The following is a 71501-nucleotide window of genomic DNA, read 5'->3' on the forward strand; positions in this document are numbered from 1 at the left end:
AATTTATGAAATAAATTTAATTTATTTTAAATTGTTATTTTCTTTATTTTACAAAGTACTTGATCATAGATCCCTGTCATCACCCTGTGGGATAGAGGAGCGAAGATGATAAAAAAACAGGCTTAATTTAAAGGAAAAGAAAAGTAAGTAGAAAAAATAATAAATATAACGAGTAAATATAAAAGGAAAGAAAAAATAGAGACAAATATAAGGTGAGTGTAAAAATTAAGATGCGAAAAGTTAGGATTGAAATAAAAAAAGGCAAAAATGCATAATGGACAGTTCAGTTCTTATGCTCTTTGCTTAAAAATAATGACACTTACCAACAGAAAAATTGGTAGTTTTAATTAGTAATTCAAAACCAGAAAATATTAAGTTTTAATTAGAATTGTTAAACAATATAGTTAGTGATCCATCCTTGCTTATTTCCCATAGCTCTATTAATTGTTATGCCTGGTGATCCGGTTAGGTTAAAGGATGGAACAAATAGCTTCTAACTTTGGTTTTACAGCTGGTAACTGAATCAAGGTTGGTTACGTTGGGCCTTGACCTTAAACCATATAGTTGATTGGCAAATTGGGAGCACGTCGAGATCTAGTAATTAATCCTAAATGATATAAACTTTGGATCATATATTCTTAATTAATTCGTGTTTAACTACCTTTTTATATAAAAAAATAATTATATTTTATTTCATAAGTTTTCAAAAAAATAAATAGTTATTTCTTAAGTAAAAAAAAAAAAAGGTTTCTGGCGGCCCAAACAATGAACTTAGTATTGTCCACGTCTCTTCAAGAAGCTAAATAGGTCAGAAGTACTCACGCGTTTGGATGCAAACTGCAATATGTATATGATATGAAGGTGACTTGTATGTATATCTTGGATGAATACGATTATGATTTTCATTTGTCAACTGAACTATATATATATGTCAACAGTTGAACTCTTTGTCTTGTCTCGTGGCTCTTTTTTGAACTCGTGGTTTTCAATTATGGCGAGGTTAAGACGAAACATTTCCCCGGCAACCATATATGCAAGCATAGAAAAAAAGAATATGCAGTTGCCGACAACATATAGTTTCACACTGCACACGTGCCTGTAGATCGAGTTTCTTTCTGAACACTATTCACTATGACCCTTGTCATCATTGGCCAAGATCTTGGTCAACCCAATGCAAGTCTATTTTTTCCTTCCACCACTAATATATATATATGTATATATATATATATATCACTTTAACAAATTTTTTTAACACTTACTAACATTTTTGTTAAAAACATTTAAAAAATATCATTAAATATAAATAAATATTACTAATATTTTTGTTACATTTTATCAAATATATGTTATATATAACTCTTGTTACTAAAACTTTTAACATCTATACAAAATATTTGATAAAAAATATTTGATAAAATTTCATGAAAATATAAAAATATTGCTAAAGATCAACATGTTAGTAATGTAAAATTTGTTAAAAAAATTAATAAACTAATTTTTTCTCCAGTTTCAAAATGAGTACTTAGTATGTTAAGGCATGGAGGGCGGTGACAAATTCGGTGGGAGGAGGCAAGAAAAAAAAAGTCATTTTTAAATGTTTTCATACATAAAATATACCAAAAAAAAAATGTTTCATGTATTATCATCTTTAATCGTGTCAAATATGACATTATTAAAATTTGGAATAAGATGAAAGCAAATGATAAACTAGTCCCACAAACACTTCTACCAAGTGCTCTCCTTTTACAACATGCATTTATGTAATAAAGAAAATCATTTAATAACATGCATAAGTTTTATGTTTTAAATGTGTACATAAATGAATATAGACATGAATGTTTTATTAAGAATTGATAAGAAGTTTATATAATACTTTCTAATACACTCTTTAAACATATTTTTTCTAATTTAATTGGTTAATATTTATTAAAAATTATAAAATTAAGACAAAAAAAAGCATTACATACATATGACATGAGATCCACACAATTGTCATGCATTTTTAATATATTTTCACATATGTTTTTTTAAATTATTTTTATTTAAAATAAATAATTTTCTGTCTTTTTTTAAAAGTAAATTTTCGGTTAGTTTTTTTTTTAATTTGAATTTTTTTAAAATAAGTGTTTTTTTTAAATAATAACTAGATAGAATCTGTTTCTTAAATAAGCATAAAACTGAAATAATTTAAACAAATCTACTAATTTTTTTATTAAGATAAACGTTTATTTTAATAAATAAGTTTAAACAAATAAAAAATTACTTTTTATAAAAACTATTTTTGAAATTAATTTTTTAAGTTTAAAAAAACACACTCAACAAAATTTAAAAATTTTATTTTAACCACTTATTTTTCTTCTGATGTTAAAATTGAAAACCCTAATTCTTTACAATTATCGTCTAACATCTTCATTTTCATAACTGTGTCACAGTATCATTGCAAGATCGTTCTTGAATTTTCCTAATCATATTAAAGGCATCATTAATTAATAATTAGTCGCCTAACATATTCATCATTAACAATATAGTGTAAGTAGTGAGTCCAAATATAGATACTTAGATATTTTCACGTAGAGGATAATGAACATTCAAGTAATTGGTGTGGATAAGTTCGGGAGATAGGTATTTTTGGCTTTTACACACATATATGGGAACAGACATTAATTCTAATTCCCTATCCAAATCTGAGTTCTAATATATAATGACTTTCATGTGTGCTTATTACACTAGCATAATAATGAACTTTAGTAGAAAGGATATTGTAGGATGTACTAACATGTTTTTGCTGCAGGTGATTTAGGTGGATTTGGTTCCATAATGCTTCACTTTCTTTGTTAATTTTTTTGATTTGCAGGCAGGGCCCCATTTTTTTGTATCAGGAGGTTTGAATTCCACCAATTTCAGCACACCTTAGTTGGTCATTAATAAAAAATTTATTTATAAAAAAAAAGCAAAATGTACTTTATTCTAAAAGGTAAAAAATAAATAACCAGTCCTGTAACTATTTTAGTGGTGTTCACAATGAATGTGCAAGTCTTGATTGTGATATATACTTTGAATTCTAGTTGAGGCATTCTATGCTAGTTATGCTCTAGGGAAAGAGGTTTGTTGTTGCAGGGAATAATGCATTACGAATGTCATAGCATGGCACACTTTCATGGAGGTAATCCAAGTCGCAATTCACACTTTTATAAATTTTCTTTTTGCTAATCAAAAGGAAAAATATGTCGACAGTTATATATGTCAGTTCCAAGATGCGATGCAAAAATCTCTTGTGACATATATTTTAAACCACACATTCATATTCGAATTTGAAGAGTCGATTACAATAAGATATTATAAATATCAATGTTTTGAGCCAGTCAATTTTGAGAAGAAAAAATATATGAATATACAATTGCTACCCGGCCCCAAATATATATAAGATTAATTGAATTTTTTGGAGAACAGCACACAATACAGATGTTCTCACGAATATTTGTTCAGAACTAGACAATAGATCTAGCTAATAAAAAATATAGTGATGTTCTCAACCATGTAACTGATGCGGCTGTAATCTTTATTTTCTTCTTCTTTTGAATAAGGTTTATGTAGCTACTTACCACGTTGAATACTGAAATACTTTTAGGACTAAAGGACAGTCAGACAAAGTAGGAGTACAAATGATCAACGGCGAGAAGCTTCAAATTTCTAAGTAAAAGCATTTTAATTAATGTCATACTGTTGTACAGCCAAATATATTAGGCAAACCCCCCACGTTTTTATTTGACTAAATAATAATCGTGTGAAAGAGACGCACACCTACACACAGGTCGACGAGGAGAGCGACATTTTAGAAAGAAGAAAACAATGATGGACCCAATAACATTATTTATTATTATTCATATAATTTGGACTTTGGAGTTTTGTACTGTTATGTACAACTCAGTTCCCCATTCGTGCTAATATAAAAGAACAACTATCCCTCGTGTGAGATTTGAATCAACTTTGGTGTATATATATAAACAAGAGAGAGCTAGCAGTGCAAGCTTTCAACATCCAAAACAACAGAGAGTTTTTGGCTTTAGAAGCTGAAGGAATATAGTTATCACAATGGGGAGAGCTCCATGCTGTGAGAAAATGGGGTTGAAGAGAGGGCCATGGACTCCAGAAGAAGATCAAATTCTCATCAATTACATCAACACTTATGGCCATGCTAATTGGCGTGCACTGCCCAAACTAGCTGGTACGTGTGAAGGAATATAATTAATTAACCCAATATTCTTATTGATCAAATGCCTGAAACAAGTTATTTGAAGAAAATAACATAGGAATTCAATTGTGGTACGTTTCATGAATATAGTTAACCAAAGTTTCTATATATCTCTTTTTGATCAACAGGGCTATTAAGGTGTGGAAAGAGTTGTAGACTCCGGTGGATAAATTATCTGAGACCGGACATCAAACGGGGCAACTTTACCAGAGAAGAAGAGGACACTATAATCAGTTTGCATGAAATGTTGGGAAACAGGTAATTAAACTAATTATATATTTTCCCTAGCTGGCATAGCATTTCACATTAGTATAGATAATTTAATCCAAGTTAACTTCAACTTAATGAAAGAAATTAATCCTTTCACCGAAAACCAAGAGGTTGAAATTTGAAAAACCAATAGTACTCAGGCTCAAACAGTGAAACAAAGATTCCCGGAATATCTTCATTAATTTCTATATGTTGGGTCCTTTTCTATTCTGTTCCATGAAGCTGATGGAGGAGCAGATGCATATGGCTTCATAAACTTCTACTCTTGGTAGTATACAAATTCATATCAAAATCTTAATTTATCGGCAGCCTCGTGTTTTCTTTTATTATTACTACTATTTTAAAGAAAGGGAATAGTTTAGTTACTGCTCTTTTTTTCAGATAATTGTTTCATTGTTTGGGCCCATGAGCACTTTGGTTTTTTCTTAGTTTTTAAGGGAAGCAAAATCATAATCAGTGGGATATATGTCGCTCTGCAAAGATTCTCTCTTTTGCTGCAACATTTCACGTGCTTTTTTAACATAATATATTTAAGCACATCATCATTCAATATCCCATGGCATTATTACTACTGTATTATTATGGTGACTTGGAGCAGCAAGCTATACCCTATTTTATTAATGAAAAATGTTAACCCAGGGGTACTGAAGGTATTGATTAAAAAAATTTAAATAGAAATATTTTTATCAAGAGAAAGAACATTCTACACAATAAATATTTTTCTTTCTTAATTTCTTACATAATATTCTAAAGATACTGATTAATGTATCCTTTATTAATTTATTTAATTTAATGAATATTTCCTCCATCATTATCGATCTTGTCCACTAATCTTGTGATAACCTTGTGCAGATGGTCGGCTATTGCGGCAAGGTTGTCAGGGAGAACAGACAACGAGATAAAAAACGTGTGGCACACCCACTTGAAGAAGAGGCTGCCACAAAATTACCAACAAAGCCATCACACTAAAAAACGAAGCAAAAAACAACCACCAAAGTTGGATGCGGACGCCTCCAAATCCAACCAAGACGCCAAACTAGAACAACAAGACCCCGTTAATATTCATGGATCGAACTCTGAGGACATGATGATGCCACTATCTCCTCCTCATTGTTCTAGCGACATGTCCTCCTCCCTCACCACCAGTGACAACAATAGTAACGTTAATATTATTAATAATAATCATGATATGTCCTTAAATGTTAATGATTATGATATTGACACCCCAGAGAATAATCTTGCATTGGACGAGGATTTCTGGTCGGAAGTTTTGTCATCTGATAATTCCGGCGTGACAAGCGGATTTCCGACCCTTGACTATGATCAGTTTCAACCAATGTCTCCTCTAGTGACAGAAGAAGGGGTCCTTATAGATTGTTCGTCGAGTACGTGCGACGATGGCATGGATTTTTGGTGCAATGTTTACTCGAGAGCTGAGGAATTTACCCAGTTACTGGAATTGTGATGTTAGCTATTGTTGTTGTTCTTAAATAGAGACCAAGTCCTTCATTCAACATGTCGTTGTTCTTCTGTTGTTTGGACTTGAATTAATTCCCTTGTTAGAAATTAATAAATCGTGTACATTGATGATTGTTACTGGACGTCATTATGTTTTTACCAAAAGCGTCATTTGTAGCAAAACATTGTTCCATAATCCTCATGAGTGTTGAAATAATAATACTATGTTCCTTTATATAGAATAGTTGATTTTTAATTAAAGACACCTATATTTTTTTGTTCAAGACAATCCTACTTAAACGGACAAAAGTTATTATGAGTGGTAAGATTCTTTTTCTATATATTTAACGTAATTATATATTATAATTTATGAGGGTGTTTAATAAGATTTTTTGAAAAGTTTACAAGTTATTTTTAACTAACTTATATAAGTTATTGTGATTAATAAACTTGAATCTGACATCATTGATTAATTTGGGAATTCAGTTTCACTCAAATATTTGTTTAGATCAATTATTTTATTTTTATGTTATTGTATTTGAGCACACGAAAAAATATATCATAATTTTCAGTAAAAATAAATAAATGATGCTAAAAAGTATTATAGTTAAAAAAAACATTTTTTGACCCCTTTTAAAAAGATTTCTATTTGTTTTTATTGTATCTAATAATTTGAAGTATTTTTTTATGCAAAAAAATAAAAAAATGTTCAAAATAAATCAAACTGAAGAAAACCTTTTACTCTATGTTTTCAATTAGTTATTAGGGGGAAGATAGACACTTTGCGCCTCACTATTTTTTCTTAAAAAAATAATAACAGAGTAACCGAAGAGAAGAAGAGAAGAGAAAAATGTTTAGAGATTAAATAAAAAATAATAGTGGTTGTGAACAAAGAAACTGATGATAATATAAAAGTAGTAGCGTAATTAACATGGTTTAAAAGAGAATAATGCAAGTTTAATAAGTGATTAAAGAATAAAATTGTCTAATGAATTGTGTAATCAAATGTGAGTATTTTCTTTATTATTGATATAACATAGATACATATAAACATTTCATTTTTTTTTTTACATATATCTATACTAATGTATTTTAATTTTCATTAAACATATTTACTTTTGTTTCCTTACTAATGTGTTGAGAGAGTTTTGTTTTTGTAAGATAAAAGTTTTATAATTATCTAATTAAAATGGTATACTGGGGAAACATTGACGGTATCCTTTTCCATTATATTTAATGTATTATTATATTTGCTAAAACAGTTTGTTAAGTAATTAAGTAATTAATATAATTATTAATTATACTTCATTAATATAATTACTTATAAATAATTATCATAGTTATGAAATAATTGAAGACACAATAATATAAAGAAGTTATATGTTATAAATTAAAACCCGTGAAAGCTTTGTAATTTTTTTAATTAATGTTGATGCCAAATAATACAATTTTCCTAAAGTATACAATATAAAAAACTTTATAACATTGAGGTGCGAGTGAGACGATGTGATATCGACATATCCATATATATATATATATATATATATATATAAGGGATATATAGATATTTCTTCATTATAAATATCCCATTAATACCTCTTTATTAATATCTATATTATATTTATTTATTCTTTTCCTCCTCTCTTTTATCTCTTTATTTTTTTATTTGTGTCACATAACATATATAAGTATCTATTAATCATTTATCATCAGTATAGTTTTTTTTTGTTTGCAAAAATAAAAAATAATATTAAAAATATATAATAATTTACACGTCATTATTGGGTTAAGTTAAATCGCTTGACTAGCATAAGTATATCCAAACTTGCACTATCTCACCTTTTCTCTTTTTCCTACGCAGAAGTTGTAGATTGTAGTTTCCATGTAATAAAAAAAAATAAAACTCTTCATTTTTCATCCGTTTTTATTAACTCTAATTATAATCACGCCGCCCACCATTTTTTTAACATAGTTCATAATCGTATCTTAGGAAGATTTGGAGTTATCTATCTATCCGACTAAAAAACTCAGATATAGGCTTATCTTATGTATGTAAAGGAAAAAGTAATGTTGTTAGACATGTAAATAAATGAATTAAAAATGACAACAATTAGATCAATTGCTCATGTGTGCAGTGTCTCACTTTTATACCGATCGAATGCTCTTATGTGGCCAAACTATTATTTTAATCCGGAAACTATATAGCGCTATTATGTTCGTTATTGAAATAAAGGAAATTTTAAATAAGTTTCTAAAATTATAATCAGTCAATAACATTCGTCCAAACTCAAATTAAAAAAAAAAACACTATTATTGCTTAAAAAAAAAGTGCAATGTTATAAATTATTCTAAAAACTTATTTATCGAATAATCCAACAAATTCTTAACTAAAATATCTTTTCAAATATAATTTTTTATTTTCTATTATTAAGAGGATGTTTCAATATTAATCTTGAACTACACACCTGTTGAGCCTCCAAGTACTTGCAATGAGCCAATGAGTAAGCATGACAATTAATTCAAACTCTTGGGCACCCGAATATTTGATCTCAACTTCATTTTGACTAAGATCGAGTTTTTAAACTTGTTTTTCTGAATAGATCAAATTTTTAACTAAAATTTATCATAAATAAATACTTTTGAATACATAAACATTATTATGCCGGATTATTATATCAGATAAGGTATTCGATCAGACTAAGGTGACATTTGACACATACAAATTGAAGGTTCCCTTGGACCACATATTCATATATGTTGTACAATAAATTTCGATCTTCAACATATGCGAATGACAAGTATTATTTGGTCGTGGTTATCACTACCGAACCCACTTAAAATAATCACTTGGTTAGAAGTACCTAACTATAATTAGAAGTATTACACAACTAGTAATTAAGATGTGATAGACCCAGACCTAACAAGATTAATATAAAAAGGAATGAACCTCGGATAAGAGGATTGATTCACTCTTAAATATTCAGAACATATCATTAATAACTCTGAGTCAAACTTAAGGGTTGAAGTGATGCAAATATTCGTTCCATTTGCGACAAGAACAATTATATTATAATTAAATTCATAAAAAAGTATAAAAAAGTTAAGTGTAAAAAATATATTTTAAATTTATGTTAAATACTTCATATGATGGTGCAATATTATTTTAATTAATTATGGATTTTTTAAAAATATTAAATTTCAATTAGAGATAAAAATTAAAAGAGACAAAAGGTTAAACTTCTTTTTCTCTCGAAAAAATGCTACAAGAAGAACACCTAATAGCATTATCATCTAAGATGAATATTTTATTGTAATCTATATCATTATATGAACGAGATATCTTTTTGATAAATCTCCACTTTTAGGTAGACATTTTTATCCCTTAATAATATTGTAATTCCTTCCTCCAATATATCTATTAATTAAAGGATAAAATAAGAAAAGCAAAACTGATAAAAGTTGGTTAGAGATTGGACAGAGAAAGAGACTATCACGATAAAAGTTAGTTAGAAATAACATTAATGTCGCAGAATATATCTCAAATGACAATAACTTCTTTAATATATTTGAAATAACTTTCTTTAAAATGAAATATTAAATCTATACCATTATTTTCTTTGAGTAACCTGATTAGTTTCTACAATTATTTTATTTAAATTAATTTAAAAACAAAGATAATAATGGGACAGTTTAAGAAAAAAGAGTAAAAAATAATATAGCCAGAGAATTTTACTTTAAAAACTTAATAACAAAAAAATAATGAGTTGAAATTTTAAAATTAAAAAAATTGGAAATTTTTAAATAATAGTATTTTTGAATTTTAAAAATGAAATAAAACAACAAATTTTCAAATAATAGTGATTTATTAAAAAAAGAATAGAATAATAAACTAATTCAGAATTTTAAAATTAAGAAAATGACCGTTTTTAAACAATAGTTGATTATGTTGTTCATCCTTAAAAATTTGAAAAGCAAAACTACTTCACTAATATATTCTATCAAGCAATTAAAAATATCAAATAATTTAATAAAATAGATATTAAAAAATATTGTTGTGAATAAATTTTCAAGAAAAAAATAAAAAAATTTATTTCTTAGGTTTAATTTGATTTCTTTATTTTTAAAAGTTTTAATTGGGTCCTTATTTTTTAAAATATATTTGATTTGTTTCTTTTTTTTTTTAGTTTCAATTAAGTATCTTATCTTTAAATTTTTTTTATTCAATTTAGTTATATTTTAAACCAAATTTAACTGCATTTCGAAAAATGTTTGAAGCTAACATAAACCAACTTAATTTTACATAACAGGAGATCTAATTGAATTTTTAAAAAATAAAGAAATTAAATTTAATTTCTCTTAAAAAATAAGATACTTAATTAAATATATTAAAAATAAAGGATTAAATTAAACATAATAAATAAATTAAGAAACAAGAAGAATAATTTAGTTAATATTTATAAAAAAATTATATTTATATATATAATAAGGACAGCGACTGGCTGTGTTTCCGCTGGTTCTTATAAACAAAATGTATCGGTAAAAATCCAAACTGATTCAAAGTATGGGTCAATATTTTATTGGATTTTATTGTAATTTTAATTTATTTATCTATACAATTAGGTTCTATGCTTCTGTAATTTCTATTTTTGGGTGGCTTTGGCATTGTTCTGTTCAGTAATGTCCAGATTTCTATTCAAATGTGTTATTAAATATTCTTCTGCTTCTTTCTTTTGACTTGTAGAGTTTGAAACATAAAAGAAAATGGAAATCTGATCCCAATTACACCAATTCATGGTACGATAGAGGTGCTAAAATCTTTCAGGCAGTCAGGTATCGAACAGGTGCATGTGAGAAGTAAGTGATGTCTCTCTGTCAAATTATGTGTATGTGCACATGTCTGCTTCTGTTATGTATGCTCCATATGGTTTTGATCTCTAAGTCGAACTTCTGACTGATTTTGTTGGCTTCTTGAGTGGAATTTATCTGCTATTCAACATGTATTTGGTTTATCAAGTTATTTTATGTTTTAATTAGTTTTTTCCCCCTGTTCTTTAAACTACAAAATAGCATAACAGATGGGATGGGTTAGTAATTGAGTTTTCTTTTTTCTTTTTAACTTTATTGCTTTCTTTTGCTTTGTTCTAGTGTTATAATGTGAATATTACTTATGAATATGTTATTTAATTATGTGTCGTTATTAGGATATACATACACACATATATTCTCATTTTTTCTTTCAAATTAAAATATTTATTGAGTACTTCAGTGTTTATTTTCTTGTTATAGCTGTGGTCATGCGTGGAAAGACCTTGGAAACTGGGAGCAAAATGGACAAATAAACACATTGCCTCTGATGAAAAGATAGAAACTTTTGAACTTGACTATGATGGCAAACGGGACAGATGGAATGGTTATGATGCATCAACTTATGCTCGAGTCATTGAGAGGTACGAAGCTCGAAAGAAGTACTTAAAAGAACAGAAGCTGAAGAAGTCGGAGAAGAGCAACCAAAATGATGAGGATGAAGAGGAAGAAAATCTAATGTTAGATGAGGCGAAAGTTGATGAGAGCAAACAAATGGAATTTGCAAAGGTTGAGAAGCGTGTGAGTACAACAGGTGGTAGGAGCACAGGAACTGAAGTAATTTTATGTTGTCATCATTATAATATTGCAATGCCAAATTACTTTGTTGCATGAGATTATCTCTTTCATTATTTATCTTGGACGAATTGGAGCTGAATTTATTTTTCTTCAGGAATCAACTTATTCGAGAGGATACTGCAAAATATCCTATTAATGCTGCGGTCAATTCTGCACACTGTGATCCCAAGACCAGGTTCACGCGTGAAGATCCACTTCCGGATGCAGATCCAAATGAAAAGTTTTATGGGGTAACTTATCTCTTGAATGAAAATATATTGCTATGTTTAATTTATTTTTATTCCTATTGTTAATCTTGTATTTGGATTAAAACTGGTTTTGTACTGTAGGGAGATAACCAACATAGAAATAGTGGGGTAGCTTTGGAATTCAATGAAATTTACATCATGCTCGGGAAGCATTTGAGAAAGGACAAGATGTTCACATGCAAGCAGCTCCATCCAAAGCTGAATTTTCACTATAAGAATTTCAAGACCGAGAAGGAGAAATTGAAGTCTCAAATGAAGGAAACCATTATCGAGAAGTATATGGCAATGCAGCTGATGAGGACAACCCTCCAAGAGAACTTCTGCAGGGTCAAAGCGAAATGCAAGTTGAGTATGATCATGCTGGTAGAATTATTAGGGGCCAGGTAAGATATGCATTCCAAATCTTTACAGTGCAGCTAGCATTTGCAACTTGCATGCGTTTTAGTTTCAGCTTTAATAGCTATTGCACTGGTGCTGCTGGAATATTTTGTTAGTATCATTTTTTGTGTCTTATTGTACACCCTGTGAAATTAATCACATTTTTGTGCCAATAAGTTTGTTGACCTTAATTACCAAGGTCGATATATATGTAGATTTTACTAACGTGTACATCATTATTTTTTAATATGAGACTCTTGATATTAGTGTTACATGCCCCCTGACATTAGCAGTTTGGGCTTGAAGGGTTTCTAAGTAATGAAAAGTCATGCACATATATGATTTGACTTACATTTTTTTTATAATAAGTAATTGTCTTTTGGTGCTTTCATTATAGGCACTGAGGTATTAGTTTTTTTAATCAGTTATCTTTCATGTCATAGTTGTAAATTAAGAAAATCAAAGCTTTAACTTGTTTTTACGAAAACTTTTAAATTAAAAAAAAATCTCAAATAACTTCTACGTATCCTTAAGCTTTTATTGTATGTTCAAACTTGAAGTTATTTATTAAGTTAAAAAAAATTGGGTTAACATAGTAGTCTTTCTATTTTGTTTACTATATCAATAAATGAGGAAATAACAAACAAAACAACAAGTTTATAGAGTATCCAAACATACTAGTCATTAACAAGCTAATAGATCTATTATAATTTGACAGTTATTACACAACAACTTTTACTGAGATCCTGGATCAACTATAGCATAGTGACCATGTCTTGCTACAAATTTCTTGCTATCATCTCTTGCTCTGCCATCTCTTGTCTGAATCTAGTGATGAACTCCTCTGCTCGTTCATCTATTCCTTGCATTTGAGGTGAAGCTAAAGCCAAAGATTCCCACACGTCATCTGAACTGCAAGATCCACAACCCTTTGTTGTTTCTTCTCCCCCAGAGAGCCTTTCAGTTCGTGGCTTGTGTGCTGTCTGTGGCTTCAAATGCCCCACCAAGTCACATGAAGGCTCTCTAAAGAGCTTGTCAATATACACAGGTGCAGGCTTCTTGTGGAACCCGAAGATGAAGCTTCTCACTGTGGCTAAGGCTAACTTTTTGCTGCGAAAACGTTTGGTAGCAAGGAACTTAGGAGGGGCCTTGGTAACCTTTTTAGTGGTAGTTTTTGAATAATGCTTTCTAGGTTTCTTCATGGCTTTGGATTTGGACTTATGAAGCTTACCAAGGGTGGAAGTGAAGCTCTTCCATGCCTTTCTAGCAGGTGGAAGGCTTAGCCTTAGCCTTAGGCTTATGCAGGATTTCATTGATAGGAGGAGAGAGCAATGCTTCAAATCAGAAGAGGAGGATTTAATAGGTGGGTTAAAGTTAAACTCAAGTTCAAATGGAAACTTGGGTCCTTAATTTATAACATGGTAGCATGGGTTAGATTCCCTTTTTTGCAGTGTCATGTTGCGGAATAGTATATTACTGTATTCATATATGGTGGTTTTGCTGTGAGGGGTGGCTTAGTTATTACGCGCTCAATATTTTTTGACAAGACGAGCATAAAGCTGCAGTAGGTAAAATCTGCCAAATTCTCCAGCACCAACGACCTAGCTTGCTTAATTATTAAGCTGACATTAACTTAAATCTAGAATCTACCTCATTCTTTTTACTTGATAATTTGTTAATGATTTACACTATTAATTTGTTAAGTAAGAGACAAGACTCGGTCTATTTCAGAAATTGTGTGTGATCAGCATAGCAATAAATTCTCACTTGTTTTAAACATTTTATTAGCATCTCATATTTAACTTTATTTTTTTTCCTATCACATGATAAATTCTATAATAACTATAACTTATTCTGTCTCTAAATGTCTTATAGCATAAATGTTACAAAAAAACAAAATGTTCAAACATTTTTCATCAACTTTTTCCGTTATTTTTCATCAACCTCTTGAACTTTCGGCCAAATTACACAACTTGTGCAAACTATGTATGAAGTTTGTAAACACTTTTCCAAATTTGTAGTAAGAGAATAAAGTTATGAGATAAGTAAAGCCAAAAGGTGAGAAAGAAAGGAATGTTTTATTGCCATAGATGGAGTGCATTATTAGGAGGGAGGGAGTGTGCAACTGTGTTAGAAAAAGAAGAGGGTTTGAAATAAAAAGATTATTTAAGTCATTTGTGTTTAAAAAAGAAGAGTGAGAGTGTACTATAGTTAGAAAAAAGGAAGTGAATATAACAAATATCTTAATAAAATCTTTTTAGTTAAACTGGACCCCTTAAGTCATCCAAAAAACCTTTTAGGCTTAACAAGTTGGCCTATTTAAAAAATTATAAATGATCTTCATTATTAGTATTATGATTATATTAAATTTGTTATAATTGTTTAAAATCTTACATTTATTTATTTTTTTAAATGTTAATTATGTTAATCTACATAAAAAGTCAAGTTAAAGTTTATTGAAAAATAAATTTATGTCATATTTAAATTTCTTGTTGTAAAATATATTTTTAAATAAGATTATGAACATTATATTAAACCTTAAAAATATGTTTATATCATATAAATAAGTTAGATTTCACTCTTATAAAGTTTCACATACATATTTTTATCTATCTTAATGTTAAATTATCATAAATTAGACCATTAAAATATGCTTATATGTCAAACCTAATTCTGCTCAAAGTATTTCTATCCTACACATATCAATATCTGAATGAATTAAGAGCTATCACGTTTTTGTAAAAAAAAAAAAAAAAAACTACAGAAAACTATCACATTTGCAAGTTTAGAGGCAGAAACCCACACGGCACAGTCTGTTTGTGGAAAAGACTGAGATTTAATTATAAATTTTATCACCTAAATTTTATTATTTTATAAATTTTATCACCAATTTATTTTTGTGAATTTTACTATTTAAGTTTTCAATTTTTTCATATTTTACCACTATTGAGTGTAAAAAGAATAAACAAAACCACTTCGTTTTGTTTATAAGAATTGACTATTGTATGGTGAAGAATATTAGTTACAAAATTATTTAAGTTTACTAAACAATTTAGTACGTGTTTAGATGAACATTTCTAGAATTAATTTTGATTGCAATTAGTTTATTTAAAATTGATTTTGAAATAGAAGTGATTTATGTTTATAAAGTTAAACACCAAATTAATCGAGGCCTAGTTATAATCTCAAGAAAATGTGATGATTTACTCAAGTTATTCTATCTTTATAATATTTTCTTACAGGTCATTGTTTTATCTATTTTTATCATGTCAATCATTTTGTTTAAAAGATGAAAAATAATAATAATTTTTTCTACTCTTAAATCACAAATGTATAGATTTAATGAAAAATGTTAATAGCAAAATTTTTGACACACTTCCTTAAGTATACTCTTTATTATTATTATTAAAAATTAATAAGTTTCATGTAGCATTTAATGAGTTTCTCTCTAAATATTATAATTGTGAATAAATTTTAACTAATAATGTATGTTAGAAGTGTTTGATAATGTTTTGCTAGACTCTTCTAGATACAATACACTAAATTCTATCATATTACAAAAAACCGAATCCACCCATCACATAAAGACCAAGCGTCTATGGCTCTATGCGCTGTACTTATAAATACAAGTTAATGATGAAAGAACAAAGCGTAAGTTTCAGTGGTGAGTGAATAATAATGGTATCCAATTCCACGGTGAGTGTAAAGCTACATTGAATGACAAGATTTTCACGTTTTTTCGGGTAAGTTTAGTTTGGTTCCACCACAACGGAACCAACGCGTAACACAACACACACCAAAGAAAATTAAAAGACAAATGAAGAAGTATGGTGGCGAATAACACAAATACAAAAATCAGTACTAATTTCCTCCATTTCCAATGATTCCAATATTCCAAAATCAAATCACAAAGTAGTGGATTCTGAGTCTATCCAAGAAAAAAGACCAACATTAAAAAGGGTAAAGTGAGTGGGCCTTACCCAATAACACCACTAAACGTTACTGGATCAGCATGAGTATATACTATACGATACTATACCAACAATGCTATATGATTAGGTTAGCCAACAACAAGTTATTGTTATTGGCTTGAGAAGCAGCTGCAGCGTGTGACACCAACGCTTTTATGACCAAAGTCTTAACCTGCCAAGCCTTGTAAGGGAAACCCTCCAAAGGGGTTACCGTTGATGTCTCCCGCTCCAGAATCTAACCACAGCATTAACAAAATTGTCCCACATCTGTTAGAGAGATGATGTAAAAATAAAATATATATAAATGCGAGAAAATCCTCACTAAGAACTAACTATCTTTTAGTGCTGAGTTGACTCACGCCGCCTTATGAAGCACAAACATAAGGTGACATCATTAACAACGGAATAGAACACTATGTTTCTTACTGTGCCGTGCATCTGCCTCTGCTCCGAGTGTAGAGGAAGCCGGCTATACCGTGTCTCTCTGCCGCTGCAACTAAGTGGGAAGATAGGGTTAGGAGAGACAAAAGAAGAGCGTGGTGCACAGTGAAGCCATTCTTGTCTCTTCTTCTTCTAACTCTGCTGTGGATCTCAAAATAACATCACTAGCGTTTATAATTATATTATTTGTTGTCTCACTCTGAAGGATTTTTTCATTCAAGTTTGGCATGTTTCAACTTGAGTCTAAAATGAATCAATCATAATTTTTTCATTAACCATGATTTTTTATAGTGTTGTAAACTCAATTACAAGTTTTAAACTCAAGTCTAATTGAAGATATCATAAATAATTAAGAGTTATAAGTTTAGTCATATTATTTGTTCCATGTATATCTTTAATCATATTATTTGTTTCATATATTTAGTCATGTCATTTGTTCTATATACGCTCTTAGTTAGACTCGAGTCATTTTAGTAATTACACATCGAAAAATTAGAATTTTGTCATATAGAACCTTCAATTGTACTATCTGTCATCAAACTCCAAGCTTGGAAAACAAAATGGTTGAGCAAAAACTAGATATTGGAAAAGAAGAGAAGGTGAGAGGAATGGCATATCCATTTCTATGTAATAATAAAACCACAATATAGTGAATCAACACTAATTAATATCCCAATAGTCAAGCAAGAACTAGTAAAATGTCATACCATTTCTTAAGAACCGGATATGAAAGATAGGATTTGTCAATGTATTTTAAAATATATTGTTGAAATTTCTCTGACATGCAATCCTGGTGTATACTTGGTTGTCAAAACACCCTATTTAATCACTTCAGAAGGAAATAAGTATTTCACCTATTTGTCATGGGGGTGACAAGGAGGTTACACGTTTTTGTTGACACAAAAAAGAAATACGTATGCATAATTAGAAGTTCAAGCATCAAAACCGGTTACAACTGTTTTTACATTTCATTAAAGAGAAACTGTGAAGTCTTACAAGATACGATCGCTTCTGTTTCATTACGTGATTCCATTTCTTTAAACACTGCTGGAATTCTAAACAGAACAGAACGTACACTTCATACATTGCCGTGTAATTGGCACTTCAACTGAAAGACATCACGGTATGAGGTTGTTCATTTTGTTGATCATGAATGTAAAGTGTGTGGCGAAGTCTGCGAAATTAAATTAGCATATTTTGAAAAAAAAAAAAGATTACAAAAACAAAAAAAGTGGAGTATACTAATACTAGAGGAAAGTACAAATAGCAACTGACAAAAGTTTGTCTTCTTTAATGTGTTTTCTTCATATTATGTTAGTGAGTGAGTGAGTCAAAAAGTGCTTATATGCATACCCAAAGGTTTGTAGTTTGTAGCATTCGATCCATAATGTGTTCTTATTAATTTATTTGATAGTAAAGTGCGTTTCTTTATAACATAAACATCATTAACATAAGTTTATTAATTACATGGTGACAATGAGGGGATTTGGAGAGTGATGAGAAGCAGGGCTAGACAAAACAGCCTCCTTTCTATTATTCTTGAGCTCGCTCACTTCCTCCGGGCTCAGCCCAAAAGCATTCGCAAGCACTTCTCCTGGGATGGCAGTGATGGCCGAAGTGGGCCCCACCAGCGTCCCCATCATGGCTCTGTCGTTTGTTCTGAAAACTATGTACTCCATCCCATCCCTCCCGGCTTGTATCGCCACCGCAAAGTTCTGCGGCACCACCACCACTCGACCCCTTCCAACAGCGCCGCTGAACACCGACTTTCCCTGGGAGTTCACCACCTGAACCCACCCTCCTCCACTCGTCACGTAGGCCACGCTGTTTGCGTTCATGCTCCAGTGTGGCACGTAAATACCACTCTGCAAAAGCAGAGCACCACCCAATTAATACCAATTTCACTTTTCTTGTATAAAAAATATATTATAACACATATATCAAATATGGTTTTAAATTGTCTTGCGGTCGCGGCGATCGTTAGAAAAATGCGGTTATTGTGGTTGTAAGTGTGGTCCTGATGCAATTACTATATATATATATATAAGATTGAAGGAAAAGATAACAACAACTAGCAAGTAACATTTGGTAATATATTTGTGTGACCTTGTAGAGTTTAACCCATTGGGCGCTGAGACGGAGCAATTTGAGAACGGGGAGGGTCAAGCTATTAATGGTGCGTACGCGACCAGCTCTAGGGTTGAATATGTCGGCGTGTGAAGGGTCAGCAATGTTCTCGTGCAGCTTCAAAGTGCACAAGATTTCTTCCAACACATTGCTACGCTCTCTCCCTTCACCACCTTCCTTATATCTCTCTCTTCCTTTTTCTTTTCCATGTTGTTGTCCTTTATGTTCATGCCACTCGCCGCGTTCTCGGCTTCTACTTTGCTCTTCCTCTTCTTTATTTTCGCATTCACCACATCCCTCGTGTTCTCCTATGTGGTGCTTGCGCTTTCTTATTTCTTTCTCTTGTACCACCTCTTCCTCTCCTTCTCCTTCTTTGTGTTTTCTTTCTTTTTGGCATTCACAGTGTTCTCGGGTCTTGGGTTTTTCTTCTACTTCTGCTTCTCTAACTTCGTGTTCCAAGGGTGGCCTGATAATGCTAAGACCTTTTTCCACTTTTATGATTTGGTCACCTATGTGTGACTGAAGCTTCTTTGTTATCCCCACCTTCACGTTCGATGCTTCTGCTAAGAACCGCGGGTCGAAACCACCGAACATGTTTATATTGTTACCTTCTTCTTGCTTGCGTCCACAAGGGTGCTCTTCTTTTGGGTTCCCAGCAAGATAGAATCTCTAATATATACCACCATATTAATAATGTCAAGGGAATGAAAAAAGAAAATTAAAAAAAAAACATCCTTAACATCATCACCAAATATATATGATGAACTAGTATATACTATACATGTGAAGCCGATAATTTCTTACTCTGGGGACACGATCAAGCTGGTTTTCGAAATTGGCAGTGTCAAGGAGGGTAATTACAACAAGAGAAACATTGGCGTAGTTGTAGGTCCAGTAAGGAATTCCAGGTGGAACTGCGAATATGTCACCCTGCTTCAGGTAACGAACCTTCTGGTGGCGATCATGTTCCCTCTCCCGTTGTGGCTCTTCAAAAGTTTCGTCACAACCAGGAATTACAATTCCCAACACTCCCTCACCTGTCAACTCATTAATTAAATATACAAAATATATAAGATTGGTTGGATAATTAAAAAAGCTTAATATTTATTGATAAAATAATAAAAAATAATTAGTTAGTTATACAATTTTACTAGATTAATTAACTTGAATAAGATAATTGATTAATTGATGAGGAGGAATGAATATGAGGTTGTTGGATAACCTTGGAGTACGAAATGGAGTTCGGGGTAATTAACGTAGGATGGCAAGTGAAGGCCATTGGGGTTGATGGTGCGCTTGATAAAGGCGACGCCAGCGCAACATAGCTCAGGGTGGCTAGCGTTCCATGTCTCTGTGACACCACCTTGGGATTCGATGAGGTTGTCAGGTTTCAGTGCATGGATGGTATCGAGTTGGCACTCCTGCTTGAACTGGCATTGCTGTCGTGCTAAGCACGTGCACGTGAAGAAGAGGAGAAAATAATAATGGAGCGCAGAATGGTTAAACATGGTGAACTGAACAGATGCGAGGGATAGCGAAGGAGGAATTGCTACGTGGTGATTTATGGATTACTGAGAAGCGTGAACGAGGGACACGTCACTGAACATTAGTCCCTGAGATGTAGACATTCTGCAGCCTGCATGTCTTTCAAACCCTCATTTCTTACACCTCATCAACTTTGTTGGCCTTGCGGTGCCTCTTCACACAATGATCCAAACTCATTAATTTCTGCTACCTTAACTTGTGCTAAGTCATTGTCCTTTCCTTACTGATTCTCCGCGTCTCCTCCCTGCTCAGTTTTTATATAGATTAATTAGAATTAATGCTTCTTATATTCTTTTTCTTAATAATACTGTAATTTGGTTATAAGAATAAGTAAATTAATAACTCGTAATTCTTGATCCATGTTTAAGTAGTTATTTATATGATTGTAAATTTAAGATATACCTAATTGAAATATTTGATTTTTTTTTTCATTTTTTAAGTTTGTGTTCGTATATTAAATTAATGTTGTTGGATATAGAATCGACTTTCACATACATGATACATGCAGTCATGTCTATCTAGACTAGGTAGGATATAGTAGGCATTGAATAAAGGCAGCTCTTGTTATTATATGAATAGATGTTGTGTCTCCAATCTTCCGAGTTCAGGTCATAAAATCCAAATTACTTACACCTCACTTTGTTAGGGCATGCAGGTGGCTTTGAACTATAGTCCAGGAAATACAAATTAAGTGGTCCATTTTGATTTTGTGCATGAGGGAGGGAACAGGAAGCAAAATTATTGCTGGGTCATTATAAGATTAAATAAATAAAACAAAGGGGTTGAGACCATGGCTACAAACAACCTGATGGTCTATTTCTATTGTTCTCGAGATCTATATTTTGCTGCAGACGATAACATGGACCCTGGACCCCGGAGAAAAGTACCACAAGCAGTTACGTAGAAACGCATACGAAACCAATGAAGGTTCTTACAAATAAATTAGAGCGCACAACATGTCACGAAATTCTACAATAAAAACTATTATATATCATTGTCAAAGCTAGCTATCATTTGGACCAATTGTTTTCAATACTATTTTCCTTATTTTGTTCTGCAAGAAGGATAAGAAAGAAACAAAAGAATAAAAAGAAAAGAGATTTGACAGAAAATTCATTGAAATTTCTCTTTTAATTTATGATTTTCCCGCATAGGTACTTGAGTGACTCATTACACAAGGGTACAATTACATTACCCGTTATTTTATACTTAACAAAGGGCAGCAAAGCCTTTGTTGTTTTATTCGTTCTTATTTATTGCTACGCACACTAACTAGTGCCCAAAAGGACAAAAGTGTGGTAGCACATGCAAAAAGGGCTCTAAGCCACAACTCTCCTCTGAGACTCCTTAGGTGGAACCAGGAAGCTGAAAGGGTTGTTGTTCTTGACCTGCCTGGCCTGCTGCCTCCTTAGGTTAAAAGTTTGCTGAATCACTTCCTCCGGCAATGCGTTCAACAATGAGTTTGCACCTGCAAGGTTGCCGATCGAGGGTCTATCATTGGTCTTGAATGAAACATACTCGAAGTTGTCGCTCTGTGATCTTGCAGCCACCGCAAAGTTTTGTGGCACAATTAACACCTGTCCCTCTTGCAGCTCTCCATCAAACACTCTCTCACCATTGCAATTCACCACTTGTACCAATGCCCGTCCATTCAATGCGTATATTATGCTGTTTGCGTTCAGGTTGTAGTGTGGCACGAACATAGCATTCTGCACCATACATCAAGTGTACGTTAATCATAACATATCTTTTTATTATCACAGTAATTATTCCATCTCTCAATCATATCTCTTTTCTTTGCAATCCTATGAAAATCATATATATATGATTTTGTTAATTAGTGTACTAAGTACATTAATTAAAAAAATTTTAAAAATGTTTATTATGAAGATCATATTAAAACTTAATCTTAGTAAAATTATTTCTCATTCCTTAACCAATATCCAAAAAAACTGGTTAACATTTTCCATAACATATATATATATATAGACATACAGCGCATATTTGCACCAAAAAAAGACAAAAAATAATGCATATGCATGCAGGTGTTAAGATGATTTTGTCACACATTTTAATTACTATATATAACTATTAGTATCATTTTAACATTTTTTGAGCTTTTATAACATGAATTAATGATGTAAGTACCTTGCGGAGTGATCCAAACTGGGCACTGAGTTTGAGCCACGAGAGGGCTGGGAAGTCGAGGCTGGTAGCGGTTGTGATGCTACCAGCTTGAGGGTTGAAGATGTCAGGTGATGAAGTCTGGCCAATGTTGTGGCGAAGTCTCATTGTGCAAATGGTCTCGTCAATGCCATTTCTGCTTTGGCTTTGGCAATGTTTGTCTTTCTCGTCACAATCTGGCTTCTCCTCTTCCTCGGGTCTTTGTTGCTGCTCTTCCGTGGGTGGGCTTATCACGCTGAGACCTCCTTTCACTGTCACAATGGCACCCTTCTCTTCCTCTTCGTTCTCACCTTGTAGCTTTCTCACTATCTGCCTGTCCACGACGAACGCATGTTCCAAGAATTCCGGGGCGAAGCCACTCAATATGCTGCCTCCTTCGTTTTCTTCTTCTTGCTGACGCTTTCCTTTCTGGCTTTGAGTACCTCCTTGCTGCTTCTGTGGCTGATACTGTAGAAACTCTTGCTCTTGGTTCCCAGCAAGATAGAATCTCTGCCAAGTGTATATTTTATCAAAACAAATACTTGTTAATTCTGTAACCAGTATTAGAACTTAAGAGTTCTAATCTTAATGCATGTTACAACGTTGTCCAATTTCTTTTTTTTATCAGCTACAATTTTTTCCAGTTATTTAAAGTGATTTCACCACGAGGACCAAATTGCATAAAAAAACACAATTATGAAGATAAAATTGACATTTAATCTATAGATACTAAATTAAAAAGTGCAACTGCAAACAAACCAAAAAGATATTTAAATCTTTAAAGAATTCTAATATCTAATGCTATATATGTGGCTCACGTACCCTAGGCATCTGGTCGAGCTGGTTCTGGAAGCTGTTGGTGTCAATAAGAGAAACGGCAACAACAGGAGTGTCTTCATTGTTGTACATCCAGTATGCAAAACCGGTTGGCACTGCAATCAAATCACCCTCTCTGAAGTGATAGATCTTCTGGTGACGGTCTTGGGGCCTGCTGCTTTGTCCTTTTTGTTGAGGCTCTTCAAATGTGCTAGGACAACCCGGGAATATCATGCCAAAAATACCACTACCTATTCACATTAAACAATCACAAAAACATTACTATAATAACCATTTTCGTTTCAAAATGTTTTAATTCTGAAAACTGATACAAACAAAACATTATCGATGTCCTTAACGTTACTCTTGAGGGTTTTGCTAATATGGTTTTTTTACCAGTGAATTATAGATAAAGAATATCTTAAAATATACAATGATATAATTTGCTAATGTATTCATACTAAAAAGATAAGAATATGTAAGTTGATAAATCCCGCAAGTATTTGTTAATGTAGGAAACAGTTTTAGTTAAAAAACGCATGAAGAGTGCATTAAGTCAATTTCCAGTTTTTATTTTATTATTTTCCAATTAAGTATTTGTTTTGAACAAAAGTTCAGCCGTTGATGTTTCTTTTCTTGCAATTTGTGCAATGATTTGTTGTACTAAATAACAGTCCTCTGCTAAAAAAATATAGGTATATACGTTAGTAAATCATACATACATACATATATATATATATATATATATATATATATATATATATATATATATATATATGTATGTATGTATTATAAAGTGTGGATAAAATGAACCTTGTTGAATAAAGGTTGTAAGTTGGATTTTTTTCGATTAATATTTTTAATAAAACTAATAAACTAATATTTGATGATAAAATAAAAAAACCTTGTTGGATGTAGATCTCCTGGGGAGCGTTGGTGTAGGAAGGTCTGCGAAGGGCGTTGCGGTTGAGGGTGCAGCGAGAGAGGGCAACACCGGCACACTGGAATGGCTTGTTGTTAGGGTTCCATGTCTCAATGAAGCCACCTTCTGACTCTATACGGTTATCCGGTTTGAGGGCATTGAGGCGTTGGATCTGGCACTCGTTTTGCTGTGGCTGCTCTCTGAAACTGAAAGCGAAGCAGCAGCCACTGAAAAGCAGAAAACAAAGGGAAAGAACAAGCTTAGCCATGCTGAGTATTATATTCAAGGACAAATGGAGAGAATGTTTGTGTTGTGAAGCGGAGAACCTGAGGCGTGGTTATTTATAGGGAAGAGAGGAAGGTGAATGAGGGACACGTCTCAGAAGTGGGGTGCTGAGCTTAAGACATTCTTCAGTATGCATGGCTATGGAACCCTTCTGTCTTACACCTCATTAAGTTAATGGTGTAAGGTGGCTTCGGAATCTCGATTACGTGACAAAGAGAAAGGTGTTTCAGTGTTTGTATTGCAAATGGCAGAAACCCATGATGTCCTGGGGGTGGGGGGACCATGCATGGTTTCATTTCTTTTCTTCCTGCTCGCTTCTTTCTTTCCTTTTACATGCAGGTTGATTATTTATAAATTAGACTGAATTTCAATTTCTTTCTCATTTTGTTCTTGTAATACTGTACTTTTATAAAGATATTAACATTTTCAACCAAATAAAAATTATTTTAACTAGATTTAGATTTTAAAATAATTATTATTTATCAACATATCGAGTGGTATTGATTCGGTCCTTAGGTTTCGGATATGAGTTCTATGAATGTAAAAGAAAAATTTATTGAATAAGAGATCTTAAAAGTGATTAGTGAGATTATTCAAAAGTTTATCATTTAATTATTTTTTTCTATTGGTAATTTTAGTTCACCTATTTCAGAAATAGAGATTTTTTTATTTTAAAAAATATAATTTTAGTTTAGTTCTCAATTTTATTTATGTTTTATGCTTTTTATTTTAATTTAACTTAATCTTAAACCTAAAAAATTCATTTAAAGTGTCATCAATAAATTATTTGTTCAATTAAAATATAAGAAATAAAATAAATAAATGACAAAATTGAAAATGAAATCAAAATTAATTGTGAATTTTTTAAAATTGAAGGATCAAAATTTTTATTTCAAAATAAAGAGACTAAAATTACAGAATAAATAAAATAAGATCACTGAAGTTGTATTTAAACCTAAAATTTTCTAATTAACTAGAATTAAAGTTTAATTCTGATAATTTATATAATTTTTTATTATAAAATTTTATTAGGTAAATTACCCGTATAAAATTTTAATTCTAATTAGAGACCAGGACAAATAACATGTAAAGACCTGTATTTAAATTTTGTCCTTTTAAAAAACTCCTTTCTATATATGGTGGAGCACACTTGAGCTAGAGCCAGTGACGGAGCTATATTGTTACTGTCATGAGCTAAATTCTTAAAAGTGTTATTCCCGGTTCAATCTTCATCACTCTATGGTCTTCAATTTAAATCAATAAACTGGTGATCAGTAAAGGTTATCATCCTACATTCATAGACTTGTTAGTTTACGTGATAAACTCACTCCAGCACGTTCTAGGGGAAGGATTTGTAAGGTAACCTCTAATAATGTGGACCCTGATTAGAGCAAGAGACATTCAATGGTCCTCTCATTTTACGCCAACAGAGTTGGTAACCATCCTTATAAATAGCTGTGATCTAAGACCATTATGTGTTATTATTTATTACTTTGTCAAAATCATTTTCTATAGTCTATACCCGCTCAGCTCACTTACTCCTAAACTAACAACCACCCAGAAAAACACTTGATCTGAGTGTGGACCCATATTCATAGGATTAGTGAGTAATGCGTGACCACATGTTCCATACGTCTTTTAATTAATGGAAGAAAACATCCACTATGACTATGAGTCTATGACTATGCATAGCACACTACTTACTAGTATATAATTTTAAAAATGAGACCAGTGACCACATAAATTTAATTAGGTCAGTGACCACGAATGAAAATGGGATAACCATCATAAGTTCGGTCCCCTATAAGGCTATAACCAAAAGGACGAATGCAACTAGTTATATGTGCATTTAGGATTACTGGTATTTGGTCAGATCAAATGTGAGAGTTCTCAACAAGTAACAGCTGCAGAAAATAATCATTGCTTTCTATGCAACTTGTAGATAGAATGGATTTATGGCAGCAATAATATAACGACAAGAACAACAAGGCCAAAATAACAAATATTCCAATCAGTTAATAATGTGAAGAAAGTTACCTTTTTCAGAGTCCAATGCAGTATCAATATCACCAAGTACCAACCATCACATATATATGCAGATCCCACATGAGCATGGCTCCTGCATGTATCATACCACCTGTCATTTAGAACTTTTAAGGCAGCATCTTCAAGTTGAACCCACGCGACAAACGGATTCAGCAATCTGTAGGAGTTAGCTAGCTTATCTCGTAAGTTGTAACCAGAAATGCACGTGTAACCATCTTGTATTAAGCCATACCTGAACAGAGAAACTCACTAAATGACTATAAATTATTTGTTAATCATGCTCATCTAATATTAGACAAGGAGAGCCATGCAGAACTTGCACATGCATGTAACTCATTCAGAACTTGTTGAAATTTGAAACTGAAAATGCTTTCCAATGGGATAGTCTTACATTTTCTTTTGTTGAATGCAAATAATATCTGAAGATGAATGAAATCATTCACTGTAATTGTACATCAATTTGTATGGAAAACATGTGAAAAGCACACAATAAAGTCTTCAATATGCATAACCAATGTGTCATAAAATATGCTAAATTCTGTTCGTATCCCACCAGTATCTTAAACCTATATTTTCAGCTTTGTAACATCATAATAGCAATCCAAATTCCCTCCACTAAACACAATTTTCATTTTCATCACACTGAGAAGGTCCTCACCAAAAAAGGACTCTGCCTCTACAAATTCATTTGGCAATATATAAATTCTTATGTGCTTCCAAAGCAAGAAATTTCTCTTGATTTCTATTGGATGTGCATCATATCAACAAGGTGGTCATCGCTTTCTCTGAGTTAAATGCATTCGTAGTGCTATATCTGATGGGGTACACTAAGAAATACAGAGCAAGAGATTTCCCTTGCACTTGTAGCACCCCAGAATTTTTCTAATCAAAATAAGAGCAAACTGGATATAACTGAAAGCTGCCTTCTATGTGCACACATACCTAAAGTGAAAAAGATATACTTATCAGTTGATCTTGCAAGAGATGTTCCTCTACTTCCTCCTATTGTTCTTTCGTTTTATTCTTCTGTTAAACAAGAGCTGATTTTTCTTCAGATCCAGCCTTTTCTTTCGCTCTTTAAATTGTTTATGGTTTCTGTTGAGCTCATCAGCGCTAGAAATCTGCTCAAGGAAGTTCAGATTTTTGGATGCCATGGATATCATCACCTAATAACAACATAAAATCGATCAATTAAACTATTATAAGAGCCATGATTCTTGAATTTCAATCACACGTACCAACCAACGTAGCATATGAGACGTGAAGTATATAAGGTAAAGGGATATATAATATGTTTGGCTTTTTATCTTGACAGTTGAGCCCATAAGAAGTTAGAAATAGGATGAATTCTTAATAATAAATTTGCACTTCACTTGTGCACATGCTTCATAATATTTTATGTAGTGCTAAAACTCAAGTTTCAGGTAAAAACCGTAACATGCACTCATCCTTTCCAACAAGAAAGTGATAACTAAACAAAGTAGTCATTTCTATATAATACATGAAACAAAACACTACATTATAAATAAAACTCAAACAAATCAATTCTTCATAGTAATTTCAAAGTTTCAATTCTCAAACGATCGGCAACAATTTTGTACAGTTGTACTTGTACACTGATGCTAAAAGATAACATGATAACCCTTTTTTAAACAGAAAAAGATAATATGATAACCAAATTTAATTAATAAAAATTAAACGAATAAACAAAAAAATAATATTAGCCCAATTCGAAGGTCAGATTCAAGTGTAGAAGCCGCCTGATCCTATATATATTTCCTCACTTGAAAACAGAAGTGTCTAATTAGAATAAACTTTTTTTTATATTTCCTTTTTAATCTGTAAGTGTGTTGAATAAAATAAAGGGTAAGAATCCCGGTTCCTTTGTGTCCGATTTTCTAATCTATACTCCAATGTGCGCGATTAGTGGTCTCCACACTCCATGCACTAACAACAGTCCTAACTTCATCCCCTTCTCGCATTAATAATACAAGGAAGCGGATCATAATGTGCAAATCACATAAACATTATGTGAAACTAGCATATGATATCATAATCATCGGGATGAAACTCCTGCCAATTACATATTTGGGCAATGTAAAAAAACCCACATAGAAGGACAATAGCTTATTACAAAATACGAACAAAGACAAAATAAGATGCTAGAGCACACATATAATCCAACTATGCTTTCCTCATTCGGTATCTCGCTTGAAACTAGATTCAGCATTCTTCTCCTTCGTGCCATCATCCACTATTTTAGTTTCAGCAAGACCATCCCCCTCGCCCCCAGTTGCATTGACTTTAAGAGTGTTAGACTTTTGAGGAAGCTTTCGATCCAGATTCTGAGCAGCTTCAGATTCATCACTTTTGGGTACTTCATTGGGATTTTGAACAGCTTCGGCATCATGCTTGTCAGTGTCAGCATTTTGAGGTTGTTGTGCCCCATAACTTTGAGCAGCTTCTAACTCCTCATATTTAGAAACTACCTGCTGCAGCTCATCATTGAGATATAAAGCCTCAAAAAGTGTCGCTTCATCGTTTGTAGTGCTTTCCGCAATCCCCTTGATGATAGAGAGTGATTGCTTGCACTTATCCAACAAGCTCATAGTTAAATCTTCCTACAGCCACACAAAATTATTGCAAATTCAATCATTAAACAACTATTCTGTCAGCAATATAGAGAAGAAAATAAAAGGCAAATACTTCTTCCACAAACACAAGAAATATAAAACAATAGATCAACCTTCTGCCATCAAGTTAAAATCAACTTATGCATCTCAATTTTTGGAGAAGTTAAATGAGAATTTATTCTATAGATGTTAGAATGCATAAGTTGATTTTAACTTGTCCGAGAAGTTTAATATATCTTAACTTCTTATTTTCTTCTCCTACAATTACTTATTGAAAAGTCTGTCCGAACAAGGCCATAAATGGAAAGCATGGGGAAGAAAAAAGAGACGAAAGAAAGACTGGACACATACAAAAAACATAATGATGAAGTAGTATACAAAACACCAATTTATTATTCAGGTAATGTTGATTTTCTCTAACATCAAGATGTTTACCTTCAAAGGTTTTGGCTCTGCCTCAGAATTCAATATGCTTGAGAGCAATTCAAGACTGTTTCGAGCAACCACGAGATTCTCTTTCCTCTCCTCAACTGATGTGTGTTGGTAATTAGAAGAGAAAGCTGCTGGATCATCAATATCGTGTAGTTCAGCTTCGGGAATTGGGTATCTTTCAGGGGGATCTACAGGATATTGATGCGCATATGACTCGGAGGCATACGGAACAGGTGGTGAATTTCCTCCTGCCATGTCAAGTGGTTCATCCCTTCCTTTCAAACACTGCCATCAATAAGGGAGGATGTAGGATTCAAATAAATGTGAAAGAGAAGGATGCAAAAGAATCTATCACAGTAAAATGTACAAATAGAAGGTATTGCATAATAAAATGTAGAAATAGAAGTGTGGAAAATAAGTGAGAACATGAAGCCCAATACAGTTAAACATTTCAAAATCAATATTCTGTAAAAGATAAAATCCCCAGTGACACCTGAGAAATGAGTAAACTCCATTTTAATCAATACTCCCTGAATATGCGAGGTGTTGTTATGTAGTCCCTGAATTAGAAAAATATCAAATAAATCCCTAAAATTGAAATCACTGTCATTCAGATCTCTGAAATGTCCAAATTATTATTGTAGTTTCTAAATCTTGTAACTTATTATTATTATCATAGTCCTTAACAAAGTTAAATACAGGGAGGATTAACATGACTAACAAATTTCAATTTCAAAAATTGATTTGACATTTTTCTAATTTCAGGGACTACTAAGATAGTGTTTCACAAATTCCTAACTCCACGAGAAATCTAATTTTGCATCGGATATTTATGCAAACAATATCCAGAAGCAACACATAACAATAAAAATCAAGCGAGTGTCAAAAACAAATAATGAAAAAGACAACATAATAGAGAGTAAAAAGACAAGAGTAACAAACAAGTAATCCCGTTATGGCTATATATAATATATATTCCTGAAGCAATCAAAACCACGTGCCAACAAAAAAAAAGAAGAAAACTGACCATATAAGTTTGACGAAAGACGGGGAGATATGCGAGATCCTCGGACTCGCCCCAGGCCCGAATCAACTGAAAAGCCCGACTGCGAGTCTGGTGCTGGGCCTGCGGGTTATCAATCAAGCGAATCATCTCATCGAGAACCTTCTCGGAAGCGATTTCGGAGAAGACCTTGTCGCAATTCATGGCACAGGCTTCGAGGAGGTCGAGGCTGAGAGCCTGAACCACGGGGCTCTTGTGGTTGATCTTTCTCTTGATGGCCTTCACGACCTCGGAGCCGTTGAATTGGTCGCTGTTGATCATGCTGCAGATTCTGAGATTCATGCCCCAATTAGGTTCTTCCATTGTCTCCAGCGTGGCCTCGTCCACCATCTTCGACTCCGGCGTCGGCGCCTGAAGCATCTCCTTCACTTTTCCGCTCACCATTCGCCCCATCTGGGCCCCACCCATCTTCAGCCTCTCCCCCAGTTGAGCCCACTTCAACCGCTCCATCGCGAAAACTAATGAAAGAAAACCAACGGGAAATGTTTTTTTGTTGTTGTGTAACGAACCTGGGATGTTTGTTTTTGGGAACACTAACTAGATCGGGTGAAATGTGTGGAAAGTGAAGAGCTGAGCTTTGAAGATGATAAAGGTGAACACGAAACAGAGAGAAAGGCGTCATGTGTGTAGTGGTGTGAATAAAGTGATCAATTGCTTGTGCCACGTGTGTTTTTTTCAATGCCGTAGACTGAGATTTGTCTAACTGTTTTTCTCCCGACTTGTCTGCTGAGGAATTAGACTGAGTTATTTTAGTGTCATCTTTGCTTTTAAGAATTTTTTTTTAGTCAGGTTTCAACTCAACACTTTGTTTAAAGGGGATCAAGTTGATGACCATTAAGATTAACAACTTGTGGGTACATTAATTGTAGTTATAACTATGGTAAAAAAATAATTTTTTTATCTTAATTATAATTACAATTGATATCAAAAGTCATAATTATTCATCTTTGACAAATAATTTTAGAAATAATCTAATTTAATAATTAAAAAAAAACAAGCATTTTCAAATGATCATAAATAAATATGTTAAAGATGTATAAAACACATAAATATTAAATCATATCATGATCAATATGATAATGATTACTTAATATATGTTGTTATCAAGATAAAAATATATATATATACTATAGGAACATATTATATATTATTCAATAATTAACTATTAACAATTTAACATTATATAAAAACTAAAAAAAAAACAAAAACTCAATCGGGTCAAACTAAGACAACTCAGTCCGGATTATCAGATTTAGCTAAAACCATCCAACTCAATCTTAATCAAATCAGATCGATTACATTTCTATTCTTTCACCTTAATGAGACAACTCAGAGAATACCAGATCTCAATCGAATCAATCTGATTTTTATAATTTTGCATCGAATAATGCTTTAATAGAAATGACTTCTCATATTTTGGCACTGTTTTTTGATATATTTTTTCTGTTAAATTTTATTCAAAATATATGTTTTTGAATCTATTTTTTATTTAACAGATATTTTTTCTTAATTTTATAATTTTAAATGTATTTTTACACTCTAGAAAAAATGTGTTTAAAAATATGTTATGTTTTCATATACTAGTACTAGTAATCACAACGAAAAGAATGCTTCATTTTATCTACACACCATCCATTCCAATGATTTGGAAGAGTGAGGCTTTGGACGCTTTTTCTCCATCTTAAGGTATAAGACAATGGGATCTTTTATCTTCTTATCTTTTTTGGTTGTAGATGGAGCGTTTGAGTCAATTAATTTAAGTGGCGATGAATAATAATCTTTGAAAACCTATTCCAATTAAAAGGTAAGTGTCAAAGTTATCTCATTTCACATTTGTTGAGGAGCTCATTTTCTTCGCAGAAGTTTCAATGGATCAAGTGGAGATAATTTCTGTCTTGATTTCTTTTGTGGAAGTTAAGGGGGGGAAATGAGTAGGGAAAAAAAGAATTTTCTTTTCTCGTAATGTTAATTGGAGAGTTAGGAAGGATATCAGTCATGTCATTGGAGTCCAAAGGTGCTTCATAAGCCTGCATGTTATGAATAAAAGAGAAAAGTTAATAAAAGAGAAAATTTAATGATAAAATTAATTTGTAGTATTTTTTCCGTTTAGAAATTAAAATTAAAATTTTTATCTTTTAAAAATTAACCTGTCATGACCTCATATCTTTAAAGATCAAAACAAATATTTCTTTTATTCAATAAAATTTATTTCTATTATATAGGAATCTAACTTTTCACCTTTTCCTCGTCAAAACAAAAAACTGGTTGAACATAGAAATATACCTTTTAAAAAATAAAATATATTAATGTATATATTATAACCTTTTAATAAATATAAAAAAATATTCCCAGAATATTTAAAAACTGGAGTCATGAGATTGGGAAGAACGAGTCGTCCGTCATTTCTCAACTGCCTTATACAACTTCCAATTCTCGTTCAGTAAATCAAGAATAAGAAAAATAAAACCCAGAAAATAAAAAAAAAAGGAGAAAAAGAGAACAATAAATAGACACAAAACAGAGAAACATTTGATCGAAGCAGAGGGTGAAAGTAACGAAGTGCAGAGTGGCGTCAGTGCAATGGCTCCACCGTCACTGTCAACATGGTGTCGCACAACATTAAGTTTAGTTCATGGTCGTGGGTTGCTTTGTAACAATTAAGTTGTTGAATTACTTTGTAACAATTACGTACAACTTATATTAGTCCCTGCCTATTTGGTGCATCGTCATTCTGTTATTTGACCATGAGAGTTTAGTTCATGGTGGTGGGTTGCTTTGACATCACACAAACTGTGAAAAATGTTGCAAGACTAGCAATGAGTTTCTATGGGGAACAGAAAGAAGACAAGAAAAAGCACAACAAAGACATGTTAAAAAGGAATAGGTGTAGCTATTGGAACCTGGTTTGCTCATAATCATGTTTCATGTTTGTGATTCTCTCCAATTTTAAAAGGCAAGCTCTTTCTTTGTAGTTTTAGCACTTTATTTCTCTCCATACCACTGAAATCCACAAAATCGTCCATTGGCCATTAACAGTGGAGTGAGAGCTGTGAGAACTAAAATACTGATTAATAAGAACTTCAGTAGTATCAAAGAAACATGGATCTTACCGTTTATGCTTAAATGGGAATACATCAATACAATGTATTTTGAACCTTATATGTTTAGTCTCTTTCCTTGGCATCATACTTGTGGAGAAGATGGTTGAATCTTGCTGTAGGTGGTTTGAGCATAAGTAGAGAAGACCTATAGAAGCCCAAGTAAAAGGGTAGATCAGATGGAGGGTAGTCCAATAGCTAGAGGTAAAGGAAAATCAAGAAAAACTATAAGCCAAATTTTTAAAAAGGATATATATTTAAATCATTTGTCATTAATATTATATACATGATTTATGATAGGACAACATGGTGCCGTTGATCCATGTAGCCAATCCCCATCTAATGTTTGAAACCTTTGCTGCTGTTGTTATTTTGCTTCCTCGACATCTTGCAGCTTTGAAATTGTGTAGTATCTGTTAGCTCTAAGGTGAATGTCTCCATAATGACTAGTAGGGTTAACGGTAATATTTTGGTTATGCTTATGAGTTTTGACTCCTTAAATGCTTGTAAACAAGGAAGATTCTTTGCTTAATGCATCAACCCAAATTGCAGGAAGCAAAGGACAGTCGATTATTTGGTCCAGTCAATATGACAGACATTGTAGGCAGAGTCATATATCGCCTGCGAACCTGTGTAGACCATGGATGTGTACGGAACAGGTGAACTAAATTTCTATCTTATTTCTTATGTAAAATGGTATGGTGGAAGGGTTTTTTTAATTATTGATATAATTTACTCCTTTGCCACTCATTCCAGCATGCTGAAAATTTGGCCAGTGTTGGCAGTGGAACTTGATGTTGAGGAGATGTCCAAGAATCACAAGGCTCAGCGGCCTGTTTGGTTTGCATTCCTCCTGTCCACCCAAATGGGAAAACGTGCTTCCCATGCACTTTTCTATTAAGTGAATCACAACATATACTTATGTCAAACGCCTGTGTTTGCCATGTTTAGAAGTTCAAAACAAACCGATTTATGGCCAGCATTAAGCCATTAACTAGTTTGTTTTGTACGTATCCCTTATTTGAGGCAGAGCAAGAATAGGATGTGACTACATTTTGTCTTTTTCTTTGAAGCCCTTCAGTTAAAGCTCTCGTAAGCTGAAGCTCTAGCAGACGTATCATAAATACACTGCTTGTATAAAGAGTAGTAGTATATTATTCTATAATATACAGTATATTAAGGTTAATATTTTAGCTATATCAAATATAAAAATAAAAAAAATTGCAGTATTTTATATCTTGAATAAAAGTGTAAGTTTGGGAGAATTTATTTTCAAGTAATAATGACTTATATTTTATTTTCTTATAAAAATGTTATAAATTCTAAATTTTATTTTTAAAAAAAATAAACGCCTGAGTATGACATAAAGTTGTGTAATGTAAAAATCATTTGGTTTTTCTACAATTGTTGACCAACGTAAAGATGTCCCTGAGACCCTGACTCAAGCAAGCACTTGAGTTCTAGATAGAGAAATGCTAGTGACTAAAATGAATTGCTTTAAAAATTAAAAAAGTAAGATAACTTTTTAAAAGATAAATAATTAAATTAAATAAAAAATAAGATCATTTGGCCTAAACAAAACAACTCAACTAACAACAACGAAAACCTGCGACAGCGAATGAGTGCGAATTGAAGCAAAGGTTGTCGCAACCGCCACTAAGTGAGGGCGGTTCGGTTACGATGTTGCAAGCAATGCATTTGATGGCCAACAACGTTGCCGGTTACGATGTTGCAAGCAATGCAGTAAAATTGTGCCAAATATGTCTCCACGATCAAGTTTCCCTTCTTTTGTTGAAGCACTTGCAATATTCTGGATCCGTACATTCTATCTGCTACTGAAATAAACTTGAAATCATGATCATTTTAGCACGACTAGTTCATTTGTGCTGGCTGTTCTACATTTGAATTCCTAAACCAACCGTGATATTTGGTGTTTTGGTGTATCATTGCTCAATTCAGAGATCGATTACTTAGTTAGTGCCATATCCTAGGTTTCTAAGATGGATTGTATTGGTTTATGTTGTACATAAATAAGGACAAAACTTAGATCCAGTTCTATAAGTGTTTTTGTTGATGTTCTCCAATTAGAATTGGAGTTTCACTTCAGTAATTTGCATATAAAAAGGTTTGCAATAAATGTCAAATAGATTACCAAGATGAAACTCCAAATTGAAGAACAACACTAAAAGTACTTATGGAATTGTATCTAAGTTTTGTCCAATAAATAATACCTGGCTATGTTTTTTTATATTTTTCTGTTCTTTTTATTTTACTTCTCTCTTTATGGTTTTTGAAGTGGTTTTGGTCATATTGTAGGATGTGGAGTGTCAGAAGGTAGGTTTCTTCCGTGTTCGGGTGTTTCTAGAAGAACAGCTTCTGCGTTTTCTTGCTCCTCTCAGGGTTATCACAGAATTCATTCACGTGTCGAAATTAGAGGGCTAAAGTGTTCTTCTATGGGTGGATCTTTTGTGTGTGAAGCAAGGAGGACCCCTGAATCTTTTTCCAGGCAAAACAAGCATTGATTTTCCAGAAGCAGGAAGTGGCTCAATGAAGAGAGAGACAGCTTTGAGAACATTGAAGAAGACATGTTATCGTCCAAAAATGGTCCATTAGTATCTCATTCTAGCACACCAAAAAACCATGCCAATGCAACCCCTAGGCCTAAAGAGAAGGAGATTCTTGCACTGTTTAAGAAGGTTCAGGCTCGACTAAGAAAAAGAGCTACTATTGAAGAAATAAAGAAAGTTGAAGCATCCCAAGCACAGTCTAAAGACAATGGTTCTGTTGATTCTCTCCTCAAGCTACTTAGGAAACACTCAGTTGAGCAAGTAAAGAGAAGTAGTGGTGTTAACAGAGGGAAAAACTTTAGTTTGGACCAGTTGCAAGATGGTGATCAAGACAATGAAAGTCAAAGCATAAAATTTTCTGATTTGGACGGTACTCAAAATAACGAGTCTCAAGAAATCAACATTTCCTTAGTAACTAGGCCTCCATTGAATTTCCAACGATGATCTCCTGTTCCTCGGTTAAAGTATCAGTCTGTCTCTAATGATGATAAAGATGTGAAGGCAGTCCCACTGAGTAATGTGATTATAGAGAAAGATCAGGATCAATTAGGTGTAAAGCTTGATCCTGAGCCAGAGCATGACTCTGAACTGGAACTTGATCCAAAGGATGAACTCTTATTCCCCGAAGTGTGGATGATTCTCTTGATTCTGAACAAATCTATAATGATGAACATGGGGAGGACCAGCAAGTGGAACAACATCAGGATTTGAGTACAATGAAGCTGTCTCAACTAAGGGCACTTGCAAAGTCTAGGGGCCTCAAAGGGTTTTCAAAAATGAAGAAGGGTGAGCTCGTGGAGTTGCTAACTGGAAGCTGATCTGAACCATAGGTTAGAGAAGCAAAATCAAGGAACAACAGATTTTACTTATATCTGTTTTTTACCTGTGAATTCATCTGGTTTACTTTTACATCGTTTTTAATTTAGTTCCTCCAAATACTTGAGGGTTTGCGGATCATTAGAATAGAATAACCATGCTATTATCCAGGTCTCGGAGGATTTTGAATTTGTAATTGTATTCCCATGATGAGATTTTTGAAAATTTTGTCACTGATTAAAAGTGCACCATTTCAGTATGCTAATGCTTCGGGACTAGTAATCATTGTTAACCGTATTGTTTAGATATAATCCTTTTCAGGCCATTGTTAATCATATTGTTTACACATCCAGCAGTTTTGGTTCTCTCCTTTCCTTGAGTCTTTTTGGCTTATGGAAGAAAATTATGAAAATTTCCATTTTATGAGAAATTCCAAAATTTATGGCCAATGTTTGTTGTCTTGCATTTCAACGGAGCTCTTTGTTTAAACACATTTTTTTTACAATTATGCTTAGCGTGTCTTCAGTAGAAAATTTGTTAATTATGCTCTCACATGTCAAGCCAATGAAAAGAAGTACATGAAACAAGGAATCTTCTGAATGGTAAGTGCCTATTTCCATGATTCACACTTTGGTTGACTAATGTATATAAAGGTTTAGGTTTCTATATATCAAATAAGAAAAATTTAGGTTTCTAGAAACAATTGCTCTAGTGCATGATTGGATTAATTTATTTTCAAAAATAATTATATTCCTTAAATAAGCTGTAAACTATCATTGGATCTGAAAACTATAGCTTACCAAAACAGGACCAAAGGGACACCTTGGGTAGCAAAATATTTATGAAAAAATGGCCTATGCTATTCACATATTACCTTTTTGCTCTTCACACCCTCAATTTTTTATTTTTTATTTCATATATCTTACAGAAATTTCTGTAATATAGTTATGTTTTAATACATTATTGTATTATGAAAATTAATTTCCGTAAAAAGGTTTTTGTCCAAAAAATTGCAGAAAAAGAGGTGGGCAGCACAAAGAGCAAAAATGTTTGGTGTAAATAGCACCAGCCCAAAAATGACAAACCCAACAAACAAGGCTGAAAGCCTAAAACTGTTTCTAAGTTGGTTTATTTGAACAAAGGTCTCTTTTTCCTGCATTCCAAAAATCTCAACCTACACTCCTTTTCATCCCACTCTAAGAATCCGTCCAATGGTGAATAAGGTTTAAAATAAATTTTAAGATTTTTTTTACTTTAAATAAAAGAGTTATATATTAGATATTTTTTGTCAACATACATAATATTTTTGTCAAAATATGAAACCTTTTTTATTTTATAAAAACTAATAGTAAATATTATTTTTGTTGATGGTTCTAAAGCTTGAGCTTTAGTTATTTGATTAATGCAGGAAGAAGGTTTTAATTCTAGATTACGTATAACTATAAGGGGTAGGGATGGAAATGAGTCAAACAGCTTCTTAAGGGCCTTTGGCTCCGCCTATGTAATTTAAGGTTCTGCTGAGGTTGACTTGTTTATTATAAAGGTCAAACTTAAATTTTTTTTAAAAGTTTTGTTAGATAAAAAGGTCAAACTCAAACTATAAAAAAGTTTATTAAGCTTGACAAGTTGACTTATTTAAGTAGTAGTAATAATAATAATAATAACTATTATTATTATTAAATGAAAAAATTTCAAAAAGAAGGAGACTCAAGCTAAAAAGATAATGCAACCAATTAATATTTCCAAGGAAAAAAATGTTTTGTAAAGATATTTTCAGACAATTTAAATATTTTTGTTTGACTATATTAGTATAAATCATCTTTAATTCATACATTTTTTAATATTATGTTCTCTTTTTTTCATTTTCTTTTGATATACTTTGTGTTTTAACGACTTGGATTCAATATGATTTTGTTTATCAATTATTTTTGGATTTGTACATTACTTACGAAATTTTATAAGTTTCTTTATTTTAGTTAGTATTTCACTAGATTTTAAAATAATTAATTGATCAAAACATCTTTAATCAAGCTTTTAAATAAGCTTGTAGGTCAAACCAAATTTTTATTGTAAGCCGAGCTGAGCCTTTGAAAAAAACCCCATGAAAAAAGCATATGACAGGAAATTAGTCAAGTCTTACATATTCAACTCAAGCCGAACTCAAACTTAGTAAAATTTGAGTTGCCTCGGCTAATTTATGGAGTATAGGATGAGACTGATTGGATGCAAGAAAAAAATAACCTTTAAAGAATCGTGCCCTTTGAAATGCTCATTTCCAAAAAAGATGTGTAATTAAAATTAGGAGCCCGTAATTTTAACATTGGTTGTCCTCTTCCCTTTGTTTTCCTTCGTTTAAAAAAAGTTGTCCTTCATGGCCAAAAAAAAATGTTTTCCTTCTTTTAGGAAACGACATCACGTGTGGCTTGCTCTGCATATGCTTGCTTCCAATATAAGCATTTTCCTTATCACCACTTAATATAGCAGTCAGCAAGCGCCGCTAAAAAGAAAAGGGAATAGAATATTCACAATTCACATGCAACGGGACCCCAATTTGAAAGTTTAGCCGAAGAAGCTTGTGAATTGGGGGTCGCTGATTCAGTAACTTGGACATGAATTTCTTTAGTTTTTAATATGTGTTGTTTTATCAAATTTAATCACTCACGTGGGGAAAGGAAGAGATGGGGAAACAAAATCCCTTTATGATCTACTACTATACAAACCATGACGTATACGGCAAATAAGGCAGGCAATAATTAATATGTAATCCAATCTAAGGCAAGCAAGGAAGATCTCATTAATTTATTTAGCTTGATACCGATTGACTGAGTTTTTGAGGGATAATGACTAATTAGGGATGCAATTTAGACACACCTTCATTATTTTTATTTAGAACACAAAAAAGAAGGGCATAGCAAAAGCAAGAGAAAATATTTATTACACATCTTTAAAAATCATATCTCGTATCTAGAGTAGGTGGTTCAATCAAAATGTAATTAAGTATGTAAAAATCATGAAGAAAATGTATTGATAACATTGAGTTTTTTTTAAAAAAAAAATTTCTTAGTTAACACTCTTATTGAAAAAATGATTATAAATGTTAAGAGTAATGGAGATCCAAAATAATATGACAAAAATAGGATTCTTTTATCAGTCAATACTAATTATTAATTTTTGTTATAATATTAATGGAAGATTCAAATTCACAATTATTTTTATTTTTTTTAATTATCAAGTCAATCTTATAATTTTAATAGATGTTCATTTAATTACGAGTTGAATCCAAAAAAAAAAAATTATTTGTGTGTGCACACGTTAAGAGAAAGAGTTTCTACATTTATCATAATCCTATAAATTCAAAAAGTTATCTATCATAAAAAAATGTATTAAAAAATTACAATGATATGAAATCTTTTATATAAAGTATATTATTTATAGTTCTTCCAAGAGTATGGACGTTGGAAGAATGATATAACAAAACAACAAAAAGATAAAGCTGCTGCCCTGTAAATTGTTATAATGAAAGAAGTGATTATTACAGCTATGGGTAAGATATAGGAAACAAAAATGAACTTTATGATTATTACAGCTATGTGTAAGCTATGACAAAAAATAAAACTCGCAAATAACAAAAGAAAAATCCAAGCAGTAACCAACGAGTCTAATAAGTTGACATATGACTTTAATTAAAATCATAAATATTTACTATGTGCTTAGTGAACAAAGAAATTGTGAAGTTGACCACTACCGATCCTTAAATACATTGTTTGGACTTTGGATAAAAGCAGCAGATATGATACAAGTAGTTGATATCCAAGAAGTGCTGCTTTTCAAATCTTTCTTTTGGTATAGAGTGATAATGATGTATCGAAAAAGGAAGAAATAAATAAGAAGAAAATAAGGTGAAATGAAATAGAAGAAAAACAAGAGTGTATATGATTACAATAACCCTTTAGTCCAAGTCTTAGATAAAGAATCTAAATTGCATGCAGCCACTTTATTAGCTGTGGTTATGTAAATATCAAACTCTATTAGCAGTTTTTTCCACGACTTTCACGGTCTTCACAATTATTCGTTGTACTCAATGTTTCATAACCACAATAATGCATCATGGTTGACACTTCATCGATTAATAAATAAGTACAGCAAGCGGTACTTAAAAAAGGAATAATGAATGATAGAAACCTTGACTTGGAGTTGGAGCTGGCTAAGCACTGTCTAAGAATTTAATGTTCTCTAACGGAATTGATGAATCAAACATGCAACACAAGGTTCTCACAAGTCACACTGTGAGGGTCTCATTTTGCCTTAATTCAAAGCATACTCTGATTAAATAAATAGGAACGGAACATAGTCAAGAAAGTGGTTTACGTGGGCCTGTCAATCTGATTCATCTAATTAAAAGAAAAAATAATTGGCAAATCTTGAAAATGGTCAATTGAAGGTTACTGACAGTACTACAATGACACCTCATTCACACCCCCATTAGTGATTTGTGGAGAAAAAATGCATGTCATGGAATGGTGTTGGTGTTGGCTCACATGCTTACCACAAATGTCACTCACAGGCACAGCTCAATGTTTAAATGTGCTCACGGATGGAGGGTCAGATCTCTATTGCTATTAGCTTGGATCCAAAGGACGATTTGGTTATTGGTACGTACAATTCAATATAGCCAGCAAAGATTGCCCCAATGCAAGTCCCCAACTAAGCAAGCTAGCATTGCCACTCGGCTCAATGGTACTATTGATGTTCCCTAACTGCACTATATAGAATTTGAAAATTGCATCAAATGGAAAAGTGTAGACCGGGTAGTAGCATAGTCCTTTTGCTAATGAATTCTGAGTTTTAATGGCTTACCTAACCCTTTCTTTCTTTAGGTCCAAGACCTAGCTAATCCTTCTATCCATGAGGACTCGGCTGGTGATTTTAGGTGGTTATCCTAGTCACATGGTTCAAGATGAAGAAAAATGTACATCTTATTCAGAGTGGATTAAGAATACAGGAGTGAGATAAAGAAGAAAAAAAATAGATAGAGAAACAAATTGATATATATTGATTAGTAATGTAATAAAAAAATGAAAAGAGATAAAAAAATAAAGATAAAAATGAGATGAAAGATAATAACATAATTTTTATTCATGTTTTTGTCCTTATAAAATTATAATCTTTCTTTGTCTATCATGGACAAATATATGATGATAATTTTTTACATTAGTTATGCATGTAACTAATGTAAATATAATGTTGTCTACATTCATTTTATGCACATAACCGATGTAAAAGTATTATACATGTAGGTTCAAATATTCAAATCTAGTTTTAAATAAAAAAATAACATATTATAATTTTATAAAGACGAAAAATAGATGAAAATTTTAATAAGAATGAAAATCAAACTTTATCAATTTTACAAGAATAAAATACTATTGAGCCTAAAATAATTTGAGTGTGATTTGTTTTGTTAAGTATTATCAATTTGATTTGTTGAGTATTATCCTTTCTTCTCTTAAGTATTCCCTAAAGTAGTAAAATAATGTAAGTAGTTGTTAAAATATCCAATATTTATTATTTCATTCCTTAAGTTGGTATATTTTATTAAGGTTCATGAACTAATTTAATAATTTTTTTTCAATACTTAAAGAATTACTTATCATAGTTTTTAACACCCGAAGTATTATGTAACGTCTTAGAGAGTGTTACCATAATCTAGATCCAAGTTATGGTATCATCCCCTAGAGTGTTACAAATTAATTATCTCATCATTCGGAGACTTTTAAAAGAGGGTGGTGGTATTTTAAGGAAGAAATTAATAGTTTATTCAAAAGAATATGAATGTATGTTTATAAGTACTTAATAGATAAATAGTAGTAGTAAAATAAATAAATAAATAGTATTTAGATATAACTTTGTCTATAAATGTATTATTCTAAACTTATTTTATTTTATTTTTGGATGGAATGGGAAGTGATATTCTCTAATGATAAATTATCTATATTAGGAATTATTTTATATATTGTTTGAATATTGGTTTTACAATATTTTTCACTCTCTGAGTAAGATAATAAATATGTCTTCCTTCATAGCGTTGAACTTGTTTTTCCTGACACAAAATCACACTATTGGTTTTACAATATTTTTAATAGGACTTTAAAGGGAATTATTATGAAAATTAATAAATATATTATCTATGCCAGTTTTTTTTAATATGTTTAGACAAATTTTTAATTGTTTCTCTTTCATAACCAGCTAGTTCCCCTCTTTTTATCAAACTCAAACTAATAAAAAGAGAATATTTATCAATTATTAAGCGCCCCCCCCCCCCCCCCACCCCCCCCCCAAAAAAAAAAAATGGCCGTCAAACTAATTTTTTTTATCCCAAGTTTTATAACTACTTTTGTCGGGAAATTAAGACAAGGGCTTATCTTAATCATTCATGAAGGAAATTTTCAACAATAAATTGATTTGCCCAAACTTTTTTCTCGGTTTAGTTATGCAATATTCATTTTTAATATAAATATACTAGTGATATAAAAAAAATTATACGATCATTATTTAAATATTAATATGTAGAATACGTTTTTTATTTTTTATAATATATTTTTTTGAATGAGGATGAACAAAGTCAAATTATTTTAAAATTTATATTTACCATAATTTTTATTGATTAACATATAACGTTTTTTTATACTAAATAAAAACTAAACTCTATAAATATATTATACCAAAAACTCTAAAAATATATTCCGAAAATTTTAATTTTTTCACATATTATTTTTTTAATTGTAAAAAATCGTTTTTTGAAAGCAATAGAATAAGACCTTAATTCAATTTTTGTGCTAAGATTGTTAAGGACCCACCACCTTAACTATTTTATGTTTATTTTTGTTGTTCTTAACTTAAATTGATGAAAATTTCCCTTTAGTTGTTGGACCCTCTGCGTCAGGCTTTCCAGGTAGCATTGTTGGGAAACAGAGCTATGCCATGAATGAAGAAGAGGAACCCCTTTCATTCACCATCATGCTAATTCACAGATCACTTCACTTTTTTTAGACAATCTCATGCTTTGGAATTCATCACCATTTCTTTCACCGCCCTTCCACTTTCACAACCATGCATATAGGTATGTCTACAAATGCAATCCTCCAAACCAAATCTACTTTTCCTCACAAAATGCCGTCTTTTTTTTTTTTTTTTTTTTTATAATTTCCCATGGCTTTCTCAGGTGCCCTTTTCTAGTTTTTGATCCATTGGAGGATCTTCTATTGTTTTGGGTGGTTTCTGGGTTTTGTATGGTGTTATACATTTGAGAAATTCCTCAACAATTGGGTACCCTTTGCTAGGTGGTTGTTGTTGAGGCTCTATGTAGAATTGTTTTTGGATTGGTCATAGAAAGATGTGTTTTTCCTATCTGTTCAGTGGAAAAACTAGGGAGAAGTTGTCAAGGAGAGAGGCTAATTTGGAGTACTTTACCAATATATGGTTATGGCATGTGAAGAATTCTGTCTGATACTTGAATTAGTGTCATTTGAGTTGACGAGTGAGGTTACTGAAACCTCTGAAAACCAAATTTTCTTTTTCCTTCAGTGCATGCATTATTTTCATCCAGCAGTGGCATTGAGTCTCATTTAGTGAATCATTGACAACCTTTTTGTAATTTGTATACTTGACCATTTCATACAACGGTGCAAAATTATTGTGTTATCTACTTTAGCACGGTTCAAATGCTTATGTGTTAAGATTCTTTAGTTGCTGATCTGCGTTTTTTTGTGAGCACAAACATGTGGTACTATTTGTCAGAATATTTTTCAACATTGGACTCTAGGTTAGTCACTAATTGTTGTTGGAAAATCCGAAAACTAGACATTAGGAGCTGGAAATGAATGAAATATAAGTCAATTGCAAAAAACTACCACGTGCTTTGAAACTAATCAATTCGATTCCTTGAACTTAGCAAATCATGTATAATGACTGCTTACAAGGGTTTCCTACTCATGCACAAAGGTTTATGTGTTTGGTAAGTTTAGGGAGCCATGTTACTGAGTTTCGAACTGCATGGAATTTTTATGCATTTGTCCTGTAACTAGAGGTGGTTTATGTGCATTTTAGCCAAAAATCAACTTATTCCCTAGTGCATGTTACAAATGTTCTCTTTTAATTTATTTTTTTGTCATTTTTGTAACACTAGTTTGTTATTTGGTCTAACTGAAGCAGGTCAAATAAATACATCTTCAGTGAAATGTCTTGTCAACAGCATTTCTCGATTCATGCATCTAGTTTGTTGTCAAGCAGTGAAACCTATGCCCCTTCAGAAGAACTGTAATAATATGGTTGGTGTGTTAAAGCGGTTGAAACCAGTGCTCGATGATATTGTGGATTTCAAAATCCCTTTGGATGAAAATTTGCATAGAGAATGTGAAGAATTGGATATGCAGGTTAATGAAGCTAGGGAGTTCATTGAAAAATTGGGCCCAAAGATGAGCAGGATTCACAGTGTAATTACTTACATTCTTAATTTCTTATACTTAAACTATTATCATTATTCAGCAACTGTTATTTCAACTTGTTTAAGATGCTAAACCTCTATGTTGGCATTTGAACAAGGTCAAAAGAAACAATGAACCACCAATACCTCCCCCATCTGTCTTTCTTCTCTGGAAGAGATTGATCGCAACCTCTTAACTCTTTTGTTGGGAATATTCTATTTTCAGGTTCTTCAAAGTGGGGAATTGTTGATCAAGTTACAGAACTCTTCATATAAGATTTGTCACATGATAGTTAAATCCCTAAAGGCACCTGCATCTGTTTTGGTTTTGGGTAATCTTCAGGTAGGTTCAACATTAAAAGTTACTTTTTTGCTTATCATTATTCTCCTATCCCACTCCCCTGCAAAAGTAAAAGGAGGGTAAATAAAGTTAAACTACTTCATTTGGCAATAATAGTTATTGTCAGTTTTGTGAGTGCCTTGTGGATCAGTAGAATTATGGCGCTAATTGCTAGCTACTTTTCAGCAATATATGCAGGAACTTCAGTGTCTTAAGAAGGAACCTGCAATGGTCTATATAGAAGAAGCACTGAGAAATCAAAGGGACAATATTGAACCTTGCTATGATTCTCTAAAGGAAATTATAGGGTTACTCAAATTGACGTCAAACCAGGAGCTCCTGAAAGAAAGTATTGCTGTGGAAAAGGAAAGGTCAAATGCTGAAGTCAATAAAACAAAAGGGAACCTGGATGAAATTAACCAAATTGTGAATCTTGTGTGCAATTTGCGTGATTATGTGATGAAATTTGAGTGCCCTGAAGTCAAAAGTGGTGTTTCAATTCCCCCATATTTTCGATGTCCTTTATCATTAGAACTCATGTCAGATCCTGTTATTGTGGCTTCAGGTCAAACATATGAAAGGCAATCCATTCAAAAGTGGCTTGATCATGGGCTAACTGTTTGTCCCAACACTCATCACAGACTTGTCCATACAAATCTCATTCCCAATTATACTGTTAAAGCTATGATAGCAAATTGGTGTGAGGAAAATAATGTCAAACTTCCCTGTAACTCTAAGCAAAGTAATTCAACTCGTATTTCATCCCCCTCAGATCATTTATTACATCAAGATTTAGATCGTCAGTGTAGCTTTCAGTCTTCAGATAGTAGCAATTCCTATTCAAATCAAACTGCAAATGCATTTGAGAAGCAAAAGGATGATAACTCTTTTGGATCAGGCAGGGGATCCCATAGAAGCCGGAATGGACAGACAGAAAAGTTTGAGCAACAATCCCCTGCACCTTCATGTAGTAACCGCAGAAGTGAATCATTTTCAAGTTCTATTTCTAGTACTGATTATGTACTTCCTGTTTCAAAAGAGGTGTCAGTCATATCCAATAAGCATCACAATGTGGAGTTGTCTGGAGAGATTACTAATGGGTGTCCTGCTTCTCCTGCATATAAAGAATCAGTGATTTATCCTTGGTTATCTGGAAAGCAATTTCATAGCCCTGGATCAAAAATTGGAAGGATGGAGGATGAAAATAAGTATGAGAGTAACAATAATATTATTACTAGTCATTCAAAAGTTGCTTCCCATCCTGTTTCCAACTTAGGATCTGATGAATTGATCACCACATCCCATGTCCATGAGTTGATTGAAGATCTCCAGAGTCAATCGAATGAAACACGAACTGCTGCTGCAGAACAATTGAGGTTCTGTACCAAGCATAACATGGAGAACCGCATCATTGTAGGGCAGTGTGGGGCTATTATGCCTTTACTTTCACTGCTATATTCAGACATGAAGATAACACAAGAGCATGCTGTGACAGCTCTACTGAATTTGTCAATCAATGAAGGAAACAAGGCCTTGATTATGGAAGCAGGGGCCATAGAACCACTTATCCATCTTTTGGAGAAAGGGAATGATGGTGCAAAGGAGAATTCTGCTGCTGCTCTGTTCAGCCTCTCTGTAATAGATAACAATAAGGCAAAAATTGGCCGTTCTGGTGCTGTTAAAGCTTTGGTGGGTCTTCTAGCCTCAGGAACTCTTAGGGGAAAGAAGGATGCTGCCACTGCTTTATTCAACCTATCAATATTCCATGAGAATAAAGCTCGTATAGTTCAAGCTGGAGCCGTGAAGTTTCTGGTTCTGCTATTGGATCCTACTGATAAAATGGTTGACAAGGCTGTTGCTCTTTTGGCAAACCTGTCAACAATTGCAGAGGGCCGAATAGAAATTGCAAGGGAAGGGGGCATTCCCTCACTTGTTGAAATTGTTGAATCAGGTTCTCAGAGGGGAAAGGAAAATGCTGCTTCCATCCTCTTGCAAATGTGTCTTCATAGTCAAAAGTTTTGTACCCTGGTTCTCCAAGAAGGAGCTGTACCTCCCCTAGTTGCATTATCTCAGTCCGGTACTCCAAGAGCTAAGGAAAAGGTATGCAACTAATCCTCTTGTCTTTGTCATCTATTTCAGTGGTCAAACTCAAATGTTTGTTTAGTGTGCATATACCATGTTTTGCTGCACTTTTATGAGCTGTTATTCCTCTCTAGGTAATATAGTGTTCATGCCTTGGGGTTCAATCAGGGTTACAGAATCAGTTTGTTGAAAGATAAAAAAATCTTGCATTCTAACATGCTCTCCAGTGCATTTTTCACCCAACCATGCCCCCCAAAAAACGAGGAAGTTTTGACTCTTTTTGTTTGGGGTGGTTGTTAAGATATTATCAAGTAGAAAAATAGGAGAAAGCATAATTCATGCTTAAGAGAAATAATACAATGAACTTTTTAAGTAACACAAACTTATGAAAAAGTATACAAACATTGGGGGGTCATTGCATACAGTATCTCACATCATAAGCATAATCTGAAACGTGGAAGAGGTGCTAACATGTTCACTTAGATGCAGGCACAACAGCTTCTGAGTCATTTTCGTAATCAGCGTGAAGGAGCCACGGGGAAGGGGAAATCATGAAGATACAGAGTTATGGTTATTTCATTGCCCTTTTCATTCTTGCCTCAGTAACTCCCTAGTCTATATCTACTTGAGGAATTTATGGCTCATTTACTTATTTTTTTAATTCTTTATAAATGTATCATTTGTTTGTAGCGACAAACATTTTTTTTGTTTCCTGCTTTAGTAGGGTAACCCCCCACACCCCATTTGTTTTGTTGGTTTTAATGGCTTGGTTTCTTTTTAGTAGTGAGGTATGTTTTAAAGAAAAGGTAAGCTATTTCTGAAGCTTTAAGCTTGGCGAGATGTAAAATTAAAACACTGTTTTGTTGGAGTCATGAGTTATAACTGATGCGGTTGTAAGTCACTGTTGTACATATTTGTAAATACGGTATAGAATCTTATGATGTACCATAAATTGTAGCACCTTATTTTGCTATCTGAGCATTCTTTTTTTTTTTTTTTTAATGTATTCAATCCTGTTTCAATCTATGCTTTCACTTTGACTTGTATATATTGGTATAATATTGCTGACCTCACCCGTTCAGAGGTATACAAAGTTGATTTCATTGAGTGTTTCGAGTTCAATTCAGGATCTTGATGGCTAGCATCAAGCATGTGTTTGTTAAACTAGTAATGCTCAAAATTTAAGCTCATCCAGAAAATGAGTTAGACATGGCGTATGATATCAAGGGGTCTAGCTCGGTTGAACACGACATGTGAGTTGTAAATCCTTTGATACTAGTCTTCGATTCATATAGAAAAAGAAGAAAAAAACAAAAAAGACATGGTGTATGGTTATTTATATTGTTACAATGTGTCTATTTGAGAATAATTTGTCCTTGCGGGTGGTTACATTATCATCATTTATAATTGATATTTGCCAAATGAAGGTGAAAAGAATTTGATAGGAACATGTGGTTGAAGGGCACATGATTTCTCCCCAAGACAGGTGCAACTAATGCACCCAGGTTGGAATTTGATGAAATTGGTCATGCCCAATGTTAAACTGAAAAAACCAAATATTATTTCCAAATTTATGGGCCTATTGGCCTTAAAAATTTCTGTAAAAACTAACTATATCTTTGGCATAATGTTTTGCTCATACGTATTTTGGATCAATGATTGGGTCATGTTCATGACCAAAAATTGATTGGGCTTATGATCTTTTTGTTCTGTAGTGTCTTCCAGTCATCAATTAAGCAAAGGAAACAAACAAAATTGACACGATCAATACTCCATAGTCAGAAGGGGGTATGCTTCGTGGCCTACTATCACATGTGTCTATCAATATTCAAGTACTAACTAGGTCAAAAGACGTACAAATTTGTCCCAAGAACTTAAAAGCAATTCAATGTGTTCTATCAATCCTTCCTTAATGGGGAAAAGGCAAAAATGTAATGGTTAAGAGCAATGTACTCTAATGAAAAACTTTACTTAAATGCCACCGTAAAAACAAAGTAAAAAAGAGGAAAAGAAAAAGCTATTATACCATTGTGTATATCGCTTTCATTATAAATTAATGTGTCACTTTGCTTTGACGTGCCTAAAGCTTTCGCAGATCTTAACCTTATAACCTTAATCATCATTCAAGAATATATTCCATATACTGGCACTTTGAAAATCTGCAAGAAACACATGTTCAAGAAAATCTCAGTTGAAAATCACAACAAAGATCAATATTATTCTTTGCTTTTACTCGAGAAAAGAGAAACATCAAAATAATGCGGGCAGATTTGCCTTATATGCACGATGCCCAGACTTTTATCGTCCAATTTGGATGAGAATTTACCTAAATTTCTATGGGCAATTTGAAATTACAAAATACCCATTCAGTGCACTTGAACTAACTATGGTTTGAAAGCAAAGAAGGCATTTGATGCTGAAAGAAAAACATGATTTCACACTTCATTAATCTATAAAAACTACAAAGACATCAGTTCCTGTGTTTCAATAAATTTTAACTATTAATAGAGTGTTTTAAAAAAACATTAAAAAAAGTTTTGCTAACATATTTTTTCCAAAGTTTTACAACTAGTGATTTTGTTGATATTTATAAATAAATAAACTTCCACTTAGACAAGTTTTTGGTTAGCAAAGAAAAGTGGAATCCATTATCTTTATACATATCATTTTCATCTTTTCCTCTCGCCTACTTTCTTTCTTGAAAATCTTTTGATACTTCTTGTTCCAAAACATTTATCACATTTAAAGTTTTAAGGTTTCAATTTGTTAACATTAAGCTGCTAATTTTTTTTTCTTTCTAACTTTATCTAGGTTTTACTGATTATTTGGCTTAAAAAAACATAAGAAATAATTAGGTCTTATTTAATATGAGAATTTTATGCAAATTTTAAAAAGTAATTAAAAAAACATTTTAAAGTAAATATCACTTAAGAGTTTCCTTATTTCGTTTGATTAAAAGAAAATATTTATCAGTTTGCTTGGAGAGGAGGACGAAAGTAAAAGTTAATTATTATTGTAATGTTTTATGTATGTCGTCCTTATAAGGCTTTTTACATTATTTTTTTATGTAGTCCCTTTTTGTCTTATGAAATCAAGAGCAAATTGGAAGTGAGAAAGTGGTGATGGAAGGAACACTGGTATTGGTGGAGATGGTTTGCCTTTGGCGAAATTGAAGGTGCCCTGACTCGGAGAAAAAAATGTGCCTTAGCATGTTAGTAGTCGAATGTGGATTTGTGGGTCGAGACTCCATTGTCACAAAAGTCGTCAATACAAGAAATAATTAGGAAAGGAATTGAGGAAGAAGTAACAAGTAACAGAGGAAGAGAGTGGTAGCAAGGAATAAAAGAGTCTAATTCAATTAGTTAAATAGTTAACCAACCAGGTGTGTGTAAGTGTTGGTATCTGTCTCTCTTTTATTCATACGGACCAAATAGAGTCATAACAAGATTACCAACATTAAAATGAACCATTTTAGAAATTATTTCCTAAAAATATTAATAATGTTTAAAACGTATTCTTTTAGTCTTTTTGAAACATAAAATTATTTATTAAACTATCATAATTAGTTTTCATTTAATAATATTTTCATTTAATAATAAATTTAATTCATTTAATATTTCTTGAGAGATTATTGATCTTTTGTAAGATTTTTATTATTTTTAATAGTAAGATAACTTTATTCTAGTGTTGAAAAAGACAAATAAAAGGTTGATAAGTAATGAAAAATTAAAGGAAGTTCACTTTGTTATTAATTTAATTAAAATTTGGGAATTTTACAATACCAATAAAAAGTGTAACAAGTTTTTGAAGTTTATTATTTAAAGTCCTTAATAAAAAAACGTATATTTCAATTAAGATTAGTAATATTGACAAATATATAAATAAAATATAGTCGCTAATTAAGATAGAAAACGATAAAAAAAATGAGTGGCTTATTTTAAATGAAAATAATTACTTTAAGTATTATCTATTAACTAATTAAAATTTATTTATTGTGAAAATAAAACATTAATAATAAATAAAATGTTCCGGAGTTTTATTTATTTTGGAGGTTTAAAGCAAGAGTTTTTTTTTTTTTTTACTTTAGGTCCGTAGGATAGGAGGGTAGAAAAGTTTAAGACAGTTTTTTTAAAGCAAGTTGAAGGCAGATTCATTATTCAGCACAAAACACATATTTTAAGTCTTTTTTTTCTCCTTTAAATATAATCTCTTTAATTTTATGCATAGAAAAATTCACTAATTTTGGAAGAGGAAAAAAAAAAAGCATTCGACTATTTCTTTCTCCCCCCTAGGCTCAGCCTCTAAAACCAACCAATGATTTTTTTATCAAAAATGTGTATTTTCCCTTCCTTTTTATTTCTCTCTTACCAAATAATAGATTAATAACTTCAATAAGTAAAATAAAAACTATTAATAAAATAAGAGAATAATATCGGCAAAGAAAATATTTTGAAATTTAAAATATTCAATATTTTTAAGATTTAAATATATTTTTGGTCCCTAATAAATTTTTGCTTTGAGATATGTCCTTAGTATTTGAAATTTTTTTTCAAAAATTCCTATCGTTAGTCAGAATTTGTTATCTACTTATGTGGTCATTAAGTAGACACATTGACATGTGACGTGTGGTGCTATGTGTACTTGTTGCTGAGTGGGATTACACGTAGAAATTTTTTTAAAAAGTAAAAATGACATCATTTTCGTAATATGATTGAGGTTAAAAAAATATTTTTTTCTCTATGGGCAATGGAATCGTAATCATTTGTTTCTCTATTTCTCTCTCCCAACTAGGTTCAGAAATTGCGCTTTCTTCTTCCTCCTTGATGAAACCGTCATCATCCACATCACCTTCGTCGTTGGAGGTCGATGTGCTCAACGAATCTCCACTATTCGTCAACTATTGCATGAACCACCAACCCAAAATTGAACCTGCATTGGAGGTATCGCAAACCGGTCAACAAATCCAAACTTGGGAGGAAAAAACTCAGATCTGAAAAATTAGGTTGTAGTTATGGTGCGTGACAAGTTTGGAGAAGAAGCCGCAGGCAAAGATGACGAATGTGTCGTCTCGATGATCGTTTTGGGGCTCGCTAAAGAAGTCGAGGTAATCACACCCCACGATGGCATGCGACCATAACGAGCTCGCTTTGGAGGCGAAAAGTTTGGGTTCCAACCCCCTCGACTGCTCCACCGCCGCACCTTAGCTTCCCCGACTTTGTGGAACCCTTGTCGCACTCTCACAACACCGATTCCTAGGACGAGCCCTTCACGTTGATGTCCACCAAGCTCCGGCTCATGTGTAGCTACAATGGGCACATCGTCCCCTGCCCCCATGATAAGTCCCTATCCACGTGCCTCTCGAAAACTTTCCTAAACGGAAGACCCTTTACGCTCAAGTACCAGCTCCTCAACGAAGACCTTGATTCCCTTATCTCCGTCACCATTGACGAAGACCTCAGAAACATGACCGTCAGACCCTCTCAAATCCACCTCTTCCTCTTCCCCCACCAAACTTGAATCCACTCACTCTATCCCTCCCCAAATTCGTTAAACGACGTCATTTAGCGTTAAATGATTTTTTTAAAAAAATCCTACATGTAATCTCACTCAGATAAATATGACACATGACACCACATATTGCATGCCTACTTGTTCGGTTAAGAGCCATGAAAGCAGATAACGGATTTTGATTAACAGTAAGGACCTCGAACAAAAGTTTTCAAATATTAAGGACCCATCTCGAAACAAAAATTTATTAGGGACCAAATGCAAAAAATAAATGTATATTAGGGACCAAAAATATATTTAAACCTATTTTTAATTTTCATACAAAAATATTAATGAAAATCATTTTAAATAATATTCATGATGCTAGGTTTTGAAGATTCCTTTATCTTTTTGCAGTGAGGTTGCAAATTGAAGAGGTCAAGGAGCCGCAGCAACAAGTTGAAGAATTCATTAATTAGACAGCAGTTAGACTGCTTGTTTCTTCCTTAAGATCTCTGTTGATTGCTTATGGAACATGAATCAACCAGCTGTCTATGATCTGTATTATTGTTTTTGTGGGTACAGAACAGCAGGGCTAAGTCCTATTTGTAGTTAAGTCCCTGCATCCTTAGTACCATCACATAATAACTAAGATTGGGTCCACTCAAGCCCATTAGCTTCTCTCATGAAAGCCTTTCCCTATCTCCAAATCAAATCAAATTATTAAGCATTACAATCCTCTTTTACTTCAGTTAAATCATTGACAGTTCATTATATATGGACCACAAACAATTGGTATGGAATTTTATATAATATATAGTTATTTTTATTTTTCACCTATTTTTATTTTTATATAAATATATATCTTAGAAAAATATTTTTTTAAAATTAAAAGACAATATAAATTGTCATACTTTAATTGTAAAAACATATTTGTTGATAATTAATTGTGATTTTCTCCTAATCTTAGGTAACTCTATGTGCCGACTCCTGTTGATACATCCAATCAAGTCTTTCGCTCACATTAGCTGTGATTTGAGTTCTATTTTAGATTTTTCTTGTTGGTTCATAGATGCATAAGCAAATTTCATTGTATATCTTAGACGAGATGGGGGATCTCTCTTTGGCGTTACATGGTCATGTCTTTTTCTAATATATATTTTTAATAAAAAAAAAAAGTTGACTCTATGTTGAATATATTACTAAATTTAATGTAATTTCTTCAAGAAGATGAAGGAATGACATTGAACAGGGATGCATTAAAATTCTTAGACGAGCGAATGACAAAAATGCATGTCCTTAAGTCGGAGTTGTACTTCAAGTTCCATCATGGGTACTGCCAAGTGAAGTGAAAACATGGTCTTCATTCTGTTCACTGTTTTCTCAACTCACAACATGCATTTATGCAATCCTGCTTCCCCTCCCAATAATGACAGAACAAACGGCCTGATTACTTCAATTATGAATTATCAATGGTTACCTACCACAGTCTAACCCCACTATGAAAAAACTATATTAATAACCTTCATTCGCACATCATTTACGAGCTTTCTTCCTTCACCTGCTGTGTACCATGCACCGACACATATTCGGAATTTGAAAACAATACACCAATACTATATATATAAAAAAAGAAAATAATACAGCAATAAAATTATAAATTATAAAATATAATCGAAATGGTTTCCATATTATTGTTATTGGGTATGCATTATATCAAATACTTTTACATATATACTTATATATTTGTTTATTTTTTAATTTCTATAACAATATAAATGTGATATAAAAATAACTAAATAAATAATAATATTTAATTTCATTATATTTGTACTAGTAATTAATAAAGTTGACTTATAAAACATTAAAATTTGTGTAATGGAGTTAATAAATATTATATAAAGTATGTTGTATTGTATGTCAGTCATGTCTATCTGTCTTATGTTGTCATAGCATTAGTGTTATGTTGTATCCATACATATCCCTTGTATGTGTCCGCGCTTTATAATTAAGGAAAAAGCTACATTTAACGTCCTTCCAAATATAAAAAAACATTTAACGTCCTTTCCCCACGTGAGCACTTCTTCAATCCTCCGCTGCTGCAAAAAAGCTGAGAAACAGTACTGTGCCTAAATTTCCAATGGGATATAGGATAGAGAGGAATGTATATTGTAGGAGATTCTACTAATAGGACTAAAATAGTGCGCGCGCGCGTGTATATATATGTATAATTAGCTTTAGGCTTTAGGATTTGAGCTAATTCAATTTTAAATTTAGATAATATTATCTATAGTTGTTGTTGAACCTATCGAATTATCTGTTCATTGAGCCATTATATAGTTTTTTGGGAACTTCACATTTTATATGTCCAATTCTTCATATAAAAAAGTGTGATGAAGATTTCAGATTATCTGATAATATAACTAATTAAATAGTATCTATAAGTAGGAAAATCGTCGTCACCACATAGATTAGATAATTTGTATTCTACCATAATTAATTCCTATTTTTCAACTTATAAAGATGGAAACACAATGAAAAGAGATTCCAAACAGTGGATGAATGTGATTCCCTATCTGTAGGCTTTTATGGGCTTGAAGCTATGCTTTAACAAACAATAATCTTGATAACCTCAAGCTAGCATACAAAGAAGAGTGAAATTGGCAAACATATAATAGATGTTACTGTTTAGTTTCTTACTATATTGCGATATAATTATGTTTTGGTAAAATATATTAATTGATACATTTTTACAACTCAGAAAGCTGCTTGATGAAAGAACCATTTTCAATCCAGCCTAGGATATTGACCACAAGAACTTCATCCCTTACACTCCGGGAAAATTATTCATGCGGGGGTTATCTCCAATGTTTGTATTAAAATGCATTCGTGTAGGGTTTTTGTGGCTGAGCAATGACGATTGGTACCACTCTAAATATTAGTAATTTGACCATAGATTCTCGCCCCATGTGGACTAAATTTGAAAGTGCGAGTAACAACACGCTGTATGAAGTGTTCTATGGAATTGATTATCAATTTTTATGATGTGAAAGGCACTTCATGAATTGTCAAGTACGCTTGAAAGTTACATTTACTTTGACATTAAATAAAAATATATATAATTTTAAAAATAAGATACCAATTCTTATATCAACTAACTAGAATGGTCCACCCCACTAAAGCTTATTTGGCGGGTGTGATTGAGATAATCTATGATCATGAAACATGTGGTGTCCCCTCACATAATTTTGAAATAATGTTTCTTACTTGTTTTCGTTTTCATAAGGGCATAATAACGTTTTGTATTTGAAGGATAACAATATGCGTATATATGAGGGAAAAAAAATTCTGAGTACTGTTGAGATGGGAGCCAGAGAAGGAAGAGGAACCAATACAATATTGAATGGAAGAAATTTATATAATAACCCTAATAAAATTGTGTGGAAGGCAAGAAAACAGTCTAAGATCCTAGTACCGGATTTTGTCATAGACAGCCCAGCAAGAATTTAAAAAAAATCGAAGGCAAAAAAATTCCCTCTCAATATGGAATATTTAATTGCCCCCACTAGGATGCCTGTCCTGGCAAAACAAAACCATTTGGTCATTAAACTAAGATGAACGGTAATACATGCAAAGAAAAGAGAGAAAATGGTGTACAAATCTTAAAGAAGTGGAGAAAGACATGGAAGATGAGAAAGAGGGTATGAAACTTTATGAATATTGCATGGCCCCTTTACTCTGCCAAATGTGTTTTCATTCAAATTATGCTTGCGTTAATTTGCAATTACAGGTGAGTAAACGCTGCATATATTTACGTGCTTCCCTTCTTTTTTTTCGTTAATTAATTTCACCGAAATCTAACTGCAACAATATGTTGCATTCAGTGAATAGTCTATTAAGTAGGAGAGTTCCATGATTTAAGTATACTATATTAAGCTTATTTTACTCAATAGGAGACTCACAATAATAGTGGATTAACGTGTCAAATATGTTTTAAACTTTATGGTATCAACAGCAAATTTAGAAGAATATTGACTGAAAATAATAAACAGCTAGCAATTTAGAAGAATATTGACTGTGAAAATAATAACAGGTGGTGGTGAATGGTGATACAGCTAACGGTGACCATGTTGATGAAGATGACAATCTATAACAGTAAACAGTAGTCCTAGCAAGGATAATCCAATCAACTAGTGACTTGTTAGTTGGGCTGTTTTGTTTTGTTAATAAGAAATCAAAATGTCGGGAATGCATGTTGGGTGTTGGTTGGCACAATATTATAATGAGAACCTGAGAAGGACTAATATCATATTTTCTAACATATTCCTTTTAAAAATATTATTATAAGTTAAAATTTATTCAAAACTATAAAAGTGAGTAATACTCATTAGACTTATGAAAGTTTATAATTTTTAATATATTTACTTTAGTGTATCTTTTTAAAAAAGTACGTTAAAAAATATATTATTAACATTTTCTAATTATAATTGTTCCCTCGAATGTATAAGAATGTGAAATATGTAGAATTTTTTTTTCTTACTTTTCGACTCCAAGAAAATATCTTATTTATTGATAATTAATGTAAAATAATTTATTTTATCATTTAAATTTATTGATTTTTATGATAATTACTTAAAAAATATTAATATTATGTTTGATATAGAGTTACAAAAGTATGTTTGTAAATTTCAATGCAAAATTGCGTGTTCCAGTGATTAAAACGGGAAAAAAAATTGTTGCTTTGAAAGTAAAAGTACTTTTAGGAGTGGTTTGGTATCAAGGAGAGAAAGGAGATGAGGAGAGAAGAGAAGGAAAGATAGGATTGAGGAAGGGTTTTCTTATAAAAAAAAACATGGTTTTCATAATTATTAATTTCTGTCATTTTATTTATTTTTCTTTCCAATTCACTTTAATTTAAATATTTATCCCTTATTTTACTCTATTTCACCTCAACCAAATTATTTTAATTTTCACTCTATATTTCTATTATATTTCTCTTCTCACCTATTTTCTTCAATCTATTCTCTTATTTTCTCTCTTAACAACCAAACACATCCTTAAATTTTATCAACTTTAATCGAAATATATACTAATAATTATTTTTTATTGTTTAACCGTGTAAATTTTTTATACTAACAATGTACTAGTCAATAAACTTTAGAAAATTTAAGGTCACTATTTTGGACGGTTAAAACCTTAGAAGAGTTTTATTCGGTTGATTTTCAATTAATTGTAGTTTATATACGGATCAAAATTGCAATTTAAAATGTATATTAAATCATACATTATAATTTGATGGCCTAATATGATTGTTTTTCTTGTCGCTAATCCTAATAGAGAAATAAAGTTACAGATAACTTTAAATGTAGCTATTGAACTTTCATATTAACTATGGTGAGTTTTCGTTCAATAATTTGCCACAAAAAATGTTCCTATAAAAAAATTAATTTTAATACGTTATCGATCTGTCTAAAAATTTTATATAGATAATGAGTTAGATAGAATCTTAAGTATGATATAAGAAATTTTTTATATTATAAATATAATTCTGTTAAATTCATGTGGATAATATCTATATAACAACTTTAGCAAAGAAAAAAAAAGGTTAATATCTATAATAACTACAATCTCTTTGAACTGAGTATGTTCTTTCTAAATTAGCATTACTTGATAGTTCGTTTTAAAGAGTGGAAGTGTACCTGCACAATGGTAGTAGAGTAATTTTTTCTTTGGTATGTTGTAGACTTCTCGTTCTTCTTTGGTGAACTCTTTTTTTTTTTTTTTTTATGGTGGGATACATACTTATGTGTTATCTCGAGAATCTCATTTCTTGTATATGTTTACAGGTCTTAGACCCCTGGGCCTTACCTTTGAGATTAGCGAGGATGTTATTCCGCGATTACCTACTAATGAGGTATTGATGGTGATTATATTACCTTTAGTAATCTTCTTCTCTTGATCCTTAATGAATTCCTTAAATTGTCATAATTTAGGGTACTCAGCTTTGGGCAAGAAGTGAGTCTTTGTCTAAGGCTGAGGAGGTCTTCGTCCAAGGCTGATTAGTTCTAATTCACTAGATCAATGAGGTGTTTGGTTTCGATTGAAGGTTATGTACCAAATATGAATGAATGTATATGGTTATGTGTTTCGTCCATATTTAAATAATAGTTTACTTGTCTCGCGTATATCTCTTATAAATTGTAAATTTTTTTACCTGTAATAATGCATGTAATTTCTTTTAAAAAATATATAATATTATAAAAATATGCTACTTTCAAATAAAATGCTCAAATTCGACAAATAAATGTAAATTTATAAATAGTTTTTATAAGTAAATTGCATAAGAATAAAAAATAATAGTTCAACAATTAAAAGCTTGCACATAACTTAAAACCACTTCTGTTTTATTTAGCCAAAACAAAATTTACTTCCGTTTTCTGCTAAATAATATTAAGGATACCAATTTTTCTAGAAAAAAAGAAAAGAAAAGAAAACGTAGAGGTAATCTTATTGTGAGACATACACGTACTAATAGAAGATGGTGACCTTGCAAAATGAAAAAACAAAATTTTATTTCTCTCGCATAATAAACTATATATATTTTCCCTACCGAGATATACTAAGAGACATGTCGTCACAACTCACAAGCTGATAAAGTTATATTAATACTTATTTTTTAAAAGCCTTGTTTACAGGAACAAAAAAGCGTACTTTAATCCTTAAACATCACATAAACAATCTATATATTCATGGTTAACAAAAAATTTTAAACATTCTACCAGCTGAACATACTAGTAGAAAAGAGAAAATAAAAAGAAAAGAAAAAACAATTCTCCTCACTATTTAACATGAAACCAAGACCAAGACTTGTATTAAATAAAATCATGTAGACTACACAAATCAACTTCTACCTGATTGAAAATGAATTTGTTAGGCAGTAATTAGAGGAACCACAAGACACCAATGGCAAAACATCAATTTAGCACGGTTATATATGCTTCTTGCCATGTAATAAACCAGCATATATACTGCATGTAATGATCTTTAACTGAAAGTAGAGGGGAGAACTATGTATCTTAGAACCGAGTCCGAGCCCAGCATAGAAAGCATATACCAGACCATATATTGATGATTGCCTACGTGTAGAAAATAAAACTGAATAAAGGATTCTTATCACAGTTAATCAAGCAACACAAAAATGTATTAGGTACGGTGCATTAATAATATATTAACGCTTATTTAATTTTTATCGCCTAACAAAAGGAAATGTTGGTAATCGAAATTGAGTAAATGTTACAAAGAATAAGGAAAATATTTCCAAAACTTGAACAAATAGACGGAGTACCATATATGTGCTCAGACTCTTTTAAGTTGTTCAAAATTTTGAATTTGACATCTTACCCTACTTTTGGGAAAGAATATGAACCTGCGCTATGTTAAACATTCTGTCATGGATGATGGATGTCAAATTCAATTCTTTTTTAACCTTTTATGAACCTACTTTTGGATTGGGTTAAATTTAGTTTAATTTTCAACCGAATCCAATTCAATTTAATTGGGTTAGATTTATCTTTTATTTTTTTATAATTTTATCCAACCTAAATATTTTAATTGAATTGGATTGAGTTGAATTGAGTCATTGATAATTAAAAAAATTATTGTCATCTTTTTATTTTTTATTTTTTAAAAATACTTCAAAATCAGTCAGTAATATTGTTTCATTACTTCTTGATTTTATAAGTCAGCAATAGTTTGTATTTATTCCTTTCAGATTTTATAATTCATATAGCTAGTATTCAATAAAATTATTAAAACTCTTTAATAACCTATATTAATTAGATGATTTAAATATGATTTTCATAACACTAATATACTTCTTTTATAGTTTATTACCTTTTTTATATTTTACTATCTAACAATTTTAAACTTTTACTTTTGGTATTTACTGTTAGTTTAAGTTTATTAAATGATGATGTAACACTATTAATTTATTATGTCATCATTTAACCGATTGAGACTAACAATATGTATTAAAAACAAAATTTTGGAAATATAAGATAGTAAATTTTTTTTTAAAAAAAAGTTGTAAACTGAAAATTGATATTTTACATGTATGAAAAACATACGTTACACTTATTAGATTGAGTCCATCTTGAACACTTATTGCAACTTGGAGGTGAATGTGAGTGAGGAATATTTTTTTTATATTTTTTTATTAATCACAATTTTGTGCATATGACACATAAAGAATTAGGGTGTGTTTAATTTACTAAAAAGACAACACAAACAAAACAGTACTTGACAAATAGTTAAGTTATAGGATAACTTTTTTGTATTATACATTGTTTGGTGGTCGATGCACATTACAAGTAATTTTGTATTGTATCTTATTTGATGAATTTATGTACGAGACAAAATAATATAAATTTTTCTATAATATAATTTGTATAGTGCAATGTTTGATTTGCACTAGTAAAAGATAAAAAAAATAAGATTTTGAAACTTTTTAAATTATTTTATTATTTAACATAATTTATTATCATGCTTTACTAACATTTATAATTTATTAATATTGTGATGTATTTTAAAGCATTATTTTAAACTTATTGTTATAAAAAAATTACAATTTATTAATTATGTTGATATATTTTTAACTATATCTTATAAGTATCATATTATAAATTAAAAAACAATTCAAAATAAGTTAATCATATGTTATAACTAAAAATATTTCACAATCATACAATGTTATTAAAAATATAAAATCTTATTAAGATGATTTTTGGTAATATGTAAATTCAAGCTTTCTTGATTATTAAATATTGAAGGAGAGGATGACGGCGTTAGAGGGGGAGTACAGTGCGGGGAGCGGATTGAGATGATGCCGTTTGAAAATCCTGGGTGAGGTTCACAGAGTCGAAGTTGTTAGTGGCACGACCAATGGTTTGAAGGAGTGTGGTGATGTGCTTGCCTGAGAGGGGGGGGGGGGGGGGGGAGGGCACAAAAGTCGGACAAGGAGAGGAACTAGAGGAGGACATGGTAGAGAAGGAAGTCAGCGAGGACGGCCAGGGAGTGGTGATGGTGGGAGAAGTAGTCGTCGGAGGCAAGGTAGGCGTTGGGGACGATGAGAATGGAGAAAGGGGAGTAGTCCAAGAGATCGATGGCGAGGGGTGTGATGGAGACAAGGAGGGAGATGAATTGGGAGAGTTCTGACACAGAAAGGAGGACTATGAGGTTGTTAATATTTAGAGAGAGGGGTTTAGAGAAAAAGTCGCATATGGAAAAAGAAAAAAAAAGTGTGAGATAATGAAAAGTTGGATAATAGAGATAATATTGTATTTTTACTTTTGTTAGACACTCTACAAAAAGTTGTACAAATTTAGTGAGTTAAGTATTTTTTTTAATCCATAATTCTTTATTATGTATTGTTCCTAAGTCATTTTTTAAATTAAATGTTGGACAAATATTTTTATACTATTCAGTCCCATATTTTTTTAGCGCGAATCAAAAGCATCCTTAGATAATTATTATTAATTTTACCACATATTTTTTTTATGTAGTTGTGTTGGATTACCCAAATGCAAATTTTAATTAGATGTATTAAAAAAAATTCAACTCAAACCAATATCCAATCCAACCAGCAAAAATGTAATTAAGTTGGATGGATTCACGGGTTGAACACCAGCTTACCCAAAAGTATATATGACTTCACATTACAAATATTACTATGCAATATATATATATATATATATATATATATATATATATATATATATATATATATATATATATATATATATAATAACTTTTACACATGAACATAAATTAAATATATTATTAATTAAAATATTTAATCTTAATTATTATTCAAATATTTTAAATAAAAATATTTGAACTATAATTATAATTTTAAAGAACTTATATAATTAGATTAAAATTTTAAGAAAAGTAATTGTAAAAATAAAATATAATTTTGTATAATTTAGTAAAAAAATTATACGTACATGTAGCACAAAATTAACTGTAAATCAAAATAATTGAGCCAAGCACTTTACTATTGTTGGAATGCATTTTTGTTGCCTAAAACGTGATTTTTGTGTCAACCAAATAGGATTTGCTTGATGATTCCCTAGTAAAAATAGCTGGAGTCTAAATTTAAAACTTTTTTTATATACAAGAATTCTTTTGAATTTTTTTCTGTTTTTTAATTTTATCTTCATAATATGAGGGTGAGAAGTGGACAAAGGTAGTGTCAGAAATTAAAGTTTGATCTTTCTTAAGAGAAAGAAAAGGTTAAAAAGGGTAAACTGGTAGGGGCATTTGGGTCAATTCAAAAGGAACTGTCATTCAAGGCTACAGGGTCAAGAAACAGAATCATGTTATTCCCTCATTTTTACCCCTTCAAACTTTTTCCTGTCTCCATCGAAACCTACTGTCCAACCTTTCTTTCCTATTTCCTCCAAAGCCCTAGTCCCCTCCTCCTTCCTCTCTCTCTCTCTCTCTCTCCTACCTAACATACAGCACTGCACAAACACAAGGAAGAATATTAATACGACCATTAACAAGCGACGATGAAAATTTGAGCTTGCTCCACCCTTTTAAGGAAAAAACCCAATCCCTTATCAATCTCAGAAATCAAAGCTACTATATAAAATATAAAATAAAAAAACACCAACGCTGCCACACACAGCTACCCTGGCTTGTGAGCTTTATAGTATTGCTCAACAAATACTTACAACTTTGCTGAATAGAGCAAACCACGAAGGGGCCACTCACTCTCCCATCAATCTCATCACATTCTCAACATCAATAAATCTTCTTTTGCTTCACCATTTACAGGTACATGTGTGTGTTACAATATTTCTCTCTCCCATAACATAAAATAAAATAAAATAAAAAACCATCAAGTCTGTGAGACCAATCAACAATTAATCAGACTTTGTTTCCTTCCCTTCTTCTTTCTTATTTTTAATTTGTTTTCATTTACAGTAACTTCTAAAAGGAAAAAACATTAAAAAAGAAATTATTCAAACAAAAGGACATTTGCTGAACTGTTATCCAAACTATAAGTATAGTAATTCTTTATCTCAATTAACCTTCATCTCTCTCACACACTCCTCTCACTAGCTCTGGTCACTGTCTTAGGAACCCTAGAACAGCAACCCAGATAAACTATTCCAAGACACACACCACAGAAAGAGAGAATCAAAACAATTAAGCCTTGGATCTGCATAGCAAAGGCAAGCACAAGGGTCATGGATTCAAATATTCAAGACTTTATAGACACATGTAACTCTGACAACACCTGCAATCTCATCACCAATAGCACCACCACCAACTTAACCGCAGCTAGTGCTGCCTCTTCCTCTCCTGCTTCCACCTCCATCACCAGCAGCAGCCGCTACGAGAACCAGAAGCGCCGTGACTGGAACACCTTCGGTCAATACCTCAAGAACCACCGTCCCCCTCTCTCCCTCTCCAGGTGCAGCGGTGCACACGTCCTTGAATTTCTAAGGTACACACCCTCTGAATTAGTCTTGCACATCATGCACCTCTTCTCTCTCTCTTTCTTATGTTTTTGGTAAAAGACACATGTATCTTCTACGAGAGTCAATCCTGCTTGAACCAGTTATAAGATATAGTATCTGTGGACGACAAAGTTTTCTTTTTGATACTTAGAAGGAGAGTTTTGTTATCTGTGTCTGTCTGACTCGAGCAAGATTGTTTTCTTTTCAACATACATACATGCGTTCTTTGTTATGTAGGTATGAATTTTTTTGGTTATGTGTGAGTAGGTACCTGGATCAATTTGGGAAGACCAAAGTGCACACACCGATCTGCCCCTTTTACGGGCACCCGAACCCTCCGGCGCCATGTCCATGTCCTCTTAGGCAAGCTTGGGGGAGCCTTGACGCACTCATAGGGCGTTTGCGTGCAGCTTTTGAGGAGAATGGAGGGAAGCCTGAGGCAAACCCTTTTGGAGCACGAGCTGTGAGACTCTACCTTCGTGAGGTTCGTGATCTGCAGTCCAAAGCCAGAGGAATTAGCTATGAGAAGAAGAAAAGGAAGCGTCCACCACCTCAGCAACAACCCATGCCAATACCCCATCACCCTCTTCCTCCTCCAGGTGCAAGTGCAACTCATTAGAGGAATTAATTCTCACACTCCATGCCAATTTCTACCCCCCCTCTCTCTCAATCTATCTTTTCCCGTCAAAACTCGAAAAACCTTCGTCTCCAAGTGGGATCTCTTCTTTTAATCCCAATATGCTTTTAGAGTTATGATCTAATTTAGTATCATAATATTTAGGGTTTTTTTCTTTGTTAATTTTTTCCTTTTGTTGGTGAAAGCTGCTATATCTCTGGTCCATATAGACTGTTTGTCTTTGGATCCTGTTTGGTCAGGGAGAAGCAAAAGTTTAAAATTAAATTCTGGGATATCATGCAATATCTCTGCTTTAAAAGCAGACAGTGCGGTACTGGTAGTAGACTGATAGTGCGTGGGAAGTACTGAAAAGTGGAAGTGAGACTGTGAGAGAGTGAATGGATATACATGGAAGTCATGATCCTTGTGATGAGGAAACCTAAAGTATGGTATTATCATTCATAGTGTTCTATATATATGTACTTTTCCTTTTCGTTATGTCAAGCTTAGACTTGTTGCGGTTTAATTATGTGCCTTACCTTAATTTTATCGTACTGGCTTTTGGGATATATATATATATATATATATATATATATATATATATATATATATATATATATATATATATATATAATTTTAATTTTCTGTTTTTGAAGGATGTTAAATTTTACCATAATTAATACCAAATTCATTCCTAAATAAAAGATTGTTTTTGAACTAAGAAACTACAGGTAACAAGTCACTTCCATACACGGTGATGTTAGATAACAACTTCGGATATTGATTATCATCATTATTTTCTCATCTAGAAATGAGTAGTACTCTTTCTCAGTTTCCTTTTTTTCCTCACAGTTGTCACTTATGTGCTTTACTGTCTGCCCCAAATGTATTTTGTGTGAAAAACAATGATAGTGCCTCTAAAGCTTAATCATAACAACTTGTGTATATATGTTTCAAACTGACAAGTTTTATTCTCTCTGATCAATTTCGACTAACGGCTGACTGTTAAGTAGATCATTTTGATTGATGATATTTATTCATATTATCTGGTTGTATTGCTGTCATTCAAATGAAGTGAAATTATATAAGCCAAGGAAAATTAATGACCAAACCTTTATTATTAATTAGCTTATTATATTGTTTATGGTCCTAATTAACTAAGATCTTATATATGCTTTTGATCTCGTGTACTACCTTATATATAAAATATAGATGCAGACTAATAATTAACCAAAATCTCCTCGTAGATCATGATGCATGTTATTAATTCACATGTTTTCATTTGAATTAGGTTATGTCTGCCAAATGGTTGGCGCCGATGAAAAAAAAAATGCCTGCCAAATGTCAAAATGAGAGCTAGGCTCTTTAATCTGCACTTGCTTGAAAAGAAGAACTTCAAAAATAAATTAAAAATCTTGAATGATAATACATGATATGGTGGCAATTAAGTATTTTTTCTCCGTAGTAGGATGTAGCACAGAAAGCCAAATTATGCAAACTTGTCTTAATAAGAGTGAAGAGACTACAAATAGGTCAGCAAAAAAGAAAAGCCAAAAGTTACTTTGGTAATTTATATATTTTAAAAGGAATAATTATTTTGTTGACGAGAAAATATTTTTTATGTACAAAAATGAAAAAAAAGCAAATAGATGAGGAGAATAATTGAGAGAAATGCATAATGAGTCTATAAACTAGTTTATTTTATATTTAATATTTAATAGTAAATCATTTTTAAATATTTATCAAAAAAAATTCTACAACTTATTCAAAACCAAACGCTCATCAGTAAAAAAAATTCATAATCAATTTGGCCGACAAATCTGCCTGTAAAATTTGGGGTCATCCATTCCCTTTGTATTATGTTATTATTGTGGCTCAAAAGGAAGGAATTTCCCAATCCCTCTGATCATGAAGAGGCGCCTATTGTATCTCCATTTGCCAAAGTGAAACCCAATAAGAAGACATTGGATATATGCTGGAAAGATAAGCTAAGCTTCTTATTTTCCCTTTTGAAGTGATTCTAGTGGGGCATATGAGACTACCACTTCAAGACATAGAGGATCTATTCTTTTCTCTAATGATTTAGGTATAAAATTCATAAGTACTTTAGAATGTATATGAGGGCCATACGATTAAAGCATTATATAGCTTTATGATGGCATTTTTTTTAAAAATAATCAGTGCTTAATGCAGTTAACATCGTACTAACTTAAGTAGACATTTGATATTTTATTATTACTTTTTGTAGTGTAAAGGATTTTGAATGTTAAAATATTTTCATGATACAATACTAAAGTATAAAGAAGAATACAATTTGAGTATTTACCAATTGGTAAATCATTAACTACATCGTATTATTCTATTCTTTAAGAATAAAAAAAGGGAGAAGATTTGAGTTTGGAACGGAAGAGATTTAAAACGCAGTAATATTAGTAGCTCTGGAATATCGGGATTGAAAAATAAATTAAATTTTCTTCTTTTGTTGGCATAAAAGAAAAATATTTTTTGTAATAAAGAAAAGGGGAGACAAAGGTCATCTAGCAACAAGTTCAATTTTCCGGCGGTTAGAGTATGTTGGGAAGAAAAGATGAAAATAATAATGGAGAAAAATTTTATACTTTTTAGTGAAATTTATATTTTTTATATTTTACTTTAATTAAAAAAAATCTTATATTTTTATCCTCTAAATCAAACACGCCATTAATTTTCAACTTCAATTCCTTTTGTTCTTAATTAATTGTCTATTTTTTTATAATTATTATGCTATAAGTATAAAGTATAACTTATATAATTAACACAGTAATATAATATTTCATTAAGTTAACATATAGGAGAATAATCTTTATTTGGTGAGAGAATCATCTCTGTAAAAAAAAAATTAGATCACGACAATCATATTCTACAAACATAATTAATTAATCTCTAGTTCAATAGATTGGAAAATATTCAAGTATTTATTGATTTTATCAATAATTAATATTTGTAAAAAAAATATAACAAAAATCCTTTAGAAAAATATTTTCTTTAATTATTTTTTTTTCATTCACAACAGTTTTAATATGAAACCGTATTTATAAATTGTCTATTTAAGATCGATAGTAAGGATTACACAAATAACTAAAACAGATGGGGAAATGCTTTTTAAGGAATTAAAATTGAGAAAATAATTTTTGGACAAACATTTAACAATTTAATATTCCAATAATAAAAAATATAAATATTATTAGATTACATTTTTTAAGGTATTAGTAAATTACATTATTACTCCATTTATATTAAAAATAATTTTTAAATAAGAATATGAAACTTCATTAACTGATTTCAAATAATAATATTTTTTTATTTTTATATTTTTTTGTCGTGCCAATGAATATTCTAAAAGTAATAGTTTCTTTTTGAAGAGTTATCAATAGAAATTTTTGTTAAAAATATAATAGAGATGTATTGATGACATTAAATCTTATACTTTTCATAAAAAAAATTCATTTTTAATACTTCAATTAATGTGTTTAGGGTCCTAATGAAAATTTACATTATTTTTTACAAACTATGTTCATAAAAATATAAAGAACACTCTAGCTAACTCATAAGGAAATAATCAGATTAGTCAAATCCTAGTAGCTAGAGTTTAATAAAATAAAGAGGTCTGAGAAACATCTAATTTAATTTATAACAATAAACTAATACTAACTTTCCAATTAACTTTAATCACCACAGCTATAAAATCGAAAGGTTTATTAATTCCTAAATAAAATAATTTTCGTTATGATAAAAAGAGTCACAAGGACCCAACCAACTGCTATCCACAACTTTTGCCATAAATTTTTTGTCTTTTTCTTTTATTTTCAAAACACAGCCCACGATGTTGAAGATATGCTCTAAACTACTTGTAGGAAAAACTGCATAATATATATCCTAATTAAGCATTAGACCAAATACTATGCAATTCTACAGTTTAGCAGCAAGACTGGTTATAAAGAGATGAGATCATATTCCCTTTGATTAAGTTCTGGCTGATAAGAATTTTGTCCCAAAAAATGTTCCATGCAAATGCTATTAACTATTAAGTGTGTAGAGCGGTATGCATGCATTTGTATATGTGCGCGCGTGCACAGATGATGTGGGTGTTAAAAAAATCATTAAATCTTTAAAAAGAAAGTGTATACAAATTACGTAATATAGATATGTAATTTTTATTACCATATGGAAAAATATGCAGCGTAACGGTTTAATTATAGGTAACTTTTACTATGCTTTTCAGTATTTATACTTACTTGCATGGAAAGTTTTTATTATAAAAATTAAATGAGTGATAGACAAATTTTTAAAATCCTTTGATGGAAAGGTTTGATGGGCAAAATTGTACATGAACATGTACAATATAATTAGCTGCATCTATTTTTTTTTTTTCGACTAACAGTTAAAGTGAGTTTGATTTAATTGTAGTGTATCATTGATATCATATTCTTATTGCCCTTTACCATATATATATATATATATATATATATTCTTATTGCCCGACATAAAATTTTCAAGGGACCTACCCTTACGCAATAAATGTACAATTAAACCCTACGAATCTTTTCGAATGACATGGGACTTGAAACTATGAATATGATCTTAACTTAAGCTTTGTTATTCATAAATCTTGAATAAAATCATTGACCAAAATCAGAGAGGGATTGGTATTTCCCTCTTACCCATTGAGTTGGGATTTGTCAATAAGCTAAAAACTGGTATTGTTGTGTGCTCTACGTTGATAAAAAAAAAAAAAAAAAGATGTGTTGTGTGGCCATAAAAGAAATAATTGCGTAGAAGCAGTACACATATATGATCATTTGAATGGTAGTCACTGATAAAGTGAATTGCACGTATGTTCAATCGGAACTGTACGTAGAACCTCTTTTTTTTTTTTTCTGACAAAATGGGGCGTTGCCGTTAGATAATATCTTAATTACCTGACCACTTTCTCTAAAAAAAAATAGTGTACAGTTGCACAGTTGATTTTTGTTTTTCGGCATATAATGTGAATTTAATCAATCAAACTGTAAAGTTAATTGTGATTATATATCCTTTTATTATTATTATTATTATTATTATTATTATTATTATTATTATTATTATTATTATTATTATTATTGGTACTTGTCATTCAATTATTAGTATTTTTTCAGACAACCTAATTTCTTGATCACGATTACCTCTACAAAGCTGATGCGCGTGCATTGAGTAAATCCAGAAATTCGATGCTCATTCAGCCATTTACTTCTCATCATCATCATCATCTCATATATATATATATATATATATATATATATATATATTTGATCTGCATTTGTATTAGGATATATTGGAATAAGATTTAAAAAAATAGTATAAAAAATCAGGTGATTTTTAAAAGATTTTGTGTGAATGGAATGATTTTTAAAAGAATTTTATGATTTGAATTTTATAATTTAGATTTTAATCGATTTAAAAAATATAAATTTATAAGATTTTTAAAAGGATTTTATGAATTTATAATATTTTAGAGCACTTCATAAATTTTTAAAAACCATTGAAAAGTATAAGAGTCTATAAAAAAATAATTGATAATATGTAAATTCTTTATTCACTCGTAAAAATCTAATGAAACTTCAATAATTTTTCCATGAAAAATAAACAAGTGAGTCAAGTGATCCTTTTTTGGCATCCTATTCCATTCAACTATTAAACATAGTAAATTCTATTTGATTAACAATTCAAACTAGTAAATTAAAGGCAAAACAAAATAT

General features: G+C 31.6%; 7 protein-coding genes and 2 pseudogenes across 10 annotated transcripts; 5 read left to right on the plus strand and 4 right to left on the minus strand.

The window, feature by feature from the left end:
- Window positions 1–3975: 3975 nt before the first annotated feature.
- On the plus strand, window positions 3976–6197 carry LOC114399604 (transcription factor MYB14-like). Its single transcript, XM_028361810.1, has 3 exons — window positions 3976–4225; window positions 4381–4510; window positions 5375–6197. Exons 1-3 carry the CDS (start codon window positions 4093–4095, stop codon window positions 5985–5987), a joined length of 876 nt encoding a protein of 291 aa, XP_028217611.1. The 5' UTR covers window positions 3976–4092; the 3' UTR covers window positions 5988–6197.
- Window positions 6198–11055: 4858 nt separating this feature from the next.
- LOC114398847 lies at window positions 11056–13146 on the plus strand (annotated as a pseudogene).
- Window positions 12905–13737, minus strand: LOC114399476. Its single transcript, XM_028361678.1, has one exon. It carries the CDS (start codon window positions 13578–13580, stop codon window positions 13047–13049), a length of 534 nt encoding a protein of 177 aa, XP_028217479.1. The 5' UTR covers window positions 13581–13737; the 3' UTR covers window positions 12905–13046.
- A 4348-nt stretch (window positions 13738–18085) lies between these two features.
- On the minus strand, window positions 18086–20372 carry LOC114399738 (conglutin alpha 3-like). Its single transcript, XM_028361955.1, has 4 exons — window positions 20029–20372; window positions 19611–19843; window positions 18786–19475; window positions 18086–18544 (listed from the first exon to the last, which is right to left on the minus strand). Exons 1-4 carry the CDS (start codon window positions 20312–20314, stop codon window positions 18143–18145), a joined length of 1611 nt encoding a protein of 536 aa, XP_028217756.1. The 5' UTR covers window positions 20315–20372; the 3' UTR covers window positions 18086–18142.
- A 1079-nt stretch (window positions 20373–21451) lies between these two features.
- Window positions 21452–24576, minus strand: LOC114399300 (glycinin G3). The gene is made up of 4 exons (XM_028361467.1): window positions 24235–24576; window positions 23337–23581; window positions 22500–23024; window positions 21452–22060 (listed from the first exon to the last, which is right to left on the minus strand). Exons 1-4 carry the CDS (start codon window positions 24518–24520, stop codon window positions 21671–21673), a joined length of 1446 nt encoding a protein of 481 aa, XP_028217268.1. The 5' UTR covers window positions 24521–24576; the 3' UTR covers window positions 21452–21670.
- A 4007-nt stretch (window positions 24577–28583) lies between these two features.
- On the minus strand, window positions 28584–31400 carry LOC114400760 (TOM1-like protein 2). The gene is made up of 3 exons (XM_028363388.1): window positions 30676–31400; window positions 29652–29933; window positions 28584–29204 (listed from the first exon to the last, which is right to left on the minus strand). The coding sequence occupies exons 1-3, from the start codon at window positions 31159–31161 to the stop codon at window positions 28779–28781; spliced, it is 1194 nt and encodes a 397-aa protein (XP_028219189.1). The 5' UTR covers window positions 31162–31400; the 3' UTR covers window positions 28584–28778.
- Window positions 31401–34397: 2997 nt separating this feature from the next.
- Window positions 34398–37289, plus strand: LOC114398848 (annotated as a pseudogene).
- Window positions 37290–44086: 6797 nt separating this feature from the next.
- Window positions 44087–49089, plus strand: LOC114398073 (U-box domain-containing protein 3-like). Of its 4 annotated transcripts, none has more exons than XM_028360206.1 (5): window positions 44087–44312; window positions 45401–45684; window positions 45901–46017; window positions 46201–48114; window positions 48580–49089. In XM_028360206.1, the coding sequence occupies exons 1-5, from the start codon at window positions 44303–44305 to the stop codon at window positions 48649–48651; spliced, it is 2397 nt and encodes a 798-aa protein (XP_028216007.1). In that variant the 5' UTR covers window positions 44087–44302; the 3' UTR covers window positions 48652–49089. The 4 variants fall into 4 exon arrangements, with proteins under 4 accessions (XP_028216007.1, XP_028216008.1, XP_028216009.1 ...); XM_028360207.1 differs by having other exon boundaries at window positions 45404–45684; XM_028360208.1 differs by having other exon boundaries at window positions 44088–44312; window positions 48586–49089.
- A 15119-nt stretch (window positions 49090–64208) lies between these two features.
- Window positions 64209–66276, plus strand: LOC114399301 (protein LIGHT-DEPENDENT SHORT HYPOCOTYLS 4-like). Its single transcript, XM_028361468.1, has 3 exons — window positions 64209–64422; window positions 64729–65098; window positions 65379–66276. The coding sequence occupies exons 2-3, from the start codon at window positions 64839–64841 to the stop codon at window positions 65728–65730; spliced, it is 612 nt and encodes a 203-aa protein (XP_028217269.1). The 5' UTR covers window positions 64209–64422; window positions 64729–64838; the 3' UTR covers window positions 65731–66276.
- Window positions 66277–71501: the final 5225 nt, after the last annotated feature.

The sequence above is a fragment of the Glycine soja genome, chromosome 19 (assembly GCF_004193775.1).
Source record: "Glycine soja cultivar W05 chromosome 19, ASM419377v2, whole genome shotgun sequence".
Taxonomy (NCBI): domain Eukaryota; kingdom Viridiplantae; phylum Streptophyta; class Magnoliopsida; order Fabales; family Fabaceae; genus Glycine; species Glycine soja.

What these genes read in the sequence shown, in the direction of transcription:
- LOC114399604 (XM_028361810.1), top strand. Translation starts at nt 4,093, where the DNA reads ATGGGGAGAGCTCCATGCTGTGAGAAAATGGGGTTGAAGAGAGGGCCA. An exon ending in TGCACTGCCCAAACTAGCTG is followed by an intron (nt 4,226 to 4,380) that starts GTACGTGTGAAG and finishes TTTGATCAACAG; the next exon opens with GGCTATTAAGGTGTGGAAAG. An exon ending in CATGAAATGTTGGGAAACAG is followed by an intron (nt 4,511 to 5,374) that starts GTAATTAAACTA and finishes AACCTTGTGCAG; the next exon opens with ATGGTCGGCTATTGCGGCAA.
- LOC114399476 (XM_028361678.1), bottom strand. Translation starts at nt 13,580, where the DNA reads ATGAAATCCTGCATAAGCCTAAGGCTAAGGCTAAGCCTTCCACCTGCT.
- LOC114399738 (XM_028361955.1), bottom strand. Translation starts at nt 20,314, where the DNA reads ATGTTTAACCATTCTGCGCTCCATTATTATTTTCTCCTCTTCTTCACG. An exon ending in AGCTTGATCGTGTCCCCAGA is followed by an intron (nt 19,476 to 19,610) that starts GTAAGAAATTAT and finishes GGTATATATTAG; the next exon opens with AGATTCTATCTTGCTGGGAA. An exon ending in AATGGGTTAAACTCTACAAG is followed by an intron (nt 18,545 to 18,785) that starts GTCACACAAATA and finishes CTGCTTTTGCAG; the next exon opens with AGTGGTATTTACGTGCCACA.
- LOC114399300 (XM_028361467.1), bottom strand. Translation starts at nt 24,520, where the DNA reads ATGGCTAAGCTTGTTCTTTCCCTTTGTTTTCTGCTTTTCAGTGGCTGC. An exon ending in GGAGATCTACATCCAACAAG is followed by an intron (nt 23,582 to 24,234) that starts GTTTTTTTATTT and finishes TAATGTGAATAG; the next exon opens with GTAGTGGTATTTTTGGCATG. An exon ending in AGCTCGACCAGATGCCTAGG is followed by an intron (nt 23,025 to 23,336) that starts GTACGTGAGCCA and finishes TACACTTGGCAG; the next exon opens with AGATTCTATCTTGCTGGGAA.
- LOC114400760 (XM_028363388.1), bottom strand. Translation starts at nt 31,161, where the DNA reads ATGGAGCGGTTGAAGTGGGCTCAACTGGGGGAGAGGCTGAAGATGGGT. An exon ending in TCTTTCGTCAAACTTATATG is followed by an intron (nt 29,934 to 30,675) that starts GTCAGTTTTCTT and finishes TATTGATGGCAG; the next exon opens with TGTTTGAAAGGAAGGGATGA. An exon ending in CAGAGCCAAAACCTTTGAAG is followed by an intron (nt 29,205 to 29,651) that starts GTAAACATCTTG and finishes GTGTGGCTGTAG; the next exon opens with GAAGATTTAACTATGAGCTT.
- LOC114398073 (XM_028360206.1), top strand. An exon ending in AGATGAGCAGGATTCACAGT is followed by an intron (nt 45,685 to 45,900) that starts GTAATTACTTAC and finishes TTCTATTTTCAG; the next exon opens with GTTCTTCAAAGTGGGGAATT. An exon ending in CTCCAAGAGCTAAGGAAAAG is followed by an intron (nt 48,115 to 48,579) that starts GTATGCAACTAA and finishes ATGTTCACTTAG; the next exon opens with ATGCAGGCACAACAGCTTCT.
- LOC114399301 (XM_028361468.1), top strand. Translation starts at nt 64,839, where the DNA reads ATGGATTCAAATATTCAAGACTTTATAGACACATGTAACTCTGACAAC. An exon ending in CACGTCCTTGAATTTCTAAG is followed by an intron (nt 65,099 to 65,378) that starts GTACACACCCTC and finishes ATGTGTGAGTAG; the next exon opens with GTACCTGGATCAATTTGGGA.